This window comes from Bufo gargarizans, chromosome 3 (genome assembly GCF_014858855.1).
Source record: "Bufo gargarizans isolate SCDJY-AF-19 chromosome 3, ASM1485885v1, whole genome shotgun sequence".
Taxonomy (NCBI): Eukaryota; Metazoa; Chordata; class Amphibia; order Anura; family Bufonidae; genus Bufo; species Bufo gargarizans.
In genome coordinates, this window is record NC_058082.1 from 155,061,512 (window position 1) to 155,133,600 (window position 72,089).

The window sequence follows — 72,089 nt, forward strand, 5'->3', positions numbered from 1 at the left end:
GCCGCCTCGGCCTCTTCCTCCGCCTCTGGAGGAACGTTGGCACCTGCCGCCCAGCAAACAGGGGATGTACCACCAACACCACCACCACCTCCGTCACCAAGCGTCTCAACCATGTCACACGCCAGCGTTCAGCTCTCCATCTCACAAACATTTGATAGAAAGCGTAAATTCCCACCTAGCCACCCTCGATCCCTGGCACTGAATGCCAGCATTTCTAAACTACTGGCCTATGAAATGCTGTCATTTAGGCTGGTGGACACAGACAGCTTCAAACAGCTCATGTCGCTTGCTGTCCCACAGTATGTTGTTCCCAGCCGCCACTACTTCTCCAAGAGAGCCGTGCCTTCCCTGCACAACCAAGTTTCCGATAAAATCAAGTGTGCACTGCGCAACGCCATCTGTAGCAAGGTCCACCTAACCACAGATACGTGGACCAGTAAGCACGGCCAGGGACGCTATATCTCCCTAACTGCACACTGGGTAAATGTAGTGGCAGCTGGGCCCCAGGCGGAGAGCTGTTTGGCGCACGCCCTTCCGCCGCCAAGGATCGCAGGGCAACATTCTTTGCATCCTGTTGCCACCTCCTCCTTCTCGGCTTCCTCCTCCTCTTCTTCCACCTGCTCATCCAGTCAGCCACACACCTTCACCACCAACTTCAGCACAGCCCGGGGTAAACGTCAGCAGGCCATTCTGAAACTCATATGTTTGGGGGACAGGCCACACACCGCACAGGAGTTGTGGCGGGGTATAGAACAACAGACCGACGAGTGGTTGCTGCCGGTGAGCCTCAAGCCCGGCCTGGTGGTGTGTGATAATGGGCGAAATCTCGTTGCAGCTCTGGGACTAGCCAATTTGACGCACATCCCTTGCTTGGCGCATGTGCTGAATTTGGTGGTGCAGAAGTTCATTCACAACTACCCCGACATGTCAGAGCTGCTGCATAAAGTGCGGGCCGTCTGTTCGCGCTTCCGGCGTTCACATCCTGCTGCTGCTCGCCTGTCTGCGCTACAGCGTAACTTCAGCCTTCCCGCTCACCGCCTCATATGCGACGTGCCCACCAGGTGGAACTCCACCTTGCACATGCTGGACAGACTGTGCGAGCAGCAGCAGGCCATAGTGGAGTTTCAGCTGCAGCACGCACGGGTCAGTCGCACTACAGACCAGCACCACTTCACCACCAATGACTGGGCCTCCATGCGAGACCTGTGTGCCCTGTTGCGTTGTTTCGAGTACTCCACCAACATGGCCAGTGGCGATGACGCTGTTATCAGCGTTACAATACCACTTCTATGTCTCCTTGAGAAAACACTTAGGGCGATGATGGAAGAGGAGGTGGCCCAGGAGGAGGAGGAGGAGGAGGAGGAAGAGGGGTCATTTTTAGTCTCTTCGAAGTGACTCAGAGGGAGGTTTTTGGCAACAGCAGAGGCCAGGTACAAATGTGGCCAGCAAGGTCCCACTACTGGAGGACGAGGAGGACGAGGATGAGGAGGAGGTGGAGGAAGATGAGGATGAAGCATGGTCACAGCGGGGTGGCACCCAACGCAGCTCGGGTCCATCACTGGTGCGTGGCTGGGGGGAAAGGCAGGACGATGACGATACGCCTCCCACAGAGGACAGCTTGTCCTTACCCCTGGGCAGCCTGGCACACATGAGCGACTACATGCTGCAGTGCCTGCGCAACGACAGCAGAGTTGCCAACATTTTAACCTGTGCGGACTACTGGGTTGCCACCCTGCTGGATCCACGCTACAAAGACAATGTGCCCACCTTACTTCCTGCACTGGAGCGTGATAGGAAGATGCGCGAGTACAAGCGCACGTTGGTAGACGCGCTACTGAGAGCATTCCCAAATGTCACAGGGGAACAAGTGGAAGTCCAAGGCCAAGGCAGAGGAGGAGCAAGAGGTCGCCAAGGCAGCTGTGTCAAGGCCAGCTCCTCTGAGGGCAGGGTTAGCATGGCAGAGATGTGGAAAACTTTTGTCAACACGCCACAGCTAACTGCACCACCACCTGATACGCAACATGTTAGCAGGAGGCAACATTTCACTAACATGGTGGAACAGTACGTGTGCACACCCCTCCACGTACTGACTGATGGTTCGGCCCCATTCAACTTCTCGGTCTTTAAATTGTCCACGTGGCCAGAGCTAGCCTTTTATGCCTTGGAGGTGCTGGCCTGCCCGGCGGCCAGCGTTTTGTCTGAACGTGTATTCAGCACGGCAGGGGGCGTCATTACAGACAAACGCAGCCGCCTGTCTACAGCCAATGTGGACAAGCTGACGTTCATAAAAATGAATCAGGCATGGATCCCACAGGACCTGTCCGTCCCTTGTCCAGATTAGACATTAACTACCTCCCCTTAACCATATATTATTGGACTCCAGGGCACTTCCTCATTCAATCCTATTTTTATTTTCATTTTACCATTATATTGCGAGGCTACCCAAAGTTGAATGAACCTCTCCTCTGTCTGGGTGCCAGGGCCTAAATATATGCCAATGGACTGTTCCAATGTTGGGTGACGTGAAGCCTGATTCTCTGCTATGACATGCAGACTAATTCTCTGCTGACATGAAGCCAGATCCTCTGTTACGGGACCTCTCTCCTCTGCCTGGGTGCTGGGCCTAAATATCTGACAATGGACTGTTGCAGTGGTGGGTGACGTGAAGCCTGATTTTCTGCTATGACATGCAGACTGATTCTCTGCTGACATGAAGCCAGATCCTCTGTTACGGGACCTCTCTCCTCTGCCTGGGTGCTGGGCCTAAATATATGCCAATGGACTGTTGCAGTGGTGGCTGACGTGAAGCCTCATTCTCTGCTATGACATGCAGACTAATTCTCTGCTGACATGAAGCCAGATTGTCTGTTACGGGACCTCTCTCCTCTGCCTGGGTGCTGGGCCTAAATATCTGACAATGGACTGTTGCAGTGGTGGCTGACGTGAAGCCTGATTTTCTGCTATGACATGCAGACTTATTCTCTGCTGACATGAAGCCAGATTGTCTGTTACGGGACCTCTCTCCTCTGCCTGGGTGCTGGGCCTAAATTTATGAAAATGGACTCTTACAGTGGTGGGTGACGTGAAGCCTGATTCTCTGCTATGACATGAAGACTGATTCTCTGCTGACATGAAGCCAGATTGTCTGTTACGGGACCTCTCTCCTCTGCCTGGGTGCTGGGCCTAAATTTATGAAAATGGACTGTTACAGTGGTGGGTGACGTGAAGCCTGATTCTCTGCTATGATATGAAGACTGATTCTCTGCTGACATGAAGCCAGATCCTCTGTTACGGGACCTCTCTCCTCTGCCTGGGTGCTGGGCCTAAATATCTGACAATGGACTCTTACAGTGGTGGGTGACGTGAAGCCTGATTCTCTGCTATGACATGAAGACTGATTCTCTGCTGACATGAAGCCAGATTGTCTGTTACGGGACCTCTCTCCTCTGCCTGGGTGCTGGGCCTAAATTTATGAAAATGGACTGTTGCAGTGGTGGGTGACGTGAAGCCTGATTCTCTGCTATGACATGAAGACTGATTCTCTGCTGACATGAAGCCAGATTGTCTGTTACGGGACCTCTCTCCTCTGCCTGGGTGCTGGGCCTAAATTTATGAAAATGGACTCTTACAGTGGTGGGTGACGTGAAGCCTGATTCTCTGCTATGACATGAAGACTGATTCTCTGCTGACATGAAGCCAGATTTTCTGTTACGGGACCTCTCTCCTCTGCCTGGGTGCTGGGCCTAAATTTATGAAAATGGACTCTTACAGTGGTGGGTGACGTGAAGCCTGATTCTCTGCTATGACATGAAGACTGATTCTCTGCTGACATGAAGCCAGATTGTCTGTTACGGGACCTCTCTCCTCTGCCTGGGTGCTGGGCCTAAATTTATGAAAATGGACTGTTGCAGTGGTGGGTGACGTGAAGCCTGATTCTCTGCTATGATATGAAGACTGATTCTCTGCTGACATGAAGCCAGATCCTCTGTTATGGGACCTCTCTCCTCTGCCTGGGTGCTTGCCTAAATATCTGACAATGGACTGTTGCATTGGTGGCTGACGTGAAGCCTGATTCTCTGCTATGACATGCAGACTAATTCTCTGCTGACATGAAGCCAGATTGTCTGTTACGGGACCTCTCTCCTCTGCCTGGGTGCTGGGCCTAAATTTATGAAAATGGACTGTTGCAGTGGTGGGTGACGTGAAGCCTGATTCTCTGCTATGACATGAAGACTGATTCTTGCTGACATGAAGCCAGATTGTCTGTTACGGGACCTCTCTCCTCTGCCTGGGTGCTGGGCCTAAATTTATGAAAATGGACTCTTACAGTGGTGGGTGACGTGAAGCCTGATTCTCTGCTATGACATGAAGACTGATTCTCTGCTGACATGAAGCCAGATTGTCTGTTACGGGACCTCTCTCCTCTGCCTGGGTGCTGGGCCTAAATTTATGAAAATGGACTCTTACAGTGGTGGGTGACGTGAAGCCTGATTCTCTGCTATGACATGAAGACTGATTCTCTGCTGACATGAAGCCAGATTGTCTGTTACGGGACCTCTCTCCTCTGCCTGGGTGCTGGGCCTAAATTTATGAAAATGGACTGTTGCAGTGGTGGGTGACGTGAAGCCTGATTCTCTGCTATGATATGAAGACTGATTCTCTGCTGACATGAAGCCAGATCCTCTGTTACGGGACCTCTCTCCTCTGCCTGGGTGCTTGCCTAAATATCTGACAATGGACTGTTGCATTGGTGGCTGACGTGAAGCCTGATTCTCTGCTATGACATGCAGACTAATTCTCTGCTGACATGAAGCCAGATTGTCTGTTACGGGACCTCTCTCCTCTGCCTGGGTGCTGGGCCTAAATTTATGACAATGGACTGTTGCAGTGGTGGCTGACGTGAAGCCTGATTCTCTGCTATGACATGCAGACTGATTTTCTGCTGACATGAAGCCAGATCCTCTTTTACGGGACCTCTCTCCTCTGCCTGGGTGCTGGGCCTAAATTTATGAAAATAGACTGTTGCAGTGGTGGGTGACGTGAAGCCGGATTCTCTGCTATGATATGAAGACTGATTCTCTGCTGACATGAAGCCAGATTCTCTGTTACGGGACCTCTCTCCTCTGCCTGGGTGCCGGGGCCTAAATATCTGAGAATGGACTGTTCCAGTGGTGGGTGACGGGAAGCCAGATTCTCTGCTATGGGACCTCTCTCCAATTGATTTTGGTTAATTTTTATTTATTTAATTTTTATTTTAATTCATTTCCCTATCCACATTTGTTTGCAGGGGATTTACCTACATGTTGCTGCCTTTTGCAGCCCTCTAGCCCTTCCCTGGGCTGTTTTACAGCCGTTTTAGTGCCGAAAAGTTCGGGTCCCCATTGACTTCAATGGGGTTCGGGTTCGGGACGAAGTTCGGATCGGGTTCGGATCCCGAACCCGAACATTTTCGGGAAGTTCGGCCGAACTTCTCGAACCCGAACATCCAGGTGTTCGCTCAACTCTAGTCCTAAGTTTATTGGGCCTTACAAGATCTTGTCCGTCATCAATCCTGTTGCCTTCCGTCTTGATCTTCCTCAGACATGGAAGATCCATAATGTTTTTCACAGCTCCCTATTAAAACCTTATGCCCAACCCACTGTACCCTCCTCTTTGTCTCCTCTTCCAATTGTTCTTAATGGTTATCTTGAATTTCAGTTCTCTAGGATTGTGGATTCTCGCATTATCCGTGGTTCTCTCTAGTACCTCGTTCATTGGGAGGGTTATGGTCCTGAGGAGAGGATGTGGGTACCAGTGGCGGACATTAAGGCCACTTGTCTCATCAGGGCTTTCTATAGCTCTCATCCTGAGAAGGTGGGCTCTGAGTGTCTGGAGTCCACCCGTAGAGGGAGGGGTACTGTCACCGCCAGTTCTGTGAGAAGGTCTGGCAGACGTCCTTCTCTACCTCTTGCATGACGTTCTTTGTTTTGGTTTCAATTTGTCATCTCCTTTCCTTCTCTCAGGTGTCACCTATTTAGACTAATCGTCTCCCTTTATATTCCCTTCAATACTGCCTCACTTTGCGGTTTATACTACTTTCTGGATGAAGTGTTCACTGCTGGAGGCTGCTGCTGCTGTTTACTCAAATAAGTCTTTTCATGTATTGTGTTTCCTTGCTAGCTTGATTGTAGGTGACCCTGACTCTGTCCATATTAAGTGCAGGGAGCCGGTGGTTGTGTCCCCTCACTATTATAGGGTTTTCAGGTGTCGCACAGTCTTAGGTACATGGGCATGCAATCGTCTACCATTGAGACCCTTGCATGGGCATAGCAGTCAGGGAGAGCTCTTAGGGTATTATAAGGTTCACCTATATGCTCCTTAGTTTGGGATCAAGCCAGTCGGACGTTTATTCATAAGTTCCAGCTATCTGCAACATCGTCCGTGACAGTGGGGTGCTCGGTGGCTGCCTCATCGATCGCAGGTCAGGCTGCTGAATAAGCCTTTAGCTGCGAGGCTTGGCTACACATGGGGATATTGTCACACAGCCCGGGGCTGACTTCACCAGGAAGGGGCTGACTGGCACCGGGGAGCACCTACACTGTCATCCAGCAGAGCAGAGTTTTTAGTCTGTTTTGAAGGCAACATTGTTCTTGAGTTACATAGAACTGCTGGTAAACTTACGGCACAAAACGAATGCAGCTCTGCTTCTTCTTTGTAGACTTGACATAGAAAATCATATCCTTTAGGTTCATGGGGTAGATAGATATATACATGTGGTTTATCATACTATAATCTATCTACCCCATCTCTCCCTTGAAGCCCTGCATTCTTCTCCCCCACCAGACATCTGCATTGTATAGGACTCGATTACTGTACGTTTTTCTTGAACCTACAGGATCTGATTTTCTATGTCGTCCACAAAGATGAAGCAGAGCTGCATTTGTTTTGTGGGATAAGTTTACTGGCAGTAACTTTAAAACGTTTTACTTATCCAGGCCATTCTGAGATTGTTTTCTCGTCACATATTGTACTTCATGAGGCAATTCTTTTTATTTTTTTTATTTATAAAAAATAAAAATTTACCAAAAATGTGGAAAAATTTGCTAGTTTGCAAATTAAAAATTCTCTACTTTTATAATAGATAGTAATACCTCCAAAAATAGTTATTATTTTACATTCCCCATATGTCTACTACATGTTTGGATCATTTTGTGAATGCCATATTATTTGGGGACGTTAGAAGGCTTAGACGTTTAGAACTAAATCTTGAAATTTTTCAGAAAATTTCCAAAGCCACTTTTTAAGGACCAGTTCAGGTCTGAAGTCACTTTGTGAGGCTTACATAATAGAAATCACCCAAAAATGACCCCATTTTAGAAACTACACCCCTCAAGGTATTCAAAACTGGTTTTACAAACTTTGTTAACCCTTTACGTGTTCCACAAGAATTAATGGAAAATAGAGATAAAATTTCAGAATTTCACTTTTTTGGCAGATTTTCCATTTTTATACAAAAAATTCCACTACCAAAGCAAGGGTTAACTACCAAACAAAACTGAATATTTATGGCCCTGATTCTATAGTTTACAGAAACACCCCATATGTGGTCGTAAACTGCTGTACGGGCACACAACATTGTGCAGAAGGAAAGGAACTCCATATGGTTTTTGGAAAGCAGATTTTACTGGGATAATTTTAAGCTGCCATGTCACATTTGAAGACCCCCCTGATGCACCCCTAGAGTAGAAACTCCAAAAAAGTGACCCCATTTTAGAAACTACACCCCTCAATGTATACAAAACTGATTTTACAAACTGTGTTAACCCTTTAGGTGTTCCACAAGAATTAATGGAAAATAGAGATGACATTTCAGAATTTCATTTTTTTGGGCAGATTTTCCATTTTAATAATAATAAAAAAAAAATCCACTAACAAAGCAAGGGTTAACAGCCAAAAAAAGTCAAAATGTATTGCCCTGATTCTGTAGTTCACAGAAACACCCCATATGTGGTCGTAAACTGCTGTACAGGCACACGGCATTGCGCAGAAGGAAAGGAAGGCAATATGGTTTTGGAAGGCAGATTTTGCTGGACTGTTTTTTTTACAGCATGTCCCATTTGAAACCCCCCTGATGCACCCCTAGAGTAGAAACTCCAAAAAAGTTACCCCATTTTGGAAACTACGGGATAAGGTGGCAGTTTTGTTGGTACTATTTTAGGGTACATATGATTTTTGGTTGCTCTATATTACATTTTTTGTGAGGCAAGGTAACAAAAAATAGCTGTTTTGGCACCGTTTTTATTTTTTGTTATTTACAACATTCATCTGACAGGTTAGATCATGTGGTATTTTTATAGAGCAGGTTGTTACGGATGTAACACTACCAAATCTGACTACTTTTTTTGGTTGTTTGTTTTAGTTTTACATAACAAAGCATTTTTGAAAAAAAAAAGATTTTTTAGTGTCTCCACATTCTGAAAGCCGTTTTTTTTTAAATATTTTGGGCGACTGTCTTGTGGGGCAAATTTTTTTGGGGATGAGATGACGGTGTGATTGGTACTATTTTAGGGTGCATATGACTTTTTGATCGCTTGCTATTACACTTTTTGTAAAGTAAGGTGACAAAAAAATAGCTTATTTGACACTGTTTTTCTAAAAAATAAATTCTCCTGCGATATTTTTATAGATCAGGTTATTATGGATGCAGAGATATCTAATATGTCTTTTTTTATTTATGTAAGTTTTTTTTTAAATAAAACAAATCATGTTTTAGTGTCTCCACAGTCTGAGATCCATAATTATTTCAGTTTTTGGGTGATTGCCTTAGTTAAGGTATCATTTTTGTGAGATGAGATGACTGTTTGATTGGCACTATTTTGGAGTGCATATGACTTTTTGATCGCTTGCTATTACACTTTTTGTGATGTAATGTGACAAAAAATTGCTTTTTTGACACAGTTTAATTTTTTTATTTTTACGTTGTTCACCTGAAGGGTTAGGTCATGTAATATTTTTATAGAGCATGTTAATACGGACACGGGAATACCTCATATGTCTTCTTTTTTATTTATGTACGTTTTACACAATGATATCATTTTTTAAATAAAGAAAATCATGTTTTAGTGTCTCCATAGTCTGAGAGCCATAGTTTTTTCAGTTTTTGGGAGATTGTCTTAGTTAGGGTATCATTTTTTGCGGGATGAGATGATGGTGTAATTGGTACTATTATAGGGTGCATATGACTTTTTGATCGCTTGCTATTACACCTTTTGTGATCTAAGGTGACAAAAAATGGCTTTTTTGACACCGTTTTTATTATTATAATTTTTTTAAGATGTTCATCTGAGGGGGTTAGGTCTCATGTGATATTTTTAGAGAGCAGGTTATTGCGGACGCGGAGATACCTAATATGTCTACTTTTTTATTTATGTAAATTTTACACAATAATATAATTTTTTAAATAAGAAAAATCATGTTTTAGTGTCTCCATAGTCTGAGAGTTATAGTTTTTTCAGTTTTTGGGAGATTGTGTTAGGTAGGGTATCATTTTTGTGGGATGAGATGACGGTTTGATTGCCACTATTTTGGGGTGCATATGACTTTTTGATCGCTTGCTATTACACTTTTTGTGATATAAGGTGACCAAAAACTTTTTTTTTTCACCTTTTTTTATTTTATTTTATTCTTACGGACATGGCAATACCTAATATGTCTACTTATTTTTATTTATGTTAGTGTTACACAATAACTATATTTGAAAAAATGAATCCGTAAATAATTAAAGAAAAAAAATCATCCAGAAATACGGTATATACAGAAGTTAAAAAACAACAATGTTTTGGAGGGAGAGCCAAGGAGAGGGATTGACAACAGTGGCGACTCTAGGAGCAATATATAGAAGGGGGGGGGGCACATAAGATACCACAGTGAAAAATGGGGGGGCACTAATAATTTTCACCACTTAATCATACTACTTAAAAAACAACGAAATAAGTATATATAAATAAGATTTTTATTTCAAGGCAGGAGACTCCATTATGTCATGTGCCGTGACTATGTGATCCCGAGAAGCACATCCACCTCTTTGTGGGCTGGTGTGTGCGCAGTACTCCTTTACTGCCGGGTCGCCATCTTGGTTGTGGTTTCATATGCCCCTTAGGTGAAACACTAGTCTCGCGAGAAGACAAGCATTCGACGCCTGTCGCCATCTTGGTTGTGGTTTCATATGCCCTTTAGGTTAAACACTAGTCTCGCGGGAAGACAAGCATTCGACGCCTGAGCAGTACGTTTTACATAACGCCGACCAGGTCCTGCCGTCTTGAGCTACATGTGAGAGTTTGTAATTGCCTATTTATTTTTAATTACATAATCATGTACACTTGTGGTTGGATTTATGTTAGTGAAGGTTTTTTCATGACATGGATCGCACTAATTGTATTTTTATATGGAATATTAGCACTTTGCACTTTATATATTACTTCTATGGAATCTTGATATGGAATCATGTACACGTTTATGAAATTATTTTGGAATCGTATTTTGACACTGATTTTAATTATACTGAGATCTGATTATGTAACTATTATATTTAATTATGTATGCTATATAAGCACTTGATTTTGCACATTCTAGCATGGCTTGACAAAGGCTCCATAGAGAGAGCTGAAACGTTGCTGTCACATGGGTTAGGCTACTCAAACTGAGCTCACGAGCGGACACCTGAACGCAGCCATCTGGCCCTAATGTATTCTCAGTGGAGGCGGATCCACTGAGAATGCATCCGCCTGCCAGCGCTCAGCCTCCGCTCCGCTCAGTGAGCGGACACCTGAACGCTGCAAGCAGCGTTCGGGTGTCCGCCTGGCCGCGCGGAGGCGAGCGGATCCGTTCCGACTTATAATGTAAGTCAATGGGGACGGATCCGCTTGAAGATGACACCATATGGCTCAATCTTCAAGCGGATCCGTCCCCCATTGACTTTCAATGTAAAGTCTGAACGGATCCGCTCAGGCTACTTTCACACTTAGAACATTTTTCTAAGTTATAATGCAGATGGATCCGTTCTGAACGGAGCCACCGTCTGCATTAAAATGAGCGGATCCGTTCAGAACGGATCCGATCGAACGCTAGTGTGAAAGTAGCCTTAATAAATCACCCACTTTTTTCACTTATTTTGAGTGCTGCCTTCGCTTTTTTTCTGATATATTTCTTGAGTTATATATATATATATATATATATATATATATATATACAGTCCTGATCAAAAGTTTAAGACCACTTGAAAAATGGCAAAAATATCATTTTTAGCATGGCTGGATCTTAACACGGTTCCAAGTAGACCTTCAACACGCAACAAGAAGAAATGGAAGTGAGACAAAACATTTTTTGAGCATTCAATTTAATGAAAAAAATGAATAAACTGAAACAGGCTGTTTTTCAGCTGATCGAAAGTTTAGGACCACACCTGAAAAAAACCTCTAAGCCCCCCCAAAACTGAAATTCAACTTCCAAACATGAACTTAGTAATGAGTAGCTTCGCCGTTATTGTTTATCACTTCAAAAATTTTCCATGAGGTGAGTGGGAACATTTCTCCAAGTGGTAAAGACGGCCGCACAAAGGCCATCTACTGTCTGGAACTGTTGTCCATTTTTGTAAACTTCCCTTGCCATCCATCCCCAAAGGTTCTCAATTGGATTTAGATCAGGGGAACACGCAGGATGGGCCAAAAGAGTGATGTTATTCTCCTGGAAGAAGTCCCTTGTCCTGCGGGCATTGTGTACTGTAGCGTTGTACTGTTGAAAAACCCAGATGTTACCACACAGACAAGGGTCCTCAGTCATGAGGAATGCTCTCTGCAACATCTGGACATCGCCAGCGGCCATTTGACGCCCCTGCACTTCCTGAAGCTCCATTGTTCCACTGAAGGAAAAAGCACCCCAGACCATTATGGCGCCCCTCCACTATAACGCGTAGAAAACATCTCAGGTGGGATCTGCTTGTCATGCCAGTAACGTTGGAAACCATCTGGACTATCAAGGTAAAAAAAAAATCCCATCAGAGAATAAAACTTTCTTCCACATTTGAAAGTCCCATGTTTGGTGCTCTCTTGCAAAGTCTAAACGAGCAGTTCTGTGGCATTCAAGGAGATGATGGCGTGCTGTGAGAGACCCTGCTTATGCAGTTCAACAACCCGACCACGTTCAAAAAGGGAGAGTTTTTTCGCCTTTGCCATCACAACGTGTGACTACCTGACAGAAAATGACAATGAATCCACATCTTTGCACAGATTTGGCCTTTTAAAGGCATGTGGTCCTTAAATTTGGGTCAGCTGAAAAACAGCCTGTTTCAGTTTAATCATTATTTTCAATTAATTGAATGCTCAAAAAATGTTTCGTCTCACTGTCATTTCTTCTTGTTGCATGTTGAAGCTCTACTTGGAACCTTGTTAAGATCCAACAAAAAAGTAAAATATGATTTTTTGCCATTTTTCAAGTGGTCTTAAACTTTTGATCAGGACTGTATATATATATATATATATATATATATATATATGCACAGTACAGACCAAAAGTTTGGACACACCTTCTCATTCAAAGAGTTTTCTTTATTTTCATGACTATGAAAATTGTAGATTCACACTGAAGGCATCAAAACTATGAATTAACACATGTGGAATTATATACATAACAAAAAAGAAGAGTTGCGAAACAACTGAAAATATGTCATATTCTAGGTTCTTCAAAGTAGCCACCTTTTGCTTTGATTACTGCTTTGCACACTCTTGGCATTCTCTTGATGAGCTTCAAGAGGTAGTCACCTGAAATGGTTTTCACTTCACAGGTGTGCCCTGTCAGGTTTAATAAGTGGGATTTCTTGCCTTATAAATGGGGTTGGGACCATCAGTTGTGTTGTGGAGAAGTCAGGTGGATCAACAGCTGATAGTCCTACTGAATAGATTGTTAGAATTTGTATTATGGCAAGAAAAAAGCAGCTAAGTAAAGAAAAACGAGTGGCCATCATTACTTTAAGAAATGAAGGTCAGTCAGTCTGAAAAATTGGGAAGAATTGGGAAAGTGTCCCCAAGTTCAGTCACAAAAACCATCAAGCGCTACAAAGAAACTGGCTCACATGCGGACTGCCCCAGGAAAGGAAGAGGATAAGTTCATCCGAGTCACCAGCCTCAGAAATCGCAGGTTAACAGCAGCTCAGATTAGAGACCAGGTCAATGCCACACAGAGTTCTAGCAGCAGACACATCTCTAGAACAACTGTTAAGAGGAGACTGTGTGAATTAGGCCTTCATGGTAGAATATCTGCTAGGAAACCACTGCTAAGGACAGGCAACAAGCAGAAGAGACTTGTTTGGGCTAAAGAACACAAGGAATGGACATTAGACCAGTGGAAATCTGTGCTTTGGTCTGATGAGTCCAAATTTGAGATCTTTGGTTCCAACCACCGTGTCTTTGTGCGACGCAGAAAAGGTGAACGGATGGACTCTGCATGTCTGGTTCCCACCGTGAAGCATGGAGGAGGAGGTGTGATGGTGTGGGGGTGCTTTGCTGGTGACACTGTTGGGGATTTATTCAAAATTGAAGGCATACTGAACCAGCATGGCTACCACAGCATCTTGCAGCGGCATGCTATTCCATCCGGTTTGCGTTTAGTTGGACCATCATTTATTTTTCAACAGGTCAATGACCCCAAACACACCTCCAGGCTGTGTAAGGCCTATTTGACCATGAAGGAGAGTGATGGGGTGCTGCGCCAGATGACCTGGCCTCCACTGTCACCGGACCTGAACCCAATCGAGATGGTTTGGGGTGAGCTGGACCGCAGAGTGAAGGCAAAAGGGCCAACAAGTGCTAAGCATCTCTGGGAACTCCTTCAAGACTGTTGGAAGACCATTTCAGGTGACTACCTCTTGAAGCTCATCAAGAGAATGCCAAGAGTGTGCAAAGCAGTAATCAAAGCAAAAGGTGGCTACTTTGAAGAACCTAGAATATTACATATTTTCAGTTGTTTCACACTTTTTTGTTATGTATATAATTCCACATGTGTTAATTCATAGTTTTGATGCCTTCAGTGTGAATCTACAATTTTCATAGTCATGAAAATAAAGAAAACTCTTTGAATGAGAAGGTGTGTCCAAACTTTTGGTCTGTACTATATATATATATTTGAGCTTATAGGTTTTGCTGATATTTGTAGTCCTCCCTGTTCCACCCAGTCTTCTATTTTACTATCCACTATCAGTGGGTGTGTTTTCGTTCACCTACCCAGCTTCCCCAAGCTCTGTTTTTCTTCCCTCCATTCCCAGTCTGTTTTCCCCCTGTTACTGGGCAGTCTTTCTATTTTTAGCATTCCTATCAGCGAGCGCTTTTAGTCAACTCAGACTCCATTCTGAGTTGACTAAACTGGCGTTCACATCTTCCTCCAAACTGCGCTTCTTCCCCGCTCTGATTAGCCTTGTCAGCTGTCCACTGGCATCCCTTAGTGTTCTAAAGCCTACTATTACAGTATCCTTATTCAGTGTTTGTCCACTGCTTATAGCTTTATTTATTTCTTCATTCCCATGTCTGCTAGCTATGGCTGTGGCTCAATAGCTTGAGCAGCCATTACTAGTGAATTCATGGTGTGTGGGAGACTGGGATTCTAACCCCGTGTCCTTCTTCATGTAATCTAATTTAATTAATTTTACAGCTAATTGGATTTTGTTTCATATTTCAAAATATATTATTTCACTATTATTTTCAATATTATTTCTTTATTTTATTAATAATAAGTAATTAATTTGTTCATTAATTAATTTGTTTATTTAATTTATGTACATATATTATACTTGTTCCATAGAAATATATATATATATATATATATATATATATTATTTTCTATATACCCTTATATATTTTCCTATGTCTAATGAGGATACACTGTTCCAATCCTTATTCGATACATCTGTTGCTAAATCTGTTAACAATGCTGTCCGCACAGCTATGAGCTCTATGCAAGACGCCATTGCTAAGTCAGTAACCTTAGCTATCGCTCAGTTGCAACCCAGTCCTCAGAAAGCTCCTTCTACCCCATCAGACATGTTCTGGTCAGCGGAGGATTTTACCTCACATTTTATGGAAGGCATGAAGAAAAGTAAAGCCTCCCACAAAAGGCAACATTTTACTACCGATTCCTCAATGGTAAAATCCCAGAAATGGCATAATAAAGGGGATCAGGTTAATCTTACTGCTTTTTCAAAAAGTAATAGCTCTACTGCAGAAACAGATGCCTACTTCACGGTGCCTATGCACCCTCTATCCCAACCCTACTTCCAATTCATATGGGAAGGTCGGAAATTCCAATTCTCAAGTCTACCATGTGGTCTCTCTTCGGCGCCCTGGTGCTTTACAAAGCTATTAAAACCAGTGGTCGCCATGCTTAGATCCCGAGACGTTCGTCTAATTATTTACCTAAACGACATTCTCATCATGGCTCAGTCTCGGTCAATAATTCTACTCCATATTCAATGGACTCTCCTGACAAACCTGGGTTTTCTTATAAATCACGAAAAATCAATTTTGAATCCCTTAAAAGAGATAGAATCAGCCATCCTAAGCTTTCCATCCAGGAATTTGAAGATCATCCGGAGAGAAATACGGTCTCTACTCAACAAAAAACTAGTATCTCTCCAAGCTATTGCTCAGGTAGTGGGCCTGTTATCATCTTCAATCCAGGCCATATTTCCTGCACCACTACACTACAGGGCTCTTCAATGTCTGAAGACTCGCCACTTACAAGAGGGTTTACTGTATTTGGACGAGATAGCCCTAACCCCAGACACCAAGGCAGAACTCCTGTGGTGGTTACAGCATATGCAGGCCTGGAATGGAAAGGCTATCTTCAATTCAATACCGGACATGATAATAGAGTCAGACGTCAGTCTCAGGGGCTTATTGCGGCTCCCTTTTCACAGGAGGGAAGTGGTCCGCAGAAGAGGCATCTCTTCATATCAATTGTCTCAAACTTCTGGCCGGATCCTTTGCCCTCTAGAGTTTCGCTAGGGACAAGTCACACTGTTGCGTTCCCTACTTTTGCCTTAATCCCGCGAGTCATTCTTCTGACAAAAATTCAGTAGGCAACCCTGATGTTGATCACTCCTTTATGGCCGACCCAGACCTGGTTTACCCAGATCTTGGAGATGGCGGTAGACTTTCCGTGCATCCTTCCATCTCATCCTTCCATTCTTCTAGACCCATTTGTGAATCCACACCCCCTGGTTCAAGCAGAGACCTTGTCCCTTGTTGCTTGGCTCATCTCGGGCCAACAAACTCTGATTTCAAACTTTCACATGTTACTCAGAGCATCCTCTCTGACGCCTGGACTCCAGGTACCCGATCTTTTTACAGATCAGCCTGGAAAATTTGGTCTGATTGGTGTAATCAACGGGATCTGGATCCTGAACATGCACCTCCAAACCAAGTATTACATTTTTTTTAAGCTTCTTTTGAAGCACGGAAAGCCTACCGAACGTCTATCGATCGGCTATCTCTTTCTATCATTCTCCCATTCAATCTTTACCTGTGGGCAAACACCCCTTGGTCTGTAAACTGATGAAAGGAATTCGATTCTGCAGACCTCCTTTTCCTCGATATCAGTCCACATGGGATGTCCGTCTTGTGTTCAATCTATTTAATTCCTGGGAGAATAATGATTCTCTATCCCTAAAATTTTTGTAATTCAAGCTCGCTATGCTCCTATGCCTAATTTCTGTTAAGTGAGTTTCAGATGTTCATGCCCTAGATATTGCTCACAGACAATACTTACCTCAGGGAGTAAAATTTTCTATCATCCGTCTCACCAAGACCAATATTTCTTCAGTGTTCTACCCCATGTTTCCCCAACAGGAGAAATTGTGTGTAGTCTGCTGCTTATGATTCTATGAGGAGAAAACTCTTGCTCTTAGGAATCCGTTATGCTCGCAACTCCTTATCTCCTACTGCAAGCCCCATGCTCCGCTTTCTGCTTCTACTTTATCCCGATGGATATCTCAGACTATGTCTCTAGCTCATTTTGATACTTCCACCTTAAGAGCCCACTCCACCAGGGGCGCTATGTCTACTAAAGTCAGGCAGGAAGGAGGCTCTCTTGCTGATATTATGAAAGCAGCCAACTGGGATTCTGAATCTGTCTTTAGAACCTTTTATCTTTCTTCCCTCATGTGTAAATGGTGTTATTTGACTGATGCTAGTCTTATGTTGTCTTACTTAACGGTTATTGTTGATAGCACATTTTAGAAGTATAAGCTTTAAACATACATAATGATGTCTCCTGCCTTGAAATAAAATTGAAGATTTTCCTAGCTTTCAGTGAAGGAAAAAATGGATTTTATGAAAGACAGGAGATGAACATTATCCTCCCCTAATAACCCACCCATGTGTTTCTTATTCCCTTTCAGTATAATCTAATTCCATATGTCTGGCGGAGTTTCCAATTCGTCTTCAAGTTCTGAGAATTCGTCTTCATTGAGTTTATTCCTTGGTTACCTTCAATTCCTGTTTTGGATCTACCTTATTTGTCTCCAGAAAGAAGGGAGTCACACGATTGCAAAGGCCATTTATCACCTGGGATACGTTACTATTGGCTACTGACAACAACTTGTTTGCATATTTATGTAAAAAAAATTCTGTGACACGTTTAACTATTCTGCTTCTGGGAGTAAAAGAAAGATTTATAAGTATAATGGAGTCTCCTGTCTTTCATAAAATCTATATTTTCCTTCACTGAAAGCTAGGAAAATCTTCAATTACAAAATATGAGAGTATTGCGGTATGCAGGGATACCTTTTTATTGTACTAACCTAATACTTGAAAGACAAGCTTTCAAGAGTTTTCCTTTCTTCCTCTGTATTGCTTCAGACCTGAGAAAGAGAGAAACACTCTCAAAAACTTTTCTTTATAGTGTAAAGCATTTTCAGCAAACACCAGGGCTGTGTAAATAATCCCATATGTCAAACATGTCACTAAAGAAGACCAATGAACAGACGCTCACAGGCTTATTCACAAAAGGGTGAAGAGTTTGGAGAAGGGAAGAATCTAGGACAACATAACTGAATAGGAAAGTGAGCTGAATTGGAGAATTTTTTTCAAATCAGCTATTTTGTCCTATATTGTTCACTTCTCCTGACTTCTCCAAACTCTTCACCCTTTTGTGAAATAACCCTGTGGGTGTTGTTGTTGTGTGCAACTAATACTATTTATTCTACTTGTGCGGCGGTCAGTGGTGCATGTAACCCAGAGTGCGGTGGTCAGGGGTGCGTGTAACTCAGGGTGCGCTAGTCAGGGGTGCTTGTAACACAAGGTGCGCTAGTCAGGGGTGCATGTAACGCAGGGGGCGCAGGTCAGGGGTGTATGTAACGCAGCGGGTGCTGGTCAGGGGTGCATGTAACGCAGGGGGCGCTGGTCAGGGGTGTATCGCAGATAGGAAAGGTAATTACAGTTCTCATGTGCTCTGTCCTCGTGCCTTTTTCCTCTAGGCGTGGTGGCAGGGGGATGGGCACGCAACAAAGTTTCCTGATGTTAAATCCCCAAGCCACATTCTTTTCTGCCTCTGCAGGCCCTGCTAGGCTGAAATACACAGGCAGCCAATGGCAGTGCTGCCCTCCCCCTCCAATAGCAGCTGAGGTGGGCGGGGGAAGATTCACTTGGCTGCTAACTGCCAAGGAGCTCGTAGTAAAGCGGTTGGACAGCATGGCAGTACTTTCAGTTTGGCAAAACTGACAGATCCAGGACTGTTTTTATTATTGATTGGGCCCTGGGCAAGAATTTACTTGGGCCCCCTGGATCCCGCCTTCCCACACCCTAGCATGCAATCACGCCTCCACCACAACACACTCACAACAACAAAAAATCCACACACCTCGTAGAGTAGTAAACTTTAATAACGATGAGTGGCCAATCGAGGTGTTCCTTGGCAGTAATGTAAATACTGCCTTTTTTCTGTTTACATAAAGAATCTTGCAGAGATATGCTATAGACACCAGAACTACTATGTTTAGCTGTTGTGGTTCTGGTGACTATAGTGTCCCTTAATATAGAGAAAAAAAAAAAAGAATTAGCACAAAAGTATCAAATAAAATGGCTGTATCATTATTTTAAAAATTAAAAAACCACAACTTCTGACACAAATATATAGTATATTTTTTTAATATTTTTTTAGATTGTGCAGATAGTACTTGTACTACTAACCTCTGCATCTACTCCTACATACAGGTTAATACAGTGTCACATAACTCTTACATCCAGTGATGTCTCTTTGATGTAGATGTTCTCTTTCCTTATCTTTTCCCTTAAGACCTTCATACCAGACCACCATTTTTCAGCCATTTCTCATCTCTGCAGTCTGACAAACAAAATATTAGTTTATGACTTTTTCATCATCCTCCCATCTTCTGGACAAATCATCCTACCACCCCCAATACTGTGCTGCTGTGCTCCCCAATACTATACTGCAGAAACAGATAAACCCCCTGATAATAGTAGTACCATGCAAATAGTACCCTTCAATAATTATTGATAAATAACTGTGCCCAGCAAATAGTGCCCCTGACACTAATAGTGTGAACATAACGTCCCCCAAAAATAATTGTGGTAAGCTGATACTGTGCCAAGTTGCCCCCACCGTAATAGTGCTCCCAAAAGTCCCACCAATAGGAATAGTTCTCTGCTAGAGCACACATGGTAGTAATAGTGCTAATACTGTGCCCCAGAAGTAATAATTAGTGATAAGCGAGCATGCTCGGCCAACCTGCTGTTCGGCTCAAGCATCTCTATGCTCGGCAGATCCGAGTTTTTCGGTACTCGAGTACAATTTAATACAATGAAAGTCAATGGGAGACCCGAGCATCAAACCAGTCACCCCCTGCTCTGAAGAAGAGACACTGTCTGGTTCATAAAAAATGGTTAGAAATTGCATTAAGAGGATGGCTGGATGTATCTTAGACTCCTATTATCTACAACATACAATAGACAACCACTCTTTTTAATGTTATTCGTTTTACTTTTTGGTTGGTTCCTGTGAGTACTATATGCTTATTATATGCCATGTGTGCACTAGCATTATGGATCATTTATGATAAAGTAGAGCAATGCGTGTTGGAGGGTAATTATATGTGTAAAATATGGGGGTGAAAATCTTCTCTCTTAGGCTGAGTTCACACGAGCGTGACAGATTTGGTCCGGATGCGTTCAGGGTGCGTTCAGTTAAACTCGCACCATTTTGCAAGCAAGTTCAGTCAGTTTTGGCTGCGATTGCGTTTAGTTGTTCAGTTTTTTCCGCGCGGGTGCAATGCGTTTTGATGCTTTTTTCACGCGCGTGATAAAAAACTGAAGGTTTACAAACAACATCTCCTAGCAACCATCAGTGAAAAACGCATTGCATCCGCACTTGCTTGCAGATGCAATGCGTTATTAACGCAGCCCCATTCACTTCTATGGAGCCAGGGCTGCGTGAAAAACGCAGAATATAGAACATGCTGCGATTTTAAAGCATTGCAGAAGTGATGCATGAAAAAAAATGCTCATGTGCACAGCCCCATTGAAATGAATGGGTCAGGATTCAGTGCAGGTGCAATGCGTTCACCTACTGCATTGCACCCGCGCGGAAATCACGCTCGTGTGAACTCAGCCTTAACGTGTGGGGGGTTAAACACTCCATTTAGGCGCACACAGCTTTGGTCTGATGCCCTGAAGGCTCAGTGCGATGTGCTCTTTATTCAGGAGTCGCACCTGATAGAGAAAGATGTAAACATAAAAATTTCCCTGTGATCCATCACTCCCATGCTAAAAAGAAGAGCAAAGCAGGGGTATTTATTGGTATAAAATCTACGATCACCTTCTCCTTGAAGAAATGTGTAAAGGACTCAGCAGGGAGATATATTATTTTAATATGTACGTTGGATGGGAATCCATTTACTTTGGTTTCAGTGTATGCCCCCAATGTCGGACAGGTGGCCTTCTGTAGGAGGTTGTTTAACAAAGTGGAGAAGATGGTGGAAGGGGAGGTGGTAGTGGGCGGAGATTTTAACATCCCGGTTAATATTGAGCTAGATTGTAGATCTGTGCAGGGTTGCCGCCGCACGGAGCTGCAAAAGACTCTGTATGAGTCCGCCTTTCATGATGTGTGGAGGTACCAGCATAGTGATGAACGAGATTATACTTTTATATCCACCTCACATCTATCTCAATCTCGCATCGACTACATTTTAGTGTCCAAGGGCCTCCTGCATAGGGTCATAAGATCCGACATTGGGGGAGCAACGTGGTCAGACCACGCCCCTGTGAGTATTGTTATTGAAGATGGTCTCCCAAACCCCCCAAGCCCTCAGTGGAAAATGAGTACTTATCTTATCAAGTGCCTTGAGAGAGTTAAAAAGATCACAGATACTTTGCAGGAGTTCTTGCAGTTCAATGATATTCCCGAGACTAGTACGAACTCTTTATGGATTACTCATAAGGCGTTTATGAGGGGGATCTTATTACAGCTAGCGGCAAGAATGAATAAATGTAGACGCAAAGCTCTCCAAGATGCTCTAAATAGGCTGCAATCTGCGAAAAGAGTCATAAATTTCATAATAACCCTTCAACATTAGCTTCTCTACAGGAGTGTAGAACTGCACTCAGAGCCCTTCTTTTATATCGCCAGGAATTGGGTATGAAACGCATGCATTCCAACTTCTATCATTCGGGAGATAGAGCAGGGGCACTACAATAGACAACCACACAAAAGCTATATGTCAAAAGCCAGGTATAGGCAAGCCATCAATCTATCCATGAGACAGACGACAGGCTTAGTCAGAATACCTTACAATGGCAGCCTTGTGCACTGTGAGCCATTCCAAACCAACTCTCACCTGACTGAGAGCCAGTAAGCCTCAAAGTCACTTTAGATCTGTTTAATGGCTTGGGTGGACCTGCACACCTAGATCAATATCATTAGGGCAACAACGTTTTCTGATTGTCCTAACTTAATATTGAATAACCTTTCTATACAGTTTTGTCATGTAAAAACGAATTTGCATAAACATGGGCTTATGGGAAAAACATGCAAATAAGCAGAATCTGTCTTGTTTTTCAGCTGTCATAAGACTATGAAAACCAATAGATGGCGATATTGAGTTATGAACAGCGCCATCTGTTGGTTTCACAGTCTTATGACAACAGACAACAATAGTTTTCCAATAATTACAAATTTTATTGTGAATTTTCAATGCAAAAGGCTACACCAATAAGCTTTTCATAAGACTTATAGTCTAATATTCTTGTCAGAAGACTATAAAAACCAAAAGATGTCACTATTTTATGAACAGCCCCATCTATTGGTTTCATAGTCTTCTGACAAAACTATTAGTCTGTTGTCATAAGACTCTGAAACCAACAAATGTTCATAACTCAATAGTGCCATCTATTGTTTTTCAGTCTTATGACTTTCCCATAAGCCCATGTTTATGCAAATGAGTTTTTACACGACAAAACTGTATAGAAAGGTTATTGAATATTATGTTAGGACAATCAGAAAACGTTGTTGCCCTAATGATATTGATCTAGGTGTGCAGGTCCACCCAAGCCATCCAACAGATGCAAAATAACTTTGAGGTTTACAGGTTCTGAGTCAGATGAGAGCTGGTTTGGAATATCTCATAGTACACAAGGCTGTCATAATAAGGTATGCTGGCTGTTATCTGTCTCATGGATATATTGATGACTTGCACATATCTGGCTTATGGCATATAACCTTTGTCTATCATACCTAATGGGAGTCTAAGACACATCCAGCTATTCCTCTTAATGCTGTTTCCAAACCATTTTGATGGCCCGAGCACATGCTTGCTCAACATTAGTAATAATGCTCCCATAGTGCCCATAGACATGTTCCCCATAGACCCTGTAAGTGATCGCTGTGCTTGGAGGGTCATTATCACAAGAATCGTCGTCCACCACAGCTTTCGAGGACAAACATTGCATTTATTGGGACATTTTTCATACACGGAACAGTCCAGTTAATAATCACTGGGGTGGTGAGGTTCCCGCATACATCAAAACAAAACAAATACCTGCCCGGCTGGGCTCTCCCTGCACCTGTTAACGTGGCCCTGACTCAGCTACAGAACCCTGTTCACACACGGAACCCATATGCGGCTTTTTCTCAGCCCGTAGTTCCCCAGCCTCTCCTGCTGTAATCAGTCCCGTACCTGTATGGGAAAGTGTGGCCCAACAGTCCTCCCGACTCCGGCCTTGTGACCCTTGAATCCCGGCGTCAGGGCGTCCCCCAAACTTCGGACTGTCACAGTTCCCCAGGGTTTCTCAGACTGGCGAGCTGAGACCACGCACAGAGCCTCTGCTCTGGGTCTCTGTATCTCTCCCTAGACTGACCTACTCTGAGGCGCTTTATGCCAGCCTTATTACAGCAGGCCTCTCCTGCGATCACCTCAGGTAGAAAGGAAAACCCATACTGGAATGGTGTGGACTGGCAACTCCCTCTACCAAGCCTAGCCACCAGTCCAAGTAAAATCCAGCCCAGAAAATGTATACAAAAATGTCTCAGCAAACTATGCTTTGCTGAGACTACTGCCACTCTCTGGATTTTATCTGTCTCACCCATCTGAGGTACCTGAAGTGGGACAACACACCTTCCAGCACTGTTCACATAACCACAACCCCTAGTAGTAATAAAGCCCATCATAATGCCCCTCAGTAGTAATAATTCTCGTTATAATGTGCCAGTGCAAAAAAATATCTCCTTTTAATGCAGGCGGCCCATTGAGTGAACACAGCCGTCGGTCCCCAGGTGCGTAGGCCGTGGTGTGTTCAAATGCCTCGGCGACTGATGGCTGGTGCCGGACGGCAGTGTAGGGTGCAGAGGAGGCAGAGGTCTGGCTGCCAGTACTAGTACCTCTAGGAGAAAGAGTGGTGGAGTGGCAATGCATTGTTAAAAGGGGGTGGGGTGGCTGCAGGACAGTGGCAGGAGTTGCTGTCCCCTGCGCACTGCTGCTGGCACTGCTGCGACTACCCTGCATTTGGTCCCACTCCCTCCAGTGGTTGACTCTCAGGTGATGGGTAAGAGCAGTGGTACCCAGCTGAGCAACAGACCTTCCTCTCCTCACACTGGCATGGCCCAGCTGACAGATGGCATTACCTCCCTCAAGATGTCCCTCTTGCTGTCGCTGTCAAGCAGCATCAGGGACGAGTCTTGGGGGCTGGGGGCTGGTCCTGCTGGAGGCCGAGAGCTGCTGCTGCTCAGAGCCAGCGCAGAGGACTCTGTGTCACTGGCTTGTGTCACGAATGACACAACTGCCTCAGCGTCCTGAAATGAAATGTGGCGACTGCCACGACCCAAAAAAATCTCTGATGAGGCGGACACCCCTGCCAGCTGCGCCCGCCCCTCCGTGGGAAGAGGAGTGGCCAATTATCCCTCCCTAGCACACGCAACCCTAAGACAATGACACTAAAACATCAAGCAAAATACTTAACTAACTATCTGTATTATTTATTTGAACTAACTAGCTAACTATATAATGTCCCTAATACCAGTGGCATACTGCCAATATAGGCAGACCACGCAGCTTCTATGGGGCCCATGGCACAGTTTTTGCATTTTCAATTTTCTTCCCTATCTTCCTTGAGCCATAACTTTTTTATTTTTCAATTCACATATCCATATAAGGGCTTATTTTTTGCTGGACAAGTTATACTTTATTATAATAGCATACAATGTAGTCAGAAGTGGGAATTTTTTTTTAATGGGTTTTGTTTCTATGGCATTCCACTTTGTAGCAACTGACCTGTGCCCTCTAATCTCTGGGTCAGTAGGATTACCATAATACCACATAAAAATAAAAAATGTTTTATAAATAAATAAAATTATCCCTAACAGTTTCAGTAGGTTATGTATACATTGTATTTCTTCATTTATTGGCAAAGGGGTGTGTGACAGGGGAGGAGCCATGGAAGGAGGTAGGATGGGTCAGGGGAGAGTAGTCGGCGGAGTTAAGGGGCCCAATTCAGATTCTTGCTATGGGGCCCAATGATTTCTATGTACGCCCCTTCCTAACTCTATACTCAGCTACTCTATTCACTAACTAAGCTACACTGAGTATCTCCCCCTAACTAACCATCTGTATTATATATTTGAGCTAACTACCTAACTATATAATGTCCCTAACACCCTGCACTTGAACATATCAGCTACACTAATCACTAACTAAGCTACACTGAGTATCTCCCTGTAACAAAGGAGGGGGGGGGGTGCACCACTGACTTCAGCCACACCCCTGTCCCTGCCTACTTGCACTATCTGTCCTAAGTAACGGAGCACAACTGGGCGGCGTTCCCTAGTCTTGGTAAATGCGGAGGGACAAACAAGACAGACAAACATAGAATGGTCAACAAGCCGAGTCAGAACTAGGAGGTAACTACAGTACAAGAGGACAAGCAAAGACGGGTCAAAAACAAGCCAAAGTCAAAAACCTGGAGAAGCGAAGCAGACACAAGGAGCAAGCAAGGACAGAGACGATAAACGAGTTGGGAGTCAAAAGCCACAGAATCACACTAGGAACTCTGGGTAGGACCTCATTCACAGGCAACCTGCGGTCAGCAGGTTGACTGTATATATAGTGGGGAAGAGGAGTTATTGACGTGGCCAGCGCCACATGACTCATTCTCCTGCAACCAGCCGAGCGCCGAGTACTTAGATCGCCGCTCAAACTCCTTACAGTTGCCATGGGAATGTAATGTATGATGACACAGCAAAGCACAACACTTCTCTCTCACAACTGCAAAAAACAGCAGGAAATGGCTGCTGGGGAGGTTCCTATATAGTAAGGGGTAGGCACTTTTCCTATTGGTTGCTAGGGATGTTGCTAAGCTCAGACAAAGATATTGCAGCGTTCTCATTGGCACACAAGCTAGAAGTAGGGAGGGATCATGTGTGCTGGTGAAAAAAAAAAAATTGAATATTCGCGATTACAAATATAAAGCGCTATATTCTAAATATTGAGGAATTCTCGAAGTGCTGATATTTGCGATAAAAATTCGCAATGCGAATATTCGCGCTCTGCACTATAAATCTTGTACAGAAAAAGTGAATAGTGTAAACTTTTATGGGGGGGGGGGGGGGTTGGTTTGTTTAAACAATTTTCGCCACTGAAAAGCGTGAGAGCTATCGGCTTAGTGGGTATGGTAGTCTGCAGCCCTACTTACTATAATTTTTTGTAGAAACAGTTCACATCTACTACAGCTCTTACCTTAATTTTAAAAGAGACTTTTGCCTATAAATAAGTAGACACAACCGACATCAAGACTGGCATATGAAACACCACTCTTAATAAATTTCTTCCTACATTTATAAAACTGACATTTTGTGAGCCAAGTTAACTAAACACGGATCTCAAATAAAATACTGTCTGGAAAATAGATTAGGATATTGCAGATAATAAAATTGCCTTATACCCATGTATGCATTCTCCTGTCAATCTGTAGAAAATCTGTCGAGAATGGAAAGGGAAGTAAAATTTATCAGTACTATTATTTCATATTGAAAAACTGTATGATAGAAAATAGCGCTAGGTGCTTTATCAGTAAAAATACTGGATTGATATAACTTCACAAGAGAGTTTAGAAATGGATGAAAATAAGTGTTTAATCATTTTAATTGTCAGCTGAAGAAGCAAATGTTAAGGAAAAATTGCACTTTGATTTTAGATTCACTCTATGTTCAACTGCTGTAATTTGGCGAGGTCGATGCTGCAAACTAATTTAGTGAATTTCATGGAAGAATGAGTTATACTGAAATCTATATTTGTCAGGGTTACTAATTGACCGTAAATGAAGCATGGCAATTACTGCTACTGAAACCATTTCATGCTGTTCCTACCTGTCTGCTTTACGTTGACCTTTTTAATGTCTGCAGTCTTATAAAAAGTTGTTATTCTATGTGTGAAATTACTTGTATAATGTAAAGCCGGGTAAAGAGAGGACGTTCCGAGAAAAGGATTACACTAACAGAACGCATGGAGCATAATGCTGTTTAAGCTCATAGGTCACAATGTTACACATCCTTAGGAAAGTGCCCAATTAAGGACAATGTGTACAGCAGACAGAAGGTACAAAAGTAATACACATTGAGAGGGCACTCCAAATTCCAAGCCTGTTCTTGAACTCTTTCCCTGGAAATAGAAACATGCTAGAAATGAAATGAAAGCTCTAGGAGCGCTTCATATGTATTAGTGCAGATTTGTCTATTTACACAATACCTTATCAACTATGAACTAGTTAGCACATTTGAACATATTCTTATTGTGCATAAAATGATTGCCTTTATTTTCATAGGAGCTGTATACACAAAACGGTAGGCTAGTTGCATTTAAGAATGGCAGCAAAGTTTATAAAAAAACATTTTTAATGCATTGGAGCTACATAATAAATGCTTATAAAACTGTATACATCATTTCAGTCACAAGAAAAAATATACACAGTAGAGTAGAAAGGAAAAAAAGAAGGCAACCAAGATGAATATCATCACAGGAATCATCAAGAGACACAAAGATGAGATTTTACATGATGCATGCAGCAATGAATTTGCATGTATTTTATATTATTTATTTTATAAAAACTAGATGCTTCTATAATGTGCCAGTATTAAATGTCCCTATATAGTGCCCCAGTAGATGCCACCATAGTGCTCCTCTCCCCCTTCACCATAGTGCCCCTAAAATGTACCAGTATAAAATGCCCTAATATGGTTCCCCCAGTAGATGCCCCCATAGTGTCCCCCATAATGTGTGCCAGTATAAAATGTCCCTATATTGTGCCCCCAGTAGATGCCCCCACCCACAAAATTGAATAAAGCTTATACAATGCATTATATGTACCTCAAAATGGAACCATTCTAAAGTCCCAACTCATCAAACCACAACTTAATTAGCGCCACAACTAATTTTTTAACAAGATTCCCCTTGGTCCCCTTAATGCAGACTGGATAAAAACATATATACTCACCTCTTTTCTCCTCCTACGATCTATGTGCAGCACTGAGTCTAGGCATGTACTACACTGTGACCTGTCATTGCACAGGTCATAGTACACTCCTGAGCACACAACGTCCCGCCCTGAAGCTGTGCGCTGCCAGGACTTAGTGCACTGCAGGTACCTGGTGAAGAAGACCAGGGAGCGGTGAGTAATACCAGTGCTAGGCCCTAAAAATACATGCCTTTGTCCTCCTTCCTGAGTTTGGGCCCTGTATCAGCTGCTTTCCTGCTTCCATGGTAGCCACTTCACTACGTCAAACAAAAAACGGCCCAGATATAGCTCTGCTATTGAAAAGGAAATGAGGTTATGGTTTCCAATGTGTTTGAATATTTGCAATAATACTATTCTCAGTTGAACGTGGAATATCTAAAATGTAAGAAATTTGACAAACTAACTTGTTACATTGGTGACATCCTATTATAGTAGCACACTTGAATTCAGTGAGCTCTTTCTACATAAATGTTCATAAAGGTAGACTGCATGGCTAAGGGCTGGATTTTATACACTTGTGGCAATAGGACTGAATGAGACACCTGAATTCACTTATTAAGAGGCAGGATTCAATACTTTCGTCCGTATAGTGTATCTTTTAAAGGGGTTGTCTGGGTTCTGAACTAAACCCGGACATCTCCCCTTCTTCCCCCACTCAGCCCTTCTGGCATTAGCATCAGACCATTCCATGCTGATGCTCTCCCTTGGCCTGTGCTGTATCGCACAGGGCAAGGGCTTTTTGTTTATATTTTTACACTGGAGAAGACTTCCACCTAGCAGTGTTCCTGGTGACATCACCAGCAATAATGGGCGGGTTTTAGCACTCCTCTAGCCGTTTTACAGCCAAGGCCAATGCTAAAGCCCGACCATTAGTGCAGCGGACGTCACCGGGCTCACTGCTAAGCAGAAGCCTCCGACTAGCAGAGACCTGGTATGTCACTGTATATGCAGAAAAGGCTCTTGCCCTGCGCAATTCAGGGCAGGGCAAGGTTGAGCATCAGAGCATAAAATGCTCCAATCCTCATGTCAGAGGGGCTGAGTGGGGGAAGAAGGGGATATGTCCGGATTAATCTCTGAACCTGGACATCCCTTTTAATATTGTTCTGTTTTTCTTCATACCTTGAAAACTCCACAAGTACTGGTAAATTACTTTCCTTATCCCATGTCTCTCCTGGATACAGTTTTTTCTATTTCATCATCCTTTTGTGATACACTATAAGGCTGACTTCACACGTCTGTGGAACATGGTCCATGAGATACCGGACTGGCATCCTGCTTAGTGCAGGAGCGCACGGCGTCATTGGTTGCTATGACGCTGTGCGATTTGTCAAAAGAATGAAATATGGGGGCACACCAAATACAAATCCCAGCGTGCAAGCTATGGCATCAAAACAAAACCATGGAAAATAATAAGAAGAAACACCCAATACACCAGCTGCACCTCTGATTAGAAATTATAATTTATTAAGGAACACAAAACACAAAAGATAAAATCATTGTATACAATTACAACATTGTGTATGGATCCACAATATAGCTAACACACATGCCCACAACAACCTGGTTCTAAATATGATCTATATAACATAGTAACATAGTACATAAGGCCGAAAAAAGACATTTGTCCATCCAGTTCGGCCTGTTATCCTGCAAGTTGATCCAGAGGAAGGCAAAAAAAAAAAAACCCCTGTGAGGTAGAAGCCAATTTTCTCCACTTTAGGGTAATATAAACTTCCTTCCCGACTCCAATCAGGCAATCAGAAAGAATAACTACCTGGATCAACGACCCCTCTCTAGTAGCTATAGCCTGTAATATTATTACTCTCCAGAAATACGTCCAGGCCCCTCTTGAATTCCTTTATTGTACTCACCATCACCACCTCCTCAGGCAGAGAGTTCCATAGTCTCACTGCTCTTACCGTAAAGAATCCTTTTCTATGTTTGTGTACAAACCTTCTTTCCTCCAGACGCAGAGGATGTCCCCTCGTCACAGTCACAGTCCTGGGGATAAATAGCTGATGGGATAGATCTCTGTACTGACCCCTGATATATTTATACATATTAATTAGATCTCCCCTCAGTCGTCTTTTTTCTAAAGTGAATAACCCTAATTTTGATAATCTTTCAGGGTACTGTAGTTGCCCCATTCCAGTTATTACTTTAGATGCCCTCCTCTGGACCTTCTCCAGCTCTGCTATGTCTGCCTTGTTTACAGGAGCCCAGAACTGTACACAGTACTCCATGTGTGGTCTGACTAGCGATTTGTAAAGTGGTAGGACTATGTTCTTATCACGGGAATCTATGCCCCTTCTGATGCAACCCATTATCTTGTTGGCCTTGGCAGCAGCTGCCTGACACTGGTTTTTGCAGCTTAGTTTGCTGTTTATTAAAATTCCTAGATCCTTTTCCATGTCAGTGTTACCGAGTGTTTTACCATTTAGTATGTACGGGTGACTTGCATTTTTCCTTCCCATGTGCATAACTTTACATTTATCAGTGTTAAACCTCATCTGCCACTTATCTGCCCAAGCCTCCAATCTATCCAGATCCCTCTGTAGTAGTATACTGTCCTCATCAGTGTAAATTACTTTACACAGTTTAGTGTCATCTGCGAAAATTGATACTTTACTATGCAAGCCTTCTAGAAGATCATTAATAAATATATTGAAGAGAATAGGGCCCAATACTGACCCCTGAGGTACCCCACTAGTGACAGTGACCCAATCTGAGTGTGTACCGTTAATAACCACCCTCTGTTTTCTATCACTGAGCCAGTTACTTACCCACATAAAGATGTTTTCTCCTAATCCGAGCATTCTCATTTTATATACTAACCTTTTATGTGGTACAGTGTCAAATGCTTTGGAGAAGTCCAGATATACGACATCCATTGATTCACCGCTGTCAAGTCTAGAACTTACCTCCTCATAGAAACTGATTAAATTAGTCTGACATGACCGATCCCTCACGAAGCCATGCTGATATGGCGTTATTTGCTTATTTCTGTTGAGATGCTCTAATATAGCATCTCTCAGAAAACCTTCAAACAGTTCACCCACAACAGATGTTAAACTTACCGGCCTATAGTTTCCAGGCTCTGTTTTTGGCCCCTTTTTGAATATTGGCACCACATATGCCATGCGCCAATCCTGTGGGACATTCCCTGTCAGTATAGAGTCTGCAAATATCAGAAATAAGGGTCTGGCTATGACATTACTTAATTCCTTTAGGATACGGGGGTGTATGTCATCCGGTCCTGGCGATTTGTCTATTTTAATCTTTTTAAGTCGCTGATGTACTTCTTCCTGAGTCAGACAGGACACTTTTAATGGGGAATTTATTTTTGCATTCTGCATGTCATCTGACAATTTATTTTCCTCAGTGAATACATTGGAGAAAAAAATATTTAACAGCGTTGCTTTCTCCTCATCGCTCTCTGCGACTTCCCCCTCATTACTCTTTAAAGGGCCGACACCTTCAGATCTATACTTTTTAACATTTATATAATTGAAGAACATTTTAGGGTTAGTTTTACTCTCTTTGGCAATTAATCTCTCGGTCTCTAGTTTGGCCGCTTTTATTTGTTTTTTACATGTTCTATTTTTTTCCTTATAGTTTTTCAGTGCTTCCGTGCTCCCCTCCTGTTTCAGTGAATGATATGCTTTCTTTTTGTCATTTATTGCTTTCTTTACAGTTCTATTTATCCACATTGGTTTCTTTTTGTTCCTTAACCTTTTATTACCATACGGTATGCACCTTTCACAATGAGATTTTTCTTGATATTACCTGTCAGTTATACTAGTACCCTGCATGTGAGCAGTAAACCCGTCAGTGGACGGTCACCCACCTCCCATGTCTTTCCCTGACGGCTACATTCACCTCTCACCATCACAGCGCAGGCGCTTTCCCAGTATCCTCTCACGCCTCCCTGTGAGATGATTTTCTGATGTAAACCGTATTATCGTAACAAATGAAATTGACACCAATTACGAGACATAAAAGGTTTATTGAAGTCTCATATTCAGGTCATGGTTTTACTAATTGGTACGTGAGGTACACGTACAGACAGAAGACGTATCCAGTCAGGGTTTTCATAGACATGGTAGACCAGTGGCCGAGCTTAGATATGACAAGCATGGAGGTGACTGTCAGGAGAATGGCCAACAGAACTGGAGTGATGACACACACAAAATAAATCACCACTAATCCTCTACGCCCGCGTCTTTGCAGCGTTCTGGGGAGATAGATGTTTTGCATCTCTCTCACTGTGTGGCAATCATTGAACACTGCATCCGCACTGCGGCAGTTCTTGGAAACCGTCAGAATGTGCAGAATCAAATGTCCCAGGAAAATAAGTCCAATCAAAATGAAGTCGGCGGGATATGAGGAGCTGGGAAGAGTCGGGATACACAGTTCAAGGGTGGAAACTGAAGAAAACAGGCACAGGACCCAGAGGAACATCTGCGGGGGGCTCATCAGCCGATGGCCACTAGGTTTCCTCCAGATGATAACCCTGGGGATTTTCTGCTGCTCCATTATAGCAACAACTTCCTTTACCAACCGTGAAAGGGTTGTCAGGCGCTTAAGAATCTTCGGAAGTGAAGAACAAAATCCTATTGAAGAAGAGATTCAAGACCAAGTCTGATGCTTCTCACTAATCAACAAGTAATGGTGAGGCAAGTTGTCTCCCAGTACATGAGCACCACCTATTGTGATGCGGCTGCTTCTATGGATTATGAGGCGGCCGGGTTTCATCAGGCGGCCGGGTTCTATGGTTATGATGCAGCAGGGTCTATAATTATAATATGGCAGATTCTACATTCACCGAGTATAATACAGCCATGCTGAAAGACTGAAACAGCTAAGACGGGGCTTATATACCACCACATGAGTACACAACATATGAAATGTAAAAATATGGCATCAAAAATTGCGGAAATCAAATAGACAGTTGGGTGGTACAGGTTGGTGGACAATATACGCCCCACGCGTAACGCTGGATCACACCAGCTTCCTGAATCTTCCTTCCTGCTGACATAAATAAGTCATAAAATAGTCACAATCTCAGATTTTCTAGACAAAAGTGTTACGTTTAAGGATAAAACTAATTTAGCAAACATGTGACATTTCATAAATGTGGCATAAAGTAAGACAATGATTCCTCTCATGATAAATTCCCCCCATTATCTTTATAAACAGGCTACACTACTACTGGAAGATATAAGGGGGAAGGAGTTCTTCCCCAAAGTTTAGAGTTTAGAGCGCCACGCTTCTGCTGGCAGTGACTGGATATAGCCAACAGACTTAACAGTTGGCCCAAAAAGGAAAGGTACAATGAACAAGTAATGAAGAATCCAAGAGGGCTTTGTACCCCTTCAGAAGCTTTTGTGAAAAAAATGTAAATAAATAATGCTCTGTACTGGAGCGGGGCAGGGAGTTAAAGGCCCCCACCACCTAGCCAGGCTAATTAGAAGGACAGAAGACAGAAAGGGTAAGTATACTGTATGTATGAATGGGCCCTAATACATTGTGTAATACAATGAAGGGAACTCATGACACCGTTAATGGTATTATGGGTTAATGATGATGATGATGTATAGTCTTGTGTGCACGCAGTCTTACCCTTAGGGCCTCAATGCGCTTAGCTGGCTGAGAAGAAGGCACGACACTTTGCCATGGGCCACAGAGGCCTAGAGAATAAGGCACCTATTCCAGAGACAAATTTTCTAGCACTTATCAAATGGAAAATCAAGAAAAAGGGAAGGTAGGGAACGGAGGGAAGGTAGGGGGATCTCAAGGTTCAAAGGGTTCGGACGAGATATAGAAAATGTGATAAGAACTAAATTAATAAACGTGAGGTCCCTCCCCCCTTGCCCTAATTTTAGTGTTGCAACGTTATTTATTGGGTTAAGTCACTCATAATTTTGTGGACGGTATTCAGTGTGAATCTTTACATTTTAGCTTTATTTTATTATATTGATGTTAAAAAAAAAAAATTTAACATCGTGGCCTGTAAATATACATAAAATAAAGTTATTATTATTTAATGAGCTTTTACGTGTTTAGTATTTTATTTATTCTGGAAACTATGCCAATCATGCATGTGTGTCTGCTGTCTACAAATGTGTTCTGTGTGTGTGTGTATATATATATATATATATATATATATATATATATATATGTATATATATATATACATACATACACACAGGTGAAACTCGAAAAATTTGAATATCGTGCAAAGTTCATTTATTTCAGTAATGCAACTTAAAAGGTGAAGATAACATATGAGATAGACTCATTACATGCAAAGCGAGATATTTCAAGCCTTTATTTGTTATAATTTGTATGATTATGGCTTATGACCCCAAAGTCACAATCTCAGGTACCCTTTGCTCAGGAAGTATGGATTATTTGCTGACTACAGTGTGACACTTTGAGCCTAGAATATTGAACCTTTTCACAAAACTCTAATTTTAAGCTGCATTAATGCATTTCCTTTTAATTTGCATTACTGAAATAAATTGACTTTTGCACGATATTCTAATTTTTCGAGTCTCACCTGTATATAGATATACACATAAACCATATGCATGTGTATATGTGCTTGACTGTAAACATATAAATTATTTTATATTTACGGCATATGTTTGTTTATGGCGCTACCAGTTTGCGATATATAACATATGCCTATGAAACAAACTAGTTCACATCTACACATAGATTCTGTTTTTCTGTTCTTTTAAGTGAACAGAAAAACAGAATTCATGCTGTGACTGATTCACCAAGTGCTGGATATAATTTTATATATATTGTGGTAATGTGAACAGTGCTGGAAGGTGTGTTGGCCCACTTCAGGTACCTCAGATGGGTGAGACAGGTAAAATACAGAGAGTGGAAGTAGTCCCAGCAAAGCATAGTTTGCTGAGACATTTTTGTATACATTTTCTGGGCTGGATTTTACTTGGACTGGTGGCTAGGCTTGGTAGAGGGAGTTCCCAGTCCACACCCTTCCAGGATGGGTTTTCCTTTCCACCTGAGGTGATCGCAGGTGAGGCCTGCTGTAATCAGGCTTGCATAAAGCGCCTCAGAGTAGGTCAGTCTGAGGAGGGAGAGCGAGACTGTTTTGTGAAGCAGAGGCTCTGTGTGTAATCTCAGTCAGGAGGACTGAGGGGCCACAAGGCTTTGAATAGCCTGAGGTTTGGAGGACCTAGCGACACCTAGAGAATGAGGGTTGCATGCCCAGCATCTGGAGGACTACTGGGCCACACTCCCCCCAAAAGGTACTGGAGTTGCCACAGCCTGGAGGCTGCAGTATTGATGTTGGCTGAGGAAAGCCGCATATGTTGTCCATGTGTGAACTGATCTCTATGAGTGAGGTAGGGATGTATTTTGTTTAGGTAGCGCCTAGAAGGGCAGGAGTTTATTTGTGTTTTAAGTGTTGGCGGTGCGGGAACCTCACCCCACCCAGTGATGTATAACTTTATAAGAAAACTGTCAAAATAAATGCACAGTTTGGACATGAACATCCGTTGTCTGGTGAGATATCTGTGAGTGTGACCCCCTGAAAAGAGACCATCCCTTACAATATATATATATATATATATATATGTCTACACACCCCTGTTAAAATGTCAGGTTTCTGTGATAAATAATTTTAGAACTTTTTCCACCTTTAATGTGACCTATAAACTGTACCACTCAATTGAAAAACAAACTGAAATCTTTTAGGTGGAGGGAAGAAAACAATAAAGAAATAAATAATGTGGTTGCATAAGTGTGCACACCCTCTTATAAGTGGGGGTGTAGCTGTGTTCAGAATGAAGCAATCACATTCACAATCATGTTAAATAGGAGTCAGCATACACCTGCCATCATTTAAAGTGCCTCTGAGTAACCCCAAATAAAGTTTAGCTGCTCTAGTTGGTCTTCCCTGAAATTTTCTTAGTCGCATCCCACAATATATGAATATATATATAACAGTGCAGAAAGGGTTAAATAGATGGAATCTGAGTTTTCTTCTATTCCATCCATTATTGCTGGAGGAAGGTAGCTGTCAGTCATGGTCAGCTTCAAACGGAAGACACAGACACAGCTAAGACACACCTTCACATGATAATGCGGCACAAAACAGGATATCTGGTCACCTAGACATCTACAAACTGCTGCAGAAACAGTTAAACAGATCCTGCTATCAGTGAAGTGTCCCTTTTCACCCTGTCTCTCCATCTTTGGCTAGAGACCGACTTTGTGCACTAGCATTAGCTCATAGGCAAACAAGAGGCTTAACCAGGGGCATTGCTAGGGGCTTTAAAGATCCAGTGCCCAACCCCCAATGAATATGGCCCAGTTCTTTAAGTCGCCACCCCTCCACCATACACCGCATTTTTCTGTACTTGCTATACAGCTGCAGATACCTGTCACATCTAGAGCCTCCCAGGTGACGTCTCCTACGATGCAGATCTTCTCTGTCATCATCTTCTCCATTTGGTCCGGACAACTTCTTTCAGTCGCGCCTTGTCTCTGCAGAGTGTGACACACAGACATCTTAGCTTCCTCACTTTTCTATCATCGTCCCCCAAACTGGAACCCCCACAGTGTTATCCTGCTGCTCGCTGTGCCCCTGCCCCAATACCCCCAAATACTATCCTGAAGAAATATGTGTGGTAAATATGAGAGGTAAACCTGCCTAGCTATAGGACTATTTACGAATAACGAAAATGATTTGCTTAGCTAGACTTAAAGGGTTTATGTCAAGAGAAATAACGTTATGTAGCTGACTGACATTAGCGATGTGCTAATGTCAGCAGTACATAACAGTGTGCTTTATAACTCCCTGCCTGCTGCCGTTCTCTTAAAATATGCTAATGAGACTCTAGGTGCTATTAGGGCATTGCTTCAGCACCTAGAGGCTCGGTCTACGCACCCTTTGCCACACTCAGGTCCAGTTGATTTACTTTCGAGTTCTCCTTAGTGTCCCGTAAATCCCGCGCCTATGCCATTCCTTTTAGTTGATAAGCTCACTAGTATAATTCATCCCAGTGACGTGACCTATTGAGTAGGGATTGTGACAGGTAGCTTTACACAGCCCAATCTTCGGGCAGATTATCGGAAACAAATGTTCCTGTGAACACTTGTTCTGGACAATCTGCCCATCCATATGCATCACCGATCACCCGATTAACGAACAAAACGCTCGTTCATTGGGCGATCCTGTCACCCAATCATCGTTCCTGGGCAGCAGATTGTGCTGCCTAAACAGTGATCTGCTGCCCAGGAATAATCATTCTGTATGGGGACAAGTGATCACAAGAGCCGTGAAGGAGATTGTTGCATGTAAATGCAGCCGACTGTGAATGCTTCCTTCCCGACAATCGGCTGTAACATTGTGTAAACTCACCTTTATTATTTAGCAGTCCCTAATACTGGTCCATATAATTTATTTGTTTTAGTCATTTTTTTAGCGCCAACATATTCCACGGTGCTTTACAGGCATTATCATCAATAATATGTTATCCAGCTTTCCCAGGACCCTGAATGACAAAAAAAATGGAGGTTAGTCAGCACATCCCAAAGTGCAGGTGCATAAGGCTGTGGGACAGACAGGTTAGTTAGGCACTGTTGTCTTTATTTTGTTATTTGTGTTTTCAGAGTGCTGTTGCATTGTGTTTGTTTTTTCTTTTGTGCTTTCATCCATGGCGACGTGCACTTGTGCACTGGGATGTGCTAACTAACCTCCCATTTTTTTTCTTTGCAGTCTGCATCGGAGGTGTGGCTGATCCATTGGTGGTGTAAGCCTAACTAACCTGTCTGTCCCACAAGTCTAAACCTGTAGCCTGCTCTCCCTGCATTTATTGGAGACCATTTGGAACCAGGAAAGGTAAAATACATAGTGGGATCAGTGCACATGTGGAGCCTGAATTTAATGGAGGTCATTGTGGCACCAAAAGAGGTATAATACAGTGTGGGCTCAGCATATATGTGGAACCTGCATTCCCTGAATTTAATGGAGGCCAGTATGGCACCAGAGGAGATAGTATTTAGTGTAGGTTCCTGTCCTAAAGAGATCACCATGGTACATTTTCTATAGTGAGTATGGCACTATTGTATTTATTTTGTTATTTGTGTTTGCAGAGTGCTGTTGCATTGTGTTTTTGCTAGAGTTTGGAGGGTTTGTCACTGGGATTCTTAGGGTAGTTTCACACTAGCGGCAGGGGACTCTGGTAGGTGAACAGCTTTTACAGGCTCAGCTAATCCAGCTAAATATTTCCTAATACTAGAGATTTATCAATTCATAAACCAGCTGATCTGGAATTTGCAGTCTGGAAAAGCTATGTAACAATTTCTGTGGGGCCCTCACAGGGGCATATTGGTTATATCATATACACACAATGCCACCCTGGCACATTGTATGAATCTATCAACTGGTACCAGGGCAACATATTGCGTTGTCACCAATATAGCTGCATGTTGTTGTCACCTAGCTTATCCAGCTCCCTGAACGGAAAGCTGGTGTAGCTATATGAAGGGATTTTTCACTGCATAGACACTAAATATAGTTTCAAAACGACTGTGTTTATATCCTATGTATGTAGGTTGATCCCTAGCATACCTCCACATGCCATGCAGCTCTTTAAAGCTACTGAAAGGAAAATATGCACAATTACGGTATGCAGTAAAGAGAAGAAATATCATTGCATACCTAGGCAGATTAGCTATTCAGCTGTATGTATTAAGGCTGGTACTATTGCTGTTATCAAATCTATTTTGTATTATTAGTAACTAGGGGATTCCTCCAACAAAATTTATCCAGACTAAAAGCAGCCCCCTCCTCCTAAACTTCCTGGCTAATGTGCGCTAGCCAGGGGCATAGCTAGAACTGACAGGGGCCCCACGACAATATTTTTTTTACAGGGCCCCCCTTCACTTACATAAAATAAAACCTTTGAAAAACAATTTGTCTTTGTATTGCCATTTTCTGACAGCTAAAAGTTTTTCATTTTTTTTAAATATATTTCCGCGTAAAGAGCTGGAGCTTTTTTTTGGGGGGTCGATGAACTGTAGTTTTTATTGGTACAATTTTTGGAGCACATGCAATTTTTAAACACTAATATAAAAATTTTGGGGCGGACACATTAACCAAAAAAATTTGAACTGTTACCATTAGAAAATACTTTCCCTCTACTATTAGACCCCTGTTTTTGTCAGACAGCCCACTTCCTGCCCTCTCCTCTATTCAGAACCCTATAGTTTGCACCTCATTAAAGGTATGGAAGTGGTTCTCCTCCAATTGCTGCGCCCTGCCCTCCCCTCTCCTTCAGGTAGGAGATATTATTTCATTAGCTCCAAAAGAGCTGAAGGACTCGTGCCCTCTAGGGATCAGATCATCTACTAAATTAGTAATTGATCTACAGGACAAAGACGGGTGTGTCCTCTCTGGAGAGTCTCTTTTAAACAAACTGGAAACTACTCCCTCGCATACCTTACTCCTCACCTATATTAGTAAAGAAATCAGCCTTAGAGCTAAATCCCTAAACATGCAGAAACCCCTAGACTGGTTTGAAAGTCTGCTGAAATCCACTAATTACCCCTCTAAGTTAATTTCTGTTCTTTATAAAAAAACTTACCCTCCCCACTTTGAGTGTCAAACCAGCAGTAATAGCACAATGGGAAAAGAACCTGGGAAGACAATTCTCTCAATCTGAAATGACCAAACTCTTCATTACTCCACACAAACTCTCAAGATGTGTCCGAGTACAGGAGAACGGTTACAAGGTTTTATCTAGGTGGTACAGAACCCCAGACAAGATTTCCTCGTATTATCCTAGCGTCCCTGACAGTTGCTGGAGATGTGAAAAAAATAAAGGTTCTTATTTCCATATCTGGTGGGACTGCCCTCTGTTAAAACCCTGGTGGGAGAAAATATTCAATTTAAGCAATAGAGTATGCAAGACCAACTTTCCTACTACCCCTGAGATCACACTATTATCTTTCGGCATACATGGGGTGGACACTCACAAAAAAATCCTCTTTTCCTTCCTGATTTCAGCGGCACGATTACTTATCCCCATAAATTGGCGTAGTCCAGCCATACCCACTATAGACCATTGGATAGCCAAAGTCGACCAATTCTATCGCCTTGAAGAGCTCTCACATTGGGAGTTAAAATCCAGAAGTACATTCCTTAGTATCTGGTCATTATGGAAATTATATAGAAATTTTGCTTAACACCCCATATTCTGTACCCAGGTGTTCCGATGTTCTAAGTTCCACTCTCAGGTTTTTTGTCCTATGCATATAATAATATCTGTATTTGATATTACTATTTTGTCCTTACACAAATGTGACGACTGTAATTCAAGCTTTATATTGTCTTTGCACCACGGTGTATTATTTTATAATATACATATGTATAGATAATTTGAAAAACAATAAAAATTGTTAAAAAAAATAAAAAAATGTTTAATTGTGTTTTGATTGTTTTCAGTAATGGCGTACACCGTGCATGAAAGTTATTTTAACTTTTTAATAGTGAAGACAATTTTGGACATTTGCTTTTTTAGGTTTATTTATCTTTATTTAAAACAATGGGAAAGTGGGGTGATTGGAACTTTCATCCCAACCTCTACCCACTCCTTCCTCTGCCAGCTTCCTGTACTATGCGGTACATGGCAGCCTTCGCTGCTCAGCCATGTACTAGTGCTTATTATGGCACATATACGCACAAACCTGATGCCAGACCAGGACCATCCTGGCATCACATGTGTGTGTATATGTAACTTAAGAGCGCCTTGATATGCACTAGTAGATGGCGGAACATCGAGCACAGAGGGGAGGCTGCCATATACCACATGCTATAGTACAGGAGGCTAGCAGAGGAGGCCTGGCCTGAAAATCTAAAATTATGTACACACATTAAGTGTGTGTGAGACACTGCTCCTGGGCCCCTTGTCAGTTTGGGCCCCGAAGCAGCCTCTTTCCCGCTAGTTACTCCACTTGCGCTAGCATCAGAGGGTTGGTGGGGAGAAGACATAGCTGCAACCTGAGAAAACAATGGTCTGCAAATGTGATATCTAATGTAACAAGAGCAAATAACAAAGACACATACAGATATTATGTTACATTTTGTTGGTTATTTTATTAGTTTGGATACTGGGTTTAGTGGTAGTTTAATGTGGCAGGGGTGACCCTTATGAGGTACAGTAAAGTGTCCACCTTGGTGTATGGAGGAAACAGGGGCTCACTGTAAATATGTTGCCTTTGACCCTTCATGCACTACACAAAATATGTAATAATTATTTAGATGACATGATCATGTATTTGAACTCCTTGGACACAGAATGAAAGTTAAAGGGGTTGTACAGCCATTAATATTGATGACCTATTATCAGATCGGTGGGGGTCTGACACTGGGCCGATCAGCTGTAAGATGAGGAGGTGCACTCCATGTGAGCGCTGCTTCCTGTTCATTACCCTGCACTTCATCTCGGAAATGAATGTGAATGGAGCAAGTGCTTGTAATCACACTACAATTCATAAAAATCAATTTACTTTTCCTGTTCCGGACACCGCTGCCGCACCTGAGATCCTGGCCTATCTGCTGTACCGTGCTGTGACTTGACATCCAGGAAGCGGAGAGTACAGAGCCAGCATTGCATTCACCACTCCTCCTGTACTAAAGAGCACTTCCATAGTGCAGAATTTAAATATTTAGGGATTATCTTAACTATTTTGAATAGAATGTATACATGATATAGATAGTATTACTAACATAGTAAATAATGGCATAAACATTTACAGCAGTATGTATGGCATAAACATTTACAGCAGTTTGGGAAAGTATGCAGTAGTAATATAAACATACATACTGTGTTTACAGTGCTAACACATCTTGATAATATACTCCTTAAACTGCTGCATCCTCTAATCAGATACCAGATAAATATTTGGAAACTGAATAACAGCAGACCTGCAGGGATTTATGATCTGCATTCTGTAACTGATTACGGAGGGATAGAAGAGATAATTGTTACTGTTATTGCAAAAGCAGATATTACAAGTTACTAAAACATATCGACTAATATTCATCTTAAATACAGATAATATTAAGATATTAGCAAAGATTCTCCCCAGTTGGTTAGCAATGTTCTGTCAGTAGGTGTGAAACAACTGTGTCAACCAACAGATTTGACTTTGGGCTACGCCTTAGGGCCTTATCCTGGCAGTACCCTGGTTTTCACCATTTAACCCCCGAACTTCACTGCAGGGGAACCACTAGGTCACTGTCTGCTGGAGTACTCTCTGTATGGTTGACAGCTGATCCATGGAGGTCAGAGACTGAGATCAGGACATGCAGAGTACAAACAATCCAATAATCTGACTGAGATGAGGGAATGCGTCTAAATGGAGAACAGGCATATGTTAGGTTTTTTGCACTTAAAGGGAAAATATAATTTTTTTCCAAAAATGTGTAGTACAAGCAAATATAAGAAACTTTGCAATATATGTTATCAGAGAAAGATGCATTTTTTTCTCCTGTTTCAGATTTCTCTACTACTTATTCCTTCTTTAATCTCACTAAGGTATAATGTCCTGTTACTGCTTTTGAGGTTGTGCTAAGGAGAGTAATGAAGCAGAATCATTTTTTCTTCATGTCCTATTTATGGAGAGAGATGATCCCAGGTAATCTCCACCAACAGCACAGAAAAAAATTGAATTACAGACAGATTGCAGAGGAAATAATATATCTATAATAATAAAATACCTGTGTGAGTGCGCTGTGTCACCAGTTTTGCACTGGGCATGCGCGGCGTCCAATCAGGACACAGCACTCCAACGGACACAGCGCTACACACAAGTTTCCCTGCAGCCTGACTGCCCATAGATACCTCCGAGGCCACATTTCCCCTCCGCTCCTCTCTCTGCTAAGGAGATGCAGAGCCCCTCCCTGCAATGTCCAGCTAACACTCTGCTTGAAATGTCCGACATCGGTGCTGGCAACGATGTCGGACGTTTAACCCCTCCCATGCCGTGGTTCTTAGGGACCGCTGTATTGAGGGGCTAACCATTGGGCCGCTGCTCTGCCCTGGCAGCGGCCCGATGCTTGAAGGGAAATGCCCCCTTCAAGATGCCTATATAGCAGAGCGCGCAGCGCCCCCCCTACCCTTTCAGGATGGCAGAGTGGCAGCGGGCAGAGTGTTAGCTGTAATGTACAGCTAACACTCTGCTTCAAACAGACAACATCAGTTTCTGCATCTGCAGTGTATTGTAAGCCATCAGACCCACTGGATCTTTTATAACCAAGTGGGTCTGGTTCCAAACAAGGTAAAAGAATGTGGGAAAAGCAAAAAAACAAAAAAATATACAGTACAGACCAAAAGTTTGGACACACCTTCTCATTCAAAGAGTTTTCTTTATTTTCATGACTATGAAAATTGTAGATTCACACTGAAGGCATCAAAACTATGAATTAACACATGTGGAATTATATACATAACAATAAAAGTGTGAAACAACTGAAAATATGTCATATTCTAGGTTCTTCAAAGTAGCCACCTTTTGCTTTGATTACTGCTTTGCACACTCTTGGCATTCTCTTGATGAGCTTCAAGAGGTAGTCACCTGAAATGGTCTTCCAACAGTCTTGAAGGAGTTCCCAGAAATGCTTAGCACTTGTTGGCCCTTTTGCCTTCACTCTGCGGTCCAGCTCACCCCAAACCATCTCGATTGGGTTCAGGTCCGGTGACTGTGGAGGCCAGGTCATCTGGCGCAGCACCCCATCACTCCGTTGAAAAATAAATGATGGTCCAACTAAATGCAAACCGGATGGAATAGCATGCCGCTGCAAGATGGTGTGGTAGCCATGCTGGTTCAGTATGCCTTCAATTTTGAATAAATCCCTAACAGTGTCACCAGCAAAGCACCCCCACACCATCACACCTCCTCCATGCTTCACAGTGGGAACCAGGCATGTAGAGTCCATCCGTTCACCTTTTCTGCATCGCACAAAGACACGGTGGTTGGAACCAAAGATCTCAAATTTGGACTCATCAGACCAAAGCACAGATTTCCACTGGTCTAATGTCCATTCCTTGTGTTCTTTCGCCAAACAAGTCTCTTCTGCTTGTTGCCTGTCCTTAGCAGTGGTTTCCTAGCAGATATTCTACCATGAAGGCCTGATTCACACAGTCTCCTCTTAACAGTTGTTCTAGAGATGTGTCTGCTGCTAGAACTCTGTGTGGCATTGACTTGGTCTCTAATCTGAGCTGCTGTTAACCTGTGATTTCTGAGGCTGGTGAACTTATCCTCTGCAGCAGAGGTCTTCCTTTCCTGGGGCGGTCCGCATGTGAGACAGTTTCTTTGTAGCGCTTGATGGTTTTTGTGACTGCACTTGGGGACACTTTCAAAGTTTTCCCAATTTTTCGGACTGACTGACCTTCATTTCTTAAAGTAATGATGGCCACTCGTTTTTCTTTACTTAGCTGCTTTTTTCTTGCCATAATACAAATTCTAACAGTCTATTCAGTAGGACTATCAGCTGTGTATCCACCTGACTTCTCCACAACGCAACTGATGGTCCCAACCCTATTTATAAGGCAAGAAATCCCACTTATTAAACAGGGCACACCTGTGAAGTGAAACCCATTTCAGGTGACTACCTCTTGAAGCTCATCAAGAGAATGCCAAGAGTGTGCAAAGCAGTAATCAAATGAAAAGGTGGCTACTTTGAAGAACCTAGAATATGACATATTTTCAGTTGTTTCACACTTTTTTGTTATGTATATAATTCCACATGTGTTAATTCATAGTTTTGATGCCTTCAGTGTGAATCTACAATTTTCATAGTCATGAAAATAAAGAAAACTCTTTGAATGAGAAGGTGTGTCCAAACTTTTGGTCTGTACTGTATATATATTTCCACACATAATTTGTTATAATTGTAAAAAATAAAAAAAACACTAAACATGCCTGGTATCGCCGCGTCCGTAAGGACCTGATCTATAAAAGGATCATGTTACTTTTACCGCATGGTGAACACCATAATAAAAAAAAAAACATGATGGAATTGCAATTTTGCCTACAGCACTTCCCAAACATGGTATAAAAAGTCATATGTATCCAAAATTAGCACCAATTCAATCGTGACCTCATCCCACAAAAAAATGAGCCCCTACATAAGCCAATAGTCCAAAAAATAAAAAACATGGCTTTCAGAAAATTGAGACACAAAAAACTATTTTTTTTTAAACATGCTTTTATTAAATAAAATAAAGTAAAAAAATGCACATATTGGGTATTCTCAATATTTTAGTTTGAGACAGCACACCAAATGCTCTTCAAAAAATTTGTATTCATTGATTTTTTAACATCAGTGGTACATGTTATAGCAACGTTTCGGGACCAAATTTGGTGCCCTTCATCAAGCTGTATAGTGTAGATGTCCAGTTACATGGCGTGCAACTGGACATCTGCACCATACAGCTTGATAAAGGGCACCAAATTTGGGCCCGAAACATTGCTATAACATGTACCACTGATGTTGAAAAATCTATAAATACAAATTTTTGGAAGAGAATTTGGTGTGCTGTCTCAAACTAAAATATCAAGGATCTATACAGATTTCTGGGGTGGAAGAAATCATTCTGGGACGTACACCCACGAAAGCCCCTTTTGGAAGAGTGCTGTGATCGTATCTTTGTCTACAAGCACATATTAGGTATCGTCATGTCCGTAACGACCTGCTCTATAAAAATAGCATGTTATCCAACCCATCTGGTGAACACCATAAAAAATAAAATAAAAAATGTGCCAAAAAATCTATTTTTTATCACCTTACATCACAAAAAGTGTAATACCAAGCAATTAAAAAGTCATATGTGCCCCATAATGGTACCAATTAAACTGTCATCTCATCTCACAAAAAATGAGACCCTACCTAAGACAATCGCCCAAAAAATTATAAAATATGGCTTTCAGAAAATGAAAAAATAAATAAATTAAATACAAAATGTACCAAAAAAGCAATTTTTTTAAATCACCTTACATCATAAAAAGTGTAATACCAAGCTATTAAGGCCAGCAGTCTCAGCCACAGCCATCAGTCAGTGCCAGCAGTCTCAGCCACAGCCAGCAATCTCAGCCACAGCCACCAGTCAGTACCAGCAGTCTCAGCCACAGTCGCCAGTCTCGCCCACCAGTCAGTGTGGTCAAGTTCCCTTACCATTTAATATAGACTGTTTCAACTAATGTTTATGCACTACTATTCTAGCTCGCATTATTGTAACTTAATGTCTAGTAGTAATATAATAGCCAGAAATAGTGTTTTTCCTCATGTACACCCACATGGAAGTTATTCTTCTTATTCTGGAAAAAATATCTGTAGTGACAGTTACTGTACATTTTAACTTTGTAACTAGCTGATAGTAGATTAAGGGGTATGTTATGCTTGAAGCCACCAAGCCACCAAGCCATTTGATCGTATAGAGTTTATTAATGGGAGATTTTGAAAAAAAAAATGGAATTGATCTAGCAGAGGCAGAAGATCAGTCAGACTGCCATCAGGAACAGACATGAGAATTAACAGGCCATCACACAAAGAACATGGACACTAAAGGCAGAGAATGAGACACATAGTACTGAATTTATAACATAATCTTATTAACACATTAAAAACAGCCTAGCAGCTGCACACAGAACTGAATAAGGATTTAACCCTTGCAATATTGCTAAATTAGGTGAGGTTCATTGAAAGATATCAAAATACTTTCTCACCAATACACACGCATAACCCATAGAAATAGAGCATGCCCATCATAGTGGGGTACAGGAGACACACCCAGGTGCAAGGGTTCAGAAAAAGATTAGATTCAAGGGGACCCTTCCCTGTAAAAACAAGCTAAAAGGGTTTCAATGTGCAAGTTCCAGGATCAGAGCTTATGTACACATTGCAAGTACATGTCTAAGATGGAAATTGGTAACAGCAGAGGTAGCAGAGCAGGTGACAACAGAGCAAGTATTGTGAGCTGTGACAGGTAGCCATGCTGGTTAAGGCTTGGGCTACACTGAGACTTTTTTGTAGCACAACTAATCGATTTTTAACTATTGAATGACTGCTGCAGTCCACAAGATTGCATTTAACTGAATGCATTTATTTAAATGCAGCTGCAATTCAATAGTTAAAATCAATATTAGCCATGCTATAAAAAAAATCGCAGTTTATCCCTAGCCTAAGTATGTCTTAAATTTTGAATAAACCAACCAACACAGCACCCCCACACCATCACACGTCCTCCTCAATGTTTCCCAGGGGGAACCACAATGTAGAAACCATCCGCTCACCTTTTTTGTCTCACATGACATGGCAGTTGAAACCAAAAATCTCAAATTTGGACCCATCAGACCAAACTACAGATTTTGCCTGACCTAATGTCCATTTCTTGTGTTTTTTGCCCAAAGCAGTTTTCTTTTATTTATTTTTTTGTTCTTCAGTGGTTGCTTCTTTGCAAGAATTCTAAGACAGAAACATGCAATGCGACAATAAACTGCAATATAGAGTACAAAATTGCATAATAATAACAAGTGCTACACTATAAGTGCGAGATACTTGGCAAATCGTTTTGTACAAAATTATTTGAGCCCGTCTGCCGAGCGTCAAGGCGATCTCTGTTAGACGGGTTCCTACGCTAAATTCTACCTGTTAGGTGCCATGACGGCTACCATACACTTCAGGGAGTGTAGGTTCCATGTTCCTGCATTGAATACTACCTGTTAGGTGCCATGACGGCTACCATACACTTCAGGGAGTGCAGGTTACACAGCAGGCCCACTCCACAACACCACCGGCACCAAACGGCTACCAAGGATTGCAGTGAGAGTCCACAAACTATCTCACTCCTGGTGCCATGGCTTCAGTGAGTGAGGGGGAGCAGGCCTGACTATGTACTAACACTAATTAAAATCAGCCTATAGGGCAGACAGGATGGTCAAGTGTAGCACTTGTTATTATTATGCAATTTTGTACTCTATATTGCAGTTTATTGTCGCATTGCATGTTTCTGTCTTTTAATGTTGTTCCCTGCCATAGCAATGTGCTACTGCGGTTTGGTATGTGCTGACTGACCCCCTTTTTTGGCTTTTCTTTGCAGTTTGTGCTGGAGGTGTGGCTGCCTCCTCAGTCATGCACTCCTGACCACCCTGTCTGCCCTATAGGCTGATTTTAATTAGTGTTAGTACATAGTCAGGCCTGCTCCCCATCACTCACTGAAGCCATGGCACCAGGAGTGAGATAGTTTGTGGACTCTCACTGCAATCCTTGGTAGCCGTTTGGTGCTGGTGGTGTTGTGGAGTGGGCCTGCTGTGTAACCTGCACTCCCTGAAGTGTATGGTAGCCGTCATGGCACCTAACAGGTAGTATTCAATGCAGGAACGTGGAACTTACACTCCCTGAAGTGTATGGTAGCCGTCATGGCACCTAACAGGTAGAATTTAGCGTAGGAACCCGTCTAACAGAGATCGCCTTGACGCTCGGCAGACGGGCTAAAAAATTTTTGTACAAAACGATTTGCCAAGTATCTCACACTTATAGTATAGCACTTGTTATTATTATGCAATTTTGTACTCTATATTGCAGTTTATTGTCGCATTGCATGTTTCTGTCTTTTAATGTTGTTCCCTGCCATAGCAATGTGCTACTGCGGTTTGGTATGTGCTGACTGACCCCCTTTTTTGGCTTTTCTTTGCAATTCAACCATAGAAGCCAGATTGCAGTCTCCTCTGAACAGTTAATGTTGAGATGTACCTGGTACTAATAATACCCTCACAGAGCCCCCAGTAGAAATAAGGCCCCCTATTATTCCCCCAGTAGTAATAAAGCTCTGTACAGACCCCTCGGTAGTAATAAGGCCCCCATAGTGCTCTTAGTAGAAATAATGCAGATCCCTCCTATAGAGCCTCCAGTAGAGTAATAAGAATGCCTAATGTCCCCTGGATTTAAAATGCCCCCAGAATTTATACTGCCCCCTACTGTTACAATGCTCATCCTGAAGTGCCCCCAATATGTATAATGTCGCCTGCAGTGACCCCTGTAGTTATATTCCTCTGTTTAGTGTCTTCAGAAATAATGATTCCTCAGCACCTCCGCCATACAGTCCCATGTAAATAACACTATTTCCCTCACTCCGCCATAGATTCCCACATAAATACCATCAGACCATTTCTCCAGCCCCGTCCAATATACAGTCCCATGTAAATAACATCACACCATCTCTCCTGCCTCTTCCAACATACAGTCCCATATAAATAAAATCACCCTCTCCCCAGCCACCTCCAACATGCAGTCCCATGTAAATAAAACCACCTCCTCAATATTCAGTCCCATATAAATAATATCACTCCCTCCCATAGCTGCCTTCAACATGCAGTCCCATATAAATAACATTACCCCTCAACATACAGTCCCATGTAAATAACATCACCCTACACCAGCCACTTCCAAATTTCAGTCCCATGTAATTAACATCACTCCACCTCACTGTCCCATGTAAATAACTTCCCTCCCTTCAGCCCTAACATACAGTCATACAGTAACATTAGGCAGCATAAATGTATGTGATGCATGCTGTGGCCTGCATCATGCCACGAATGCCTCTTAATCACCAGTTTAGGTGTGTTCAGTTTACACACCATTGAAATTAGTAACATAGTTTATAAGGCTGAAAAAAGACATTTGTCCATCCAGTTCAGCCTGTTATTCTGCAAGTTGATCCAGAGGAAGGCAAAAAAAAACAAAAAAACCTTGTGGTGTAGAAGCCAATTTTCCTCACTTTAGGTTATCAGAATAACTCCCTGGATCAACGACCCATCTCTAGTAGCTATAAATGGTTTACATTTCTTTAAGCAGCATAAATGTATGTGTTGCATGCTGCGGACTGCATCATGCCACTAATGCTTCTCAATGGTTAGTTTACGTGTATTAATTTTCCACACAGTTGAAATTTTAAAATATTTCCTTGGGTTGGAAGGGGGCTAAATTTCTTTAAGCAGCATACCGGTACATACAGGATTACTGCATCAGTACTGACATATTCTCACCGCTGTTTCTAGATTAATAGACCTTGCTTTGCCGGCTGTGCCCATCTTGCCACTGTCTGTCCATCTGTCCGTCTGCCTACCATTACATTCTGTTTGCCTGCTGCTGCGGGGGCATGCATCATACTACTAATGTCTCATTTGTCCATTTACGTTTCCATATGGTTGAATTTCATTGGGCAGCATACATACAGTCAGGTCCATAAATATTGGGACATCAACACAATTCTAACATGTTTGGCTCTATACACCACCACAATGTATTTGAAATGAAACAAGATGTACTTTACCTGCAGACTGTCAGCTTTAATTTGAGGGTATTTACATCCAAATCAGGTGAACGGTGTAGGAATTACAACAGTTTGCATATGTGACTCCCACTTGCTAAGGGACCAAAAGTAATGGGACAATTGGCTTCTCAGCTGTTCCATGGCCGGGTGTGTGTTATTCCCTCATTATCCCAATTACAATGAGCAAATAAAAGGTCCAGAGTTCATTTCAAGTGTGCTATTTGCATTTGGAATCTGTTGCTGTCAACTCTCAAGATGAGATCCAAAGAGCTGTCACTATCAGTGAAGCAAGCCATCATTAGGCTGAAAAAACACAACAAACCCATGAGAGAGATAGCAAAAACATTAGGCATGGCCAAAACAACTGTTTGGAACATTCTTAAAATGAAGGAACGCACTGGTGAGCTCAGCAACACCAAAAGACCTGGAAGACCACAGAAAACAACTGTGGTGGATGACTGAAGAATTATTTCCCTGTTGAAGAAAACACCCTTCACAACAGTTTGCCAGATCAAGAACACTCTCTAGGAGGTAGGTGTATGTGTGTCAAAGTCAACAATCAAGAGAAGACTTCACCAGAGCGAATACAGAGGGTTCACCACAAGATGTAAACTATTGGTGAGCCTCAAAAACAGGAAGGCCATATTAGAGCTTGCTAAACGACATCTAAAAAAGCCTTCACAGTTCTGGAACAACATACTATGGACAGATGAGACGAAGATCAATTTGTACCACATTCCTCACTCTATTCGGCAAGTTCTGGTGCCAATCAAGGGCTGTGGACAGCCAGTATACATATAGTAAATTTGAGGCACACACATTTTTAGGGTTTATTCATTTTCTGCATTTGGAGGGGACCAACATCTACCATACACAGATTTGTAGAAGACCTGAACCAGGTATATAATGAGCTAGGCTTTACATCTCACATCAGTAAAGATGAGATCAGTTTCCTAGACACACTTATCAAAATTGACCAAATGGGAGCTCTGTCGATTGATCTTTACAATAAACCGACTGACCGTAACAGTCTCCTACATTACAGGAGCTGTCACCCCCGAGCCACAAAAGATTCTTTACCTCGGTCACAGTTTACGCGAGTTGATCGGATTGTCACTGACGATACGACCAAGACCACACGCCTTTATATCATGACCCAAAAATTCTCACATAGGGGCTACCCTGAGACTATTCTAAACAGGGCCTTACATAGTCTCAAAGAAACCCGCAGGCCACGGCCTACCAGTCAAAGCAGAATAGCATGCGTAACTACATACCACCCTCTAATGCCAGAAATACAACAGGCTTTTAAACAACATTGGCCCCTATTGGCCAAAGCTTATCCTAACATACAAGAGTTTAATCAACCCCTGCTAACTTGCTATAAAAGACCACTTAACATTAGGGACAACCTGGTCAAGGTTGATATAGGGAGTCTTACTAAACCACTGATACAGACCCATCTACGGAGTAGACGACAAGGTACATATCCCTGCTCACATTGAGCTCAATGCTCAAGCGTGATAAAAGGGGAATACGCCACGCATCCACATACCGGACAGACTTTTTCCAATCTGAGGATACTATTCCTGTGATTTCAGTCACATGGTTTATTTAATAAAATGCCCGTGTGGCCTCGCATATGTTGGGGAGACCATTCAATATATACGAGACCGAATAAGCAAACACAAGTCGACCATCAGGCTTGGCCATATCTTTCTGCCAATACCACATCATTTTTCGGACAAGAAACACCAAATCTCGCAACTCCGTTTCCAGATTCTGGAACAAGTAGATCGACCCAGGAGAGGTGGCAACTGGACACTCCTCCTGAAACAATGGGAGGCATTTTGAATTCACAAACTAGGGACACTTTCACCAAATGGCCTGAATTGCGAATGGGATTTTTTTTTATCAATGCATGATTGTATCATTATAGATGTTATGAATATGGTCTAAACATTAACCCATTTTTTTTTCCCAGACTCGCTGAGAATAATTTTTATCTGCAACGGGTGTGGGTGAGATTATCCTTCCCCCTTTCTCCCCCCTCTTCTTTTCTTCCCTTTTTTTCCCTTTCCCCCCCTTTTTACCTTTTTCTCTCCCCCCTGCTTTTACCTGCATCTCATCTCTTTATATAGTTCATTATTCTATATCTATCACATAGTATTTATTTCCCCTTTTATTATGCTTAGTTATACCCCCATTATCTCCGTTTATATGCAATCCTGTCTTATTAATTCCCCTCAATAGTTGATATAAATTTCCCTTCCTAAGATTATACTTTGCGTCGCCCCCATAGTGCAGAATGGTGGAATGCAGCGCTCACCTGACGTCATCATGGAACGCACACGCTCGTCCCAGGCGTCACGTGACTTCCGGTCACAAGCCCGGAACTACAATGAGCCCATACATTTTTAACATAGGCAGGCGCGATCCAGACGCCACGCATCCAGCGCCCTATAAGCCTCCATTCCCGCCAGAACAGGTATCGCCTAAACCGCTTATCCCTTACAGGTCTTTTATTCCCTACAGGTCTAGTCGTATCCAGCGCTCGGCCATCGCCAGGGATCAAAAAGCATACTTGATGGGGTGATAATATAGGGATATAACCTGTAATAACCCAGTTGTGAATTATATGTATTTTACTAAATGTAACCAATGCCTACCATATATCATAACATATACGTGTTTAGCAGTCTCTATATGCTCCGCGTTTCCCCAGTACTCTATACACGCAGGTTTTACATATTAACTCAGCTATCCCTATTCATTAACTAAGTCTAATATATAACCGACATTTCATTGTATTAGATAGATTTAGCATTTACTATGCAGGAATCCGGGGGGCACTATATATTATATATAATATATAGACATATGTTTCATAATTAATGAACCAGTATCGAGCATATTATTATGATTATTTAGGATTTATGTAGACGTGTACTATATGATTGATATGAATTATTGACTGAGCACCTATAGAATTCCCCATTATGGACTTATTCACTGTCATAGGTCTGTATATATGTATTTACCCTGATTGTCTCAGTAGTTCTAATCCAGCTCATGTTAATTACTTTATTATTAAAAGATAAAATGTGATTATAGATAAAATGTGACCGCAGATGAAGGTCTCATGTGACCGAAACGTCCGGTTCAAGAATACTGTTCATACTCATTATTACAAACATTGGGCAAAGGGATGAAACTACTGTATGAATTGAAGGAATAAATCCTTTTGAAATTGCAACACTAAAAATCTGTGCCTCAACTTTAGTTTGTAAAATATTTTATTGGAAAAAGAGTGAAAGATGTCATCAGGTGTCACATCAGGAGGAGATCATGTACTACTTATCACCTGTCCAAAATCATCCCTGCAATGATGAATGGTGGTGGCAGCATCATGCTATGGGGTGTTTTTAAATGGTTGGGACTGGTCAGGGTTGAGGGAAAGCTGAAACATCTGTGCAGAGACCTGAAATAGATCTCCTGACAGAGCTTGAAAGGATCTGCAGAGAAGAATGCCAGGAAATACCAAAATCTTGGTGCAAACTGTTGCATCATACTAAAGATGACTGGAGATACTTCAACTAAGTACAAACTAAATAGTCAAAATAGGTATAGCTATGCAATATTTGATTTTTCCTTTTTCAATAAATTAGCAAAGATTTTGAACATTCTGTTTTCGCTTTGTCATTATGGGGTATTGAGTGCAGAATGATGGGGAAAAACCTTTTTTATTTTAGTACAAGGCTGCAACATATAAAAATATTGTGCAGTGAGCAACAGCAACCCTAGGCTTGTTTTATATTTGTGCATTCTACTTCCTTACTGAGTGCCTTTGGAGCTTTGTTGTGGTGACACCACTTATAAAAAAAAGCTCATTTACTAGACAGACTGATATTTATGGTTGCTGTAGTTACTCTTTTGATGTAATTTCCACCTTGAGAACAATGTTGGTTTTTAAGGTCTGAAAGCAGGTTCAGAGTGGGTGAAACATTCTGGATGGAAGGTGTTTGTTGAAGCAAGCATAGTCAAGTAACAGACTAGGTTCGGTACACATATAAGAGGCAACAATTTGTAGCAGGAGGCAACACAAGCAATGAGCTAGCGGCCAAATCCAGGAAGCATAATAATCTGAATGGTAATTGCAGGGCCAGGCTTACGTAGGAAGTTCTCAATAGGCAAGGAGGTATACAAAAGATACAGCAGAGCAGCTGTCCAGAATTATCAGTAACTCAATGAGAAGAGCTACTGTCTGGGACACACGAGTTTGTAAATTCAAATTCTGAGAGTCATGGTTGTCATGGCAACTACTATTACGGCAGCTCTTATTAGGATAATAAAATTGCCATGGTAACCCTATGATGTCATTTATATTGCAACATTCATTAGAATATCCCTATTATTTATGGAAACCATTATAATCTTCCTTAGTACTGTTGCTGGGAGATTCTGACTGTGACTTTCTGAATTTAATTGTTGCCTATTGTTTCTTTGATTGTATTTGAGCAGCACTATATTTGTTTATGCCGTTGATATTGATGACCTACATACTGCTACGTGGCACTGTTCAGACATATTTGCAAGTGGCAGATGTTTTGCAGATTTTTACCTTGTATTCCAAAGTACATACATCATGTTCTAGCCAGGGTCTTACTGACTGCTAGAACATCTCAGGCAAACAAACACAAGGCAAGCAATCAGACAATGCAAAGGCCAACACAAATTATTTATTTCCAGAGATACGAACATGGCTGGAAACTCGATCAGCAGGTAAGGGACCAGTGGCAGGTAATACCACTGGACCAAGTGCACTGGTTTGACTTGGGGCCAAACCCAGAGGGCAGAGACTCAGTGAGCACGTTTCTTCACAAAGCCCCTGATGGAGGGGATGAACTTAGCCAAGGGCTGACTGGTCGCACCTCCAGGATGGTTCCTGTGCACTTGGCCACTTAACTGCATAGACTGATGGTGCAAGCACCAGCAGTTCACACAAACTAGATGTCCTCCTTCTGGAGAACCCAGGAGCCCCCTCACCGAAGGCCTATACTTGGACTAGCAGATGCCTGTTCCCCAATGCTGAATTAGTCCATGTGCGAACAGACAGAGCTATACCACAAGTCACAGAACCAAACTAGCAGATGCCTGTTCTCCATGCAGAGTTAGTTCATGGGCGACCAGACAGCTGCACCACAAGACATATAGATGTCTGGACCCCATGCGGAACAACACATGGTGGTCACAGACCCAGACAAGGGGACCTTGATGTCTCACTAGGTGACCACACAGACAGAGCATATGGAATAATCCCAGGTCTGGTATATAGCTCCTGCACCCAGCAAAGGAGACAGACTGACCTCAAACTCACAGCATACAGGATGTTATAGCAGGCTAACAAGGTCATATGACCTTAGCAGACACACCCAGACCAGACCGTTAACCCCACCAGAACCGAGACAACAGGGAGGGGAGCATGTATACACAAGTAGCAGTTCACACACAGGCTGCCACAACTACACATAGGTCATAGCAACCAGCCTACGTGGAATCCACCACAGCCAGTACACTAGAGAGCTACTAAAATGAGTATATACGACAACCTATGACACAGTGAACTAAACTGTGACAACATACAGCTCAGTGCAAGTGAATTGGATTTTGAATAACACCATTTACAAATTTATGGCATTTTGGAAAAGGGTAAAATAGGATAGAAATTCTGAAAATAAATGTATTTCAAATATACATATAAAAATATATAAATAGAATAAACATAAAAATACAACTAAACATGAACCGTTTTGGTCCCTCTGTGAATGGAGCCCACACTTTTATGGTTCCATCTTACTGGGTAGGTAAATATAAGATAGATTAAATCAATTAAAAACTATTTAAAAAAAAAAATAGCTATAACAATGTATCCTTACTAATCAGTTTGTATACATCCACCTTTAATTCAAGTTTGTTTGTTCATATTGGGATCTAGGTAGTGATGATCGAGCATACTCGGCCGAACAAACGCAACCAATAAACGTGCAGGTAAGTACTGCCCTCACTATAATGTCGTAGCCGTGGTTACTGTCATTACAGTGATTGGCTGGCCGGTACACGTCATCGAGTGCTATATAGCACCCGATGACGCGTGTTCGGCTCAGTCTTAGTTGGGAGAGCTGTGCTGAGGAAGGGACAGACAGTGTAGGGAGTGATATAGGAATAATTTTATTAGAAAAACTTTTCAGAGACCCAAAAGTCCTTTTTAAGGACTATTGTGTGTGGCAGCAGCAATCTATATTTTTAGCGAAACCTGCACTAAATTGCAAAAACTTTACAGACCCAAATACCTGCCGCATCAGCCGCTGGTGACAGCATTGACATTACCTGTGGGATATCTCCTGTGTGACGTTTCCACATCACAAATACCTTTTTTAATTTGTTTGCGCATACACTTCCAAATCCTATGCTACTGTACGTGTGACAGACTTTTAATCATATATAACATTTAATATGAAGAAGGGATGTGGCAGTGCCCGTGGCCGTGATGCTGATGGTGCACGCAGAGGCAGCTGTCAGAGCACAAGAAAAACAATCATCCACGATACCTAGCTTCATGTCCCAGTTTGCAGGGCGGCGCAGGACACCACTCTTGAAGTCAGACCAGTTGGACCAGGTGGTCGGTTGGATTGCAGCAGATAATGCTTCCAGTCGGTTAAGCACCACCCTGTCTTCCACCAAGTCCAGTCTCAGTAGCTAAGAGTCTTCTCGAACCCAATCCTCACCCGGATCCTCCTTCCTCCCACCATGGAGAGTCTGGACAAACAAGTGATCCTACACTCGGATATTCCAAGGAGCTCTTTTCAGCGCCATTCCTTGATTTGGCCCTCTCGCCAGGTACGCTTGAAGAGGGACAGATCTTGACACGTGGCAAGAACTCTACACCTTGGAGGTGCTGGCCTGCCCTGCCATCAGCATTTTGTCTGAGCTGGTATTTAGTGCCGCAGGTGGCATTATAACAGATAATCGTATTCGCCTGTCAATTGAAAATGCTGACAGGTTGACTCTTATAAAAATGAACAAGTCCTGGATTGACCATGACTTCGACTCCACCAGAGGAAAGCTGATGAACATAAAGGCACTTTAAATGTGTTGTTTATAATGTACTGAATACATTGTACTCCCATGCACCCCTTCCACCACAAACAAGGGTATATGGTTGAATCTTCCTTTTCTTATCCTCCTTCTCCTATTCCATCATATCAACATGCTTAGGCTACTTTCACATTTGCGTTCAGATGGATCTGCTCATATAATGCAGACAATGGATTCGTTCAGAATGGATCCATCTGCATTTTATGTAAAAAAAATTCTAAGTGTGAAAGTAGCCGCAGACGGATCCGTCCAGACTTTACATTGAAAGTCAATGGGGGACGGATCCGTTTGAAAATTGAGCCATATTGTGTCAAATTCAAACGGATCTGCCCCCATTGACTTACATTGTAAGTCTGGACGGATCCGTTTGCCTCCGCACGGCCAGGCGGACACCCGAACGCTGCAAGCAGCGTTCAGGTGTCCGCCTGCTGAGCTGAGCAGAGCCCAAACGCTGCCAGACTGATGCATTCTGAGCGGATCCGCATCCACTCAGAATACATTAGGGCTGGACGGATGCGTTCGGGGCAGCTTGTGGGAGCCTTTAAACGGAACTCACAAGCGGAGCCCCGAACGCAAATGTGAAAGTAGCCTTATTCGTCGCATATAATGCCCTCACATATATACCCTTTGCATATAATGTTTTACAGGGTCAGCTCAGTTGCAAGCCCTGGTATATAATTTTTTAGAGGGTCAGCTCACCAGCAGGCCCTCAGCTACAATGTTTTACAGGGTCAGCTCACCATCAGGCCCTTACCTACAATGTTTTACAGGGTCAGCTCACCAGCAGGACCTTTGCATATAATTTTTTACAGGGTCAGCTCACCAGCAGGCCTTCACCTACAATCTTTTAAAGGGTCAGCTCACCTGAAGGCCCTCGCATATCATTTTTTTAGAGGGTCAGCTCACCTGCAGGCCCTCACCTACAAACTTTTAGATGTTCAGCTCACCTGCAGTCCCTCACCTACATTCTTTTACAGGGTCAGCTCACCAATAGGCCCGCACCTAAAATATTTTACTGGGTCAGCTCACCTGCAGGCCCGCACCTAAAATCTTTTACTGGGTCAGCTCACCTGCAGGCCCGCACCTAATTAAACTTAATAGGCAATTTGCGCGTACGCTGCCTTGCTTGGATTTGGTAGCTGTAGCCTTTTCTCAGGCTCCCTCTCCAGAATCGAACCCTTATTCTCCGTTTCTCGTGGTCACCATGGTTGGCGTTGAAAATAACATCAAAAGTTGATAGGGCAGGCATTACCAATGGATTGTCGCCATCATGGGGACGTGCGATCGGCCCTAGGTTATCTAGAGTCACCAAAGCAGCAGAATGCCCTGGCCCCTAAGGTTTTAGATGGTCAGATCAGCAGACCCTTGCTCCAAATGCTTTTGAGGGTCACCAGCAGGCCATCAATCATAATTTTTTAAGGCTGTGTATGATGCCCTCCTTTATGTGTAACAAAGGGTGTATTAGAGTGCCGGTTCCTTGTAATTTTTTGCAGCCCTTTCACTTAGTGCATAGGTTTTAAGAGTGTAGGAGTCCCACTACATGAACAATTGTACCACAATGTGAATGAGACCCTCCTTTATGTGATATACAGGTTGTATCGGAGTGCATCTTCCTTGAAATTTTTGGTAGCACTTGCACTTTATGTCTGTGAAGGTTCTCATTTTTCCAGGTCATGGTATATCTGTAAAGAATAAATCAAGGCAACTGGACGTACGTTTTCAAGAAATCTACAGTACGTCCAGTTGCCTTGATTTATTCTTTACATATATACTTGCACTTTTTATACAAGTAATTATACAGGAAAGAATGTTTCCTAACAATTTGTCCTCTAAAATCGATTTTATCTTTGGTTCTGTGCGTACTATTGTCAGTCTGTAAAAGTGGCGTACTACTCGGATAACATCGTTCCCAGCAGCGACCTGGGAGTCCAAGATGCATCCAGACATCCTCCCCATGCTATTCCCAAACCATTTTGGTGGTGTTTTTATCAATTTCTGACCTTTTCCTATGAACCAGGCACCCTCCCCTCTTCAGAGCAGGTGGTGCCTGGTTTAATGCTCAGGTTCTCCCATTGACTTCCATTATACTCGGGTGCTTGGTAGAGCACCTGAGCATCCCGATGTGTTCGGCCAGTGCACCCGAGCACTTTGGTGCTTGATCAACACTAGATCTAGGTAATTGTCCCTATGAGACGCTCTTCCCAGTGCGACATTTGTATGATTGACTAACTTTGACTTAAGCCTCATTTAGATGTCTGTGGAACACGGTCCGTTAGATACCGGACTGGCATTGCAGGAGCGCACTGCGCCATTGGTTGCTATCACGCTGTGCGCTCCTGCAATACCAGTCCGGTATCTCACAGACCGTGTTCCACAGACATCTGCATGATGCTTTACAGATAACGGGGACAATTAAGGCAGCTGTGTTTCCCAGAGTGAAGTGAAATACTGAGATTTTGAGCACACCAGACATTTATCTTTTTTGTTATAGTTATGATAGCTGCATTTTAAGGTTATTTAAAGGAACTCCATTACTGCGGTTATTATTTGGCAATATCCAGATTTCTTCTGTATCATTCAGCACAGTTGGCATACAAGAGTTATTAGAGCATCTGAAGTTATCGCACTGCCTTCGTGAAAAAAAAAAAAAAAATTCAAAAGGTTAAAATCTGCTGAAGGCAGTCAGGCTGGTGATATTAAGCAGCATGAAATGAATATCCTGAATCCTGCATCCCCCATAATCTGGCCCCTGAGGTGTAGGCATATAAAGCAGGTGAGGTCACAAGGAAACCCATTCTCTATCTTCAGCCAAAGTCATAGTCAAAGTCAAACTCTTCTCTGAACAACTTGTCTTCTTGCTATTGCTAAGCAACTTCACCCCTGTTGGTTTGTCAGGTTCAGCAAGATATAATATGGCATTATTACAGGTGTTCACCAACTGAAATTAATTTTTACTTTAACCAGTTCGAGACCATTTACCCCCCTTCCAGACAATAGCATTTACCGTTTTTAGCACATACATCTTTGAAAGCCATAACTTTTCCCATTTGGTTATGTAACAAATGTTTGCCCTTTTTTTTGTTAGATATGAAGCTTTATTTTTATGTAGTTTTTTATTTAGTATTTTTTTGTTTTTATTTTTTAGAACCAGGAAAATGTAAAAAAAATTGTGGTCTGTTTTCCACATTTTAATAGCAAACTAAGTGCAACTAAAGTCATCTTTACAATTATGTATGGGTTGTGGTTGCTGGTCTTTATTATTATAATTTTTTTATTTTATACTTTGTGCCCCCTATAAGGTAATACAAGATATTTGGGGGGCATTTAAAATTACCTTTTTATTGCTATTTTTCCTGGAACTGGGGATGACATACAGTGGATAAAAAAAAGTCTACACACCTCTGTTAAAATGTCAGGTTTCTGTGATGTAAAAAAATGAGACAAAGATAAATCATTTCAGAACTTTTTCCACCTTTACTGTGACCTATAAACTGTACCACTCAATTGAAGAACAAACTGAAATCTTTTAGGTGGAGGGAAGAAAACAAAACAAAAAACTAAAATAATGTGGTTGCATAAGTGTGCACACCCTCTTATAACTGGGGATGTAGCTGTGTTCAGAATTAAGCAATCACATTTAAAATCATGGTAAATAGGAGTCAGCATACACCTGCCATCATTTAAAGTGCCTTTGATTAACCCCAAATAAAGTTCAGCTGCTCTAGTTAATCTTTCCTGAAATTTTCTTAGTCGCATCCCACAGCAAAAGCCCTGGTCCAAAGAGAGCTTCCAAAGCATCAGAGGGATCTCATTGTTAAAAGGTATCAGTCAGGAGAAGGTTAAAAAATTTTCCAAGGCATTAGATATACCATGGAACACAGTGAAGACAGTCATCATCAAGTGGAGAAAATATGGCACAACAGTGACATTACCAAGAACTGGACGTCCTTCCAAAATTGATGAAAAGACGAGAAGAAAACTGGTCTGGGAGGCTACCAAGAGGCCTACAGCAACATTAAAAGAGCTGCAGGAATATCTGGCAAGTACTGGCTGTGTGGTACATGTGACAACAATCTCCCGTATTCTTCATATGTCTGGGCTATGAGGTAGAGTAGCAAGACGAAAGCCTTTTTTACGACGAAAAACATTGAAGCCAGGCTACATTTTGCAAAAACACATCTGAAGTCTCCCAAAAGCATGTGGGGAAAGGTTTTATGGTCTGATGAAACCAAGGTTGAATTTTTTGGCCATAATTCCAAAAGATATGTTTGGCACAAAAACACTGCACATCACCAAAAGAACACCATACCCACAGTGAAGCATGGTGGTGGCAGCATCATGCTTTGGGGCTGTTTTTCTTCAGCTGGAACTGGGGCCTTAGTTAAGCTAGAGGGAATTATGAACAGTTCCAAATACCAGGCTGTGCACAGGAGATGCCCTCGCAATCTGACAGATTTGGAGTGTTTTGGCAAAGAAGAGTGGGCAAATCTTGGCAAGTCAAAATGTGCCATGTTGATAGACACATACTCAAAAAGACTGAATGCTGTAATAAAATCAAGTTGCTTCAACAAAGTATTAGTTTCAGTGTGTCCACACTTATGCAACCATATTATTTTATTTTTATATTTTTTCTTCCCTCTACCTAAAAGATTTCAGTTTGTTTTTCAATTGAGTTGTACAGTTTATAGGTCACATTAAAGGTGGAAAAAGTTCTGAAATGATTTATCTTTGTCTCATTTTTTTACATCACAGAAACCTGACATTTTAACAGGGGTGTGTAGACTTTTTATATCCACTGTATGAGCTGAAATTACACAGGGAATACAGTCCCTGCATACATTAAATTGTTTTTTCTAGACTTTGGTCATCAATATCTGATCCGTGGAAGTCTGACTGCCAATCAGCTGTTTGAGAAGACACTGGTACCCGCAGTGAAATGAATGGGGCTGAACCAGTGGCACAGCATGGGTTCAGCACCCAGGTAAAGCCATGTATTGTGCCCCCCCAACCTGTGGACATGCCCCTTTTTACAGATAATGTAGTAGATGTTGTGATGAATACCATACCCCTCGTGCCCCAACTGATGCCGGACGTCAACTAAGTCAAGCTCACGAGTTACTGTATGGTCACTGGTTAGCAAGGCATGCCGTTATGCCGTCCTGGAGGAGCGGGTAAGGTCAGTACAGTTTTCACAGACTCCTCCTGTCCACACTGTCACAGAGAGGCAACAAGCTGAGAGATCCTTTTTACTGCCCCAGTGAAACGGTGCGTTCTCAGCTCGGGAAGACTGCCACCAGTTTCTTGTTTGATAGAAGCCCGGTCCGCTAACAGGATTATATAGGGTAAGAAACCAACCTGCAGTAGCTTATTGCTAGGCCAAAACACAGACGTGGGGATTTTTGATCGAGATACAAGACAGCACAAGATTAAATTATATATTTAATGGCCTTAAGGGCTCACTAGAAATAACACTATACACAGAAGGAATATATACAGTGGTCTGAGGTTACAAATACAGGTGGTATGGTACAAACAGGGTTAAAGGGCTTCTGTCACCCCATTAAACAGTTTTTTTTTTTTTCTTTACTAATAATCCCTACACTGCGATCTCATCATACATAAGCTAATTAATGATTTTGGTTCAGTAGAATTTCTTAAAAATCTATTTTTATAATATGTAAATTACCTTGCTACCAGCAAGTAGGGCGGCTACTTGCTGGTAGCAGGCGAATCCTCCGATGGTAATGACGCCCCCTTTGCTTGTTGATTGACAGGGCCAGGGAACGGGATAGTTCTCTGCTGGCCCCGCCTGTTTTGATTCAATATCTTGCGCCTGCGCCGCTGCCGTACCTCTCTTCAATCTGCGCAGGCGCACTGAGAGGCGGCCGCTCGCTCTTCAATGCGCCTGCGCCGGGTGTAGATGTGACGTCATCGGCGCAGGCGCATTGAGGATGGAGCGGCCGAGTGAGTGGCCGCCTCTCAGTGCGCCTGCGCAGATTGAAGAGAGGTACGGCAGCGGCGCAGGCGCAAGATATTGAATCAAAACAGGCAGGGCCAGCAGAGAACTATCCCGTTCCCTGGCCCTGTCAATCAACAAGCAAAGGGGGCGTCATTACCATCGGAGGATTCGCCTGCTACCAGCAAGTAGCCGCCCTACTTGCTGGTAGCAAGGTAATTTACATATTATAAAAATAGATTTTTAAGAAATTCTACTGAACCAAAATCATTAATTAGCTTATGTATGATGAGATCGCAGTGTAGGGATTATTAGTAAAGAAAAAAAAAAAAAACGGTTTAATGGGGTGACAGAAGCCCTTTAAGCAGAAGAAAAGTCAATTTACCAGATGGATGAGTCCTTTTGGGTTGTGATGAGTTTTTAGCTGTATTCACATGGAGGGCAGTGATGTCAGCATGTTGCAGGTCCCTCTAAACACATGGCACGATGTGACCCTACTTCAGAGAAAAGACACGCCGACTTGCTGGCACAAGCCTTTTAAACTGTAGCCAGCTCCTCCTCTTCCCGCCTCTGGGAAGGGTCCCCCCCTCCCTGCTGATCCTTACAGCTCAATGACCCTTAGGGTTCATAGCTCCAGACCAATAGGTCACAGGGAGATGGTTCTGGGACCAGCAGACCCGCCTGGGTTCTGGCTACAAGTATGAAGTTCAAGCATGGTACCGCTATTTAATTTCTGTGGGGAGATATATATATCTCCCTTCCCTGGCATCCCACCACCAAACCTTGACCACGGGCCTGTTCATTGTGGCCACAGGGACACAAATATGAATCTGGTTTGTGCCTGTGATGGCCGGGTCATACATAATTCCTTATGAACTGCCAGCCCCAGAAAGTGTGATAATTTCCATTGAACTGGAGAATGGACTAGACCTCCTGCAGAGAGGTCTTTCCTGTTACATTAGATGGGTTCCTGGCTGGCTGAATTGAAGTGTGAAAAGTTGTAAACACTGGTGGACTGCTAAAGGTCCTCTGCCATCTGCTGGCTTTATAGCGGGGCCCCCCTGTGGAGCTCACTACCTCTGCTATCTGACAAGCAGAGGGTTGAAGTAAGAACTTATTTTGCATGTACACTGACCAAGGTGAATTAAATGAAAATCATGGCTGCCATTAAACGATAATCCATATTCCTCCTCACAGATGTCACTTGCAGTACTATGTAACACCACATATAACACAGTGATAACTGTCTGAGTACAGATAATATATTAGGTGTCATCTGCAATCCATTTAACACCACAGATAACACAGTGATAATGTAGTAGGTGGGTGTGAGGCCCCAGAATTCAGAAAATGCACAGTGTGACCTGATGTCTGGGGCCAGCTTCTACAGTGTGGGCAAAATTCTATACCCCCCCAACCCTACTGTGAAACGGATACATTGCTACAAAATATACAGTAGAATACGGAATCACATACGTCTTAGATCCAGTGACATCTCCTGTAATGTAGATTTTTTCCTCAACGTCTTCATTCGGAGATAAGACCACCATAATACCTTCTTTCAGTCGCGTCTCGTCTCTGCAGAGTTTCACAGAAAAAATGTTTCGATTTCTCACTTTACTATCATCCTTGCCCTTCTGGTGCCTCAATACTGTCATCCTGCTGCTACCCCCAATACTGTGGTAGAGCCATACAGATAGTCCCCCAGAATAACATACTCTCAAACTGTCCTACGGATGTAACTTGGTTAGCACTCCTTTTTTATGAGATTTCTGACTGAGTTTGGTTATCTAATCTAAGCAAACACCTTCAATTGCTTTTCAATGGCTTTTGTCTCAAGATAATGAAATGAGTTAAGAAATTTGAGTTAACAGCGGGAGTGGAAGGGGACAGTATACTGCCACAGATGGATCTGGCTATGTTGGAAGTTTGGGCAGAAAAGTGGCAGATGAGGTTAAACACTGGCAAATGTAAGGTTATGTACCCGAACATACTAAATTGTAAAAACACTGGATAACACTGACATGGAAACTGACTCAGGAATTCCAGTGAGCAGCAAACTAAGCTGTAGAAACCAGTGTCAGGCAGTTGCTGCCAAGGCCAATAAGATAATGGGTTGGATCAACAGGGGCATAGATGTACGTGATGAGAACATAGTGCTACCTCTTTACAAATCACTTGTCAGACCACACATGGAGTACTGTGAACAGTTCTGGGCTCCTGTGAACAAGACAGACATAGCACAACTGGAAAGAGTTCAGAGGAGGGCAACTAAAGAAATAACTGGAATAAGGGGACTACAGTACCCAGAAAGATTATCAAAATTAGGTTTTTTTTAGTTTAGAAAAAAGACAACTGAGGGGAGATCTAAAAACTATATATAAACATATCAGGGGTCAGTACAAAGATCTCTCCCATCATCTATTTATCACCAGGACTGTGACTGTGACAAGAGGACATCCTCTGTGTCTGGAGGCAAGAAGGTTTCTACTTAAATATAGAAGAGGATTCTTCTTTACGGAAAGAGCAGTGAGACTATGGAATTCTCTGCCTGAGGAGGTGGTGATAGTGAATTCACTAAAAGAGTTCAAGAGGGTCCTGGATGTATTTCTGGAGTGTAACAATATTACAGGTTATAGTTACTAGAATTCTGGATAAGGGTCATTGATCTAGTCCAGGGAGTTACTCTGATTGCCTGATTGGAGCCGGGAATACATTTTTCTCCTAACATCATGCAAATTGGCTTTTTTTTTTTTTTTTGCCTCCCTTTGGATCAACTTGCAGATTAACAGGCTGAACTGGGTGGACGTACAGTTGCAAGAAAAAGTACATGAACCCTTTGGAATGATATGGATTTCTGCACACATTAGTCATAAAATGTGATCTGATCTTCATCTAAGTCACTACAATGGACAATCACAGTCTGCCTAATAACACACAAATAATTAAATGTTACCATGTTTTATTGAACACACCATGTAAACATTCACAGTGCAGGTGGAAAAAGTATGTGAACCCCTAGGCTAATGACATCTCCAAGAGCTAATTAGAGTGAGGTGTTAGACAACTGGAGTCCAATCAATAGGATGAGATTGGAGGTGTGATTACAGCTGCTCTGCCCTATAAAAAACACACACCAGTTGGGCTTTTCACAAGAAGCATTGCCTGATGTGAATGATGCCTTGCACAAAAGATCTCTCAGAAGACCTACGATTAAGAATTGTTGACTTGCATAAAGCTGGAAAGAGTTATAAAAGTATCTCCAAAAGCCTTGCTGTTCATCAGTCCACAGTAAAACAAATTGTCTATAAATGGAGAAAGTTCAGCACTGCTGCTACTCTCCCTAGGAGTTGCCGTCCTGTAAAGATGACTGCAAGAGCAGATTGCTCAATGAGGTGAAGAAGCATCCTAGAGTGTCAGCTAAAGACATAAAAAGTCTCTGCATATGCTAACATCTCTGTTAGCGAATCTACGACACGTAAAACACTAAACAAGAATGGATTTCATGGGAGGATACCACAGAGGAAGCCATTGCTGTAAAAAAAAAACATTGCTGCACGTTTACAGTTTGCACAAGAGCACCTGGATGTTCCACAGCTGTACTGTATTCTGTGGACAGATGAAACCAAAGTTAAGTTGTTTGGAAGAAACACAACACTATGTGTTGAGAAAAAGAGGCACAGCACACCAACATCAAAACCTCATCCCAACTGTGAAGTATGGTGGTGGGGCTGCTTTGCTGTGTCAGGGCCTGGACGGATTGCTATCATCAAAGGAAAAATGAATTCCCAAGTTTATCAAGACATTTTGCAGGAGAACTTAAGGCCATCTGTCCACCAGCTGAAGCTCAACAGAAGATGGGTATTGCTACAGGACAACGGCCCAAAGCATAGAAGCAAATCAACAACAGAATGGCTTAAACAGAAGAAAATACACCTTCTGGAGTGGCCCAGTCAGAGCCCTGACCTCAACCAGATTCACACCAGACATCCCAAGAATATTGCTGAACTGAAACAGTTCTGTAAAGAGGATTGGTCAAGAATTACTCCTGACCGTTGTGCACGTCTGATCTGCAACTACAGGAAATGTTTGGTTGAAGTTATTGCTGCCAAAGGAGGTTCAACCAGTTATTAAATCCAAGGGTTCACATACTTTTTCCACCTGCACTGTGAATGTTTACATGGTGTGTTCAATAAAAACATGGTAACATTTAATTCTTTGTGTGTTATTAGTTTAAGCAGACTGTGATTGTCTATTGTTGTGACTTAGATGAAGATCAGATCACATTTTATGACCAATTTGTGCAGAAATCCATTTCATTCCAAAGGGTTCACATACTTTTTCTTGCAATTGTATGCCTTTTTTTCAGCCTTATAACGTAAGTTACTATGTTTCTAGACATATCTATGATAAAGTTATCGGGATCAAAATATGGTGACAAAAAAAAACGTAATTAGACTTACTGGTAATTCTGTTTCCTGGAATCCAACATGACGACTACGGATGAGAGATTGACCCCCTTGACCTCTGTAGGGGCAGGAAATACACAGAGAGAGAGAGTTTAAGAAGCCCCCACCCACTCTCACCCTCAGTGTGTACCAGATACCAAAGTGGGTATATATACTGTCAGGTCCATAAATATTGGGACATCGACACAATTCTAAAAAAATTGGCTCTATACACCACAATGGATTTGAAATGAAACAAACAAGATTTATTTAACTGCAGACTGTCAGCTTCAAAGGATAACTGTCACATTTAGACCCTAATTTCAATTTTCATATATGTAGTTACTAATAACATGATATTCCAGAATCAGTTACTATTAGACTGACTTACCCCATATTTAATAAGATTCAGCCCTTAGCAACCAGGCTGCATACAGTAAAACTGCAATTTCACTATTCAGTTAAGATGGCCGCCACTTCCCACCTGCCCTTACTAGCCAGTAACAATAGCCCCTTAAAAGTGCCAGTAACCAGAGCTCTCCCCCCTAAAGGGTTAAAGGGTTCATTTCCTGCAGCACAAAGGGGTCCTCTTACCACATGTTGCTTTCATTTATACACTGAGCAGATGGCAGATCTCCCCTTCCCTGGTCTGCGCTGCTTCTACTCTGCATTCTCCAGCTCTGCTGAGTGAGAGAGCGTCTGCCAAGCGCAGGGACAGGGAGAAGTGCACACAGCCCAGGCACTGTTATCAGCTGCTGGGCAGGACCTGGCTTGAATCATTTACTTACAGTCCCTGGCTGTCTGTAATCTGACCTTGCAAGCAGCCTGCTTCTGCATCCTCCATCCTTCAACAGACAGACGGACCATGCCTAGCAACCCAATTTTAAGCACAGGTAAAAGTAGGCAGTACAGGGAACAAAAATTGTGGAATTAAGGGGTAATTAAATACACAGTGAAAAGTTTAAATAGGGCCACCAAGGTGATATTAATCACCACAATCCAATACTTCAAAAAATTTATAAAAATAAATACGATAGTTATCCTTTAATTTGAGGGCATTTACATCCAAATCAGGTGCATAAGGTACAGTCAGGTCCATAAATATTGGGACATCAACACAATTCTAAATTATTGGGCTCTATACACCACCACAATGGATTTGAAGTGAAACTAACAAGATGTGCTTTAACTGCAGACTGTCAGCTTTAATTTAAGGGTATTTACATCCAAATCAGGGGAACGGTGCAGGAATTACAACAGTTTGCATATGTGCCTCCAACTTGTTAAGGGACCAAAAGTAATGGGACAGAATAATAATCCTAAATCAAACTTTCACTTTTTAATACTTGGTTGAAAATCCTTTGCAGTCAATTACAGCCTGAAGTCTGGAACGCATAGACATCCCCAGATGTTGGGTTTCATCCCTGGTGATGCTCTGCCAGGCCTCTACTGCAACTGTCAATCGGATTCAGGTCAGGTGATTGACTTGGCCATTGCATAACATTCCACTTCTTTCCCTTAACCACTTCCCATCTGGGCCATTTGCCCCCTTCTTGACCAGGCCTATTTTTGCAAAACTGACATATCTCACTTTATGTGGTAATAACTTTGGAACGCCTTTATTTATCCAAGTCATTTAGAGATTGTTTTCTCGTGACACATTGTACTTCATGATAATCATAAATTTGAGTCAAAATATTTCACCTTTATTTATGAAAAAATCCTAAATTTACCCAAAAATTTGAAAAATTAGCAATTTTCAATATATCAATTTCTCTGCTTTTAAAACAGAAAGTGATACCTCATAAAATATTTATTACGTAACATTCCCCATATGTCTACTTTATGTTGGCATCATTTTGGAAATGTCATTTTATTTTTTTAGGACGTTAGAAGGCTTAGAAGTTTAGAAGCAATTCTTCAAATTTTTAAGAAAATTGCCAAAACCCACTTTTTAAGGACCAGTTCAGGTCTGAAGTCACTTTGTGGGGCCTACATGGTGGATACCCCCATAAATGACCCCATTGTAGAAACTACACACTCAAGGTATTCAAAACCGATTTTACAAACTTTGTTAACCCTTTAGGCGTTCCACAAGATTTAAAGGAAAATGGAGATCAAATTTTTAAATTTCACTTTTTTGGCAGATTTTCCATTTTAATCAAATTTTTTCTTTAACACATCGATGGTTAACAGCCAAACAAAACTCAATATTTATTACCCAGATTCTGCGGTTTACAGAAACACTCCCCATGTGGTCATAAACTGCTGTATGGGCACACGGCAGGGTGCAGAAGAAAAGGAACTCCACATGGTTTTTAGATGCCATGTCCCATTTGAAGCCCCCTGATGCACCATTACAATAGAAACTCCCAAGAAGTGACCCCATTTTGGAAACTAGGGGATAAGGTGCCATTTTTTTCTTAGTACTATTTTTGGGTACATATGATTTTTTGATCATTCATTATAACACTTTATGGGGCAAGGTGACCAAAAAATTGGTTGTTTTAGCACAGTTTCTATTTATTTATTTTTACAGCGTTCACCTGAGGGGTTCAGTCAAGTGACATTTTTATAGAGCAGATTGTTACGGACGTGGCGATACCTAATATGTATACTTTTTCTCATTTATTAAAGTTTTACACAATAATAGCATTTTTGAAACAAAAAAATTATGTTTTAATGTGTCTATGTTCTGAGAGCTATATTTTTTTTTATTTTTTGAGAGATTTTCTTATGTAGGGGCTCATTTTTTGCGGGATGAGGTGACTGTTTTATTGGTCCCATTTTGTGGGACATACGTGTTTTGAATCACTTGGTGTTGCACCTTTTGTGATGTAAGGTGACAAAAATTGCTTGTTTTGACACAGGATATTATTTTTTTTTTTTTACGGTGTTCACCTGAGAGGTTAGCTCATGTGATTTTTTTATAGAGCTGGTTTTTACGGACGCGGCAATACCTAATATGTATACTTTTTTTATTTGTTTCACTTTAACACAATAATAGCATTTTTGAAACCAAAAAAATGATGTTTTAGTGTACTCCATGTTCTAAGAGCTATATTTTTTTTTATTTTTAGAGAGATTTTCTTATGTAGGGGCTCATTTTTTGCGGGATGAGGTGACGGTTTTATTGGTACCATTTTGTGGGACATACGCGTTTTTGATCACTTGGTGTTGCACCTTTTGTGATGTAAGGTGACAAAAATTGCTTGTTTTGACACAGTTTTTTTTTTTACGGTGTTCACCCGAGGGGTTAGGTTATGTGATATTTTTATAGAACTGGTTTTTACGGATGTGGCAATACCAAATATGTCTATTTTATTTATTTTTTTCTATTTTTACTATTTTTTTTTTATTCCTTACTTGGGGACTTTTTTTTTTTTTTACATGTGAAACTTTTTTTATTGTATTTTTTGTATTTATTGTATTATTGTATTTTTTCAACCCATAGAGATCCACCCATAGGACGTTTATATCCTATGGGCGGACGGAAAGTGGTTAAAAAACTCTTTGGTTGCTTTTGCAGTATGCTTTGGGTCATTGTCCATCTGCACTGTGAAGCGCCGACCAATGAGTTCTGAAGCATTTGGCTTAATATGAGCAGATAATATTGCCCGAAACAGTTCAGAATTCATCCTGCTGCTTTTGTCGGCAGTCACATCATCAATAAATACAAGAGAACCAGTTCCATTGGCAGCCATACATGCCCACACCATGACACTACCACCACCATGCTTCACTGATGAGGTGGTATGCTTAGGATCATGAGCACTTCCTTTCCTTCTCCATACTCTTCTCTTCCCATCACTCTGGTACAAGTTGATCTTGGTCTCATTTGTCCATGGGATGTTGGGACACATTGCAGTGAACTGTCCTATGACTACTGAACCTATGCAATGTGATGTTGCATTTATGAAAAAATGCATGTCTATGTTTGCGCAAGTGGTGTGTACTGTGGCAGGTTCAGACAGTGCGGAAAAACATTTGTGTGAAATAAAAGTGGATAATAAGGGTGTGACTGCGCTGCTAGACTCAAGGAGTGTAGTAACTCTGGTGAAAGCAGGTCTTATAGCCCCCCTCTGACAGTCAGACACGTTCACTGTGACTTGTGTGC